The sequence below is a fragment of the Telmatherina bonti genome (assembly GCF_933228915.1).
Source record: "Telmatherina bonti genome assembly, chromosome: 6".
Taxonomy (NCBI): Eukaryota; Metazoa; Chordata; class Actinopteri; order Atheriniformes; family Telmatherinidae; genus Telmatherina; species Telmatherina bonti.
The window spans coordinates 21446977-21519065 of NC_136624.1; the positions used below are offsets into that span (position 1 = coordinate 21446977).

Genomic DNA, 72089 nt, shown 5'->3' on the forward strand with positions numbered 1-72089 from the left:
AAAAATAAATTATACAGTCTTAAATGTTTGAAAAGATCAAGCTGTGGAAAAAGACGTGTCCAGGGGCCTACAGTTGAGAGGTGTGGAAGTATATGTAGAAATGTACAAAGCTAAAATATTGCCTGAACAAAGGAGAGACTTCATTCTTTAAACTTTAGAAATTATTAAAAAACACATCATCACAGCCACTTTATCCAAAGTAATGTCAAAAGGGAGGCTGTGGGGTTGTGGTGGGCGAGAGAGGGAGGGTGCTATAGCAAATATACTGCAACATTAACAAGTACGAGCAAAGAGTGGCCACAGAGAGCAGGATATATTTAAGGCTTATGAAAGATACAGGTACAGTTCATTTTAGATTCAGGACTTTGTTTTTGTCATGGAAAACTGTTCACTCTGAGTTTGTGTGTTTGCATTTCTTTACCCAGTAATTGTTCCACAATGAATGAGTGCATGTGTGTAAATTGAGGTTATTCTTCCAATATAAAATGATCTTCATGTATTTTATGTGACAATATGTATGTTAGTTGTTTTAATCTTAGTGGAAATTATGAGGCTGTGCTTTTGTTATTTTTTGTTCCTTCCTTTGCAATAACCACCAATGGGAGGGGCCATCGGGTAGGATGCCTTGCAAGTTTTGTGGCAACCAAAGGCAGAGACCCTAGCAATGTGATCTCCAGTTGCTGATGCTAGCTTCAGAGACGTGGAACGTCAACTTTCTAGTGGGGAAGGAGCCTGACCTGGTGTGTGAGGTTGAGCGGTTCCAGCTAGATGTAGTTGGGCTCACCTCAAGGCCCTGGAACTACTGTCTTCAAGAGGTGCTAGACCTTCTTCCACTCTGGAATTGCTCCCGGTGAGGGGTGCCAAGCAGGTGTGAGCATACTAATTGCCTGCAATTAGTTCCTGTACATTGGGGTCGAACCTGGTGGATGACATTGTAGCTTCCCCCCGCCTCCACATAAAGGGAAGGGGTCCTGACTGCTGTTTGAGAGCAGTCCCTCTGGAGACTCCCCTATTTTGGTAGGGCACCTTAATGCTTACCTGGGCAATGACAATAAGACCTGGAGGGGTGTGATTGAGTGGACATGGTGTGGTTCTATTGGCTTCATCGGATCATGATCTCCAGTTGAATGTCAACCGGTTGAAATGAGAATAATCACCTTCAAATCCAAGACCATGGTCCTTGGTCAGAAAAGGGTTGAGACTCCTCTCTTTGTTTGGAATGAGGTCCTGGCTCAAGTGGAGGAGTTCAAGTATCTTGGACTTGTTCACAAGTGAGGGAAGGATGGAGTGCAAGATCGTCAGGCAGACGATTTACCGCTCTTGATTTACCGGTCGATCTATGTTCCTACCCTGGTCATGAGCTCTGAGTAGTAACCTAAAGAAAAAGATCTTGAATATAAGTGGCTGAAAAGGGTTTCCTCCAGAGAATGGCAGGGTTAACCAGGAGGAGCTCAGAGTTGAGCAACTCCGTATGGAGAGGAGTATGCAGAGGTTGCTCAGGCATCTGGTCAGGATGCCTCCTGGACACCTCCCTGATGAGGTGTACCAGGCACCTCCCTTTGGGAGGAGACTCCAGGGAAGACCCAGGACATATTGGAGGGATTACATCTCTTGGCTGGCCTGAGAATGCTTTGATTTCCCTCTACGATGAGCTCACAAATGTGGCTGGGCAGAGAGAAGTCTGGGTTTCTCTTCTTGGACAACTGCCCCCACGACCTGAAACTGTTGAAAATGGATCGATAAATAGATGCTGTTGTTATCCAACTTGCATTCTTTTACAGAACTCTATCATTTACCTTTAATGTTTCTGTTGTAATTCCAGAAAGTCTGTAGCAAATCAGTCATGCCTGGTACTTTGGCAGATTTCAGGTAGGAAACTATTTGAACACACTGGTTAACAATATTTCTTCTGAAGTCATTAAGGAAATTGGGATCAAATCTTACATTTATACCTCTATGTCAAAAATTCAATCATATGTCATCCAGTTAAGGATTTGGGGTTTCTTTTTGATCTGTTTAAATGAAATGTTTCTTCTTGCACAAAAAGTAAAGATATTTTTTATTTCAGGATCTGCATTATTAAACTCTTCATCTTCCAAACTAGTTTTAGATTGATTACAGCAATCTGTTATTTGTATCATAAATGTTCAATATTTCAAGAATTTTGAGAATGACAGTTCAGTAAACAAATACCTGAATAAATAATAATTGTATACTTGAGTAAATAAATAAGAACATGCTTTATCAACTGTTCGTGTATTCATGTAACATTCCAGCAATGCACATTTATGTATTTCTACAATTATTTATTTTCATTCCATTTATTTTTCTATTTACACAGTTGTTTATCTATGCATATATTTAATTTCTGTATTTTTGCTATGTGTTAAAAAAAAAAAAAGGTGGGTGGGTATTTCTAAACTGGTACTAAAGCACAATTGGTCAACTATTGTAAAAATTGTGCTTTGAATTTTTGTGTCTCTTGTTTGGTCTGTCATGAAAAATTAAGGAATACTATATTTCTGTAACTGACTTAACTGAAGTTAAAATCTGTCCTTATTCTTTATGCCTTACTGTCCCTTAAAACAGTTAAGGAAATTATTAAATTGAGGAAATGATTACTGGTATAAAATAATAAAACAAGACAATGATATTTGTTTTCAAGGATTGCTCAAACACAGTTGAGAGCTGGGGTGGTGAGATACTTGGCCTCAGAGCAAGAAGGTAACTGGTTTGTATGGAGTTTGCATGTCCTCCTTTTGTATATGTTGGTTTTCTCTCGGTACTCCAGCTTCCTCCTTCTGTCCAGAAACATGGATGATAGGTTAACTGGTTACTCTAAATTCTCCACAGGAGTAAGTCTGAGCATAAACATTTGTTTGTTTCTATGTTAGCCCTGATAAAATCGACTGGCGACCTGTCCAGGGTGTTTTCTGCCTGCCGGGCAAAGAAAGAAATTACAAATTTTTCATCTCTTTTACTGCGATTTACTCACACATCATAAGAGACACAACATTTTTTCACATTGGAAATAAATCCTGAGGTAAAACATCCCTAGACACCAAGAACATGCATACAAACCTTATATTGGGACTTTATTTTTCTTACTTTGCGTATGTCTTCCAGCCTTTTTTATGAAATTATGTCCAGAGCTGAAGGGGTTAAACCCAAGACTGCAATTAAGGGGAGAAACAAATCTCTAAAGAGATGCTTCTTACGTCTATTTTCAAAACATTGTCAGGTTAATTACCTCAGAGTCAAGCAGTTACATTAATTCATTTATTTTTTAGTTTTTGAAGATTTTTTTTTTCTTTTTAAGAAATCCCATGGAGATATTACTTTAATGAATATAACATAATCAGAGCTCCACTGCTCCTGTTGATAAAACCATTTTTTATCCTTAATATTTGGAGAGATTAATCAAATCTATTGAAAGTTTATAACCTTTTTACCTGTCTGACAGATTAAGTTAATCCTTAAGTCTCCAACAACAGGTGACTGAATGTGTACTTAACTGAGAAAACCAAACATTAAAGCTAAAGCTTCGGGGAGTCTCTTTGTGTAATAGGTTAGATCCATTTGTTCACCCTTCTCTTTTTTTTTTTATAAAGGCTTTAAAGATAAAAAAAAATTAGAAGAAAAAGTCCTACTTGGAATTATAACAACAAGAATCAAAAAGAAATTCACAAGTGCATGTTTGGCATTCATTAAAAATGCTGAAAGTACCACCCAAAACCCAAACAAGTTATATGTGCCACATGTATACAAGTTGCTGAGCATCCAGGGCATCTGGGATTTACAAAGTTCCGGACCAAGGAGGTCATCATTAGGATGCAGGATAACAAATGTTACCCAGACTGACTACAAAAACAATTCAAATTATATTAAACCAACATTTCTTTCCTCATGTCCTGAAAGGACAAAATGACAACCTTAAAGCCCATTTAAAAAACTGATGTAGAGTGATGTGAGGATTTTACATAGTACATATTTGGGAATGTTACTATGTAACTAAATTAGCACTGCTGCATCAACTTTTAACCAGGTTAACAGGCTTTCATAAAAATACTAGCTCTATTTACAAAGGGCAAATATTTTTCAGTCTTTAGAGATTGTCAGATAAGATGCTCTCATCAGTAGGACCACAACCTCATGTCCTCAGTCCATCTACCCATGCTACAGTCCATATTGACAGATATAAAGTAATCAGGAGTCACAGTAATGGAGGTGCTGCAATATGGTGCAACACACAAAACTTCTGGCAGATTCATCTAAAGCTCCTTCTTGTTCTGTAGGTGGCAACGGAAATTAAACGCATTTCTCCTGGTGGCATACAAGTATCCATCGTGTCTTCCTGAGTACATGTGTTTGTAGTGAGTCATCTCTCCTATAACCAACATAGTTGCAAATGGACTTTTTTTTAAAGCTACAATTTCTTCTGCATGTACATTTTATGTGCTTCCCTTGCTACCTTCCACCACCAAACCACTCACTTCATCTGCTCTGTTACCATTGCTACTACGTCAGCATCTACATGGAGCAGGCATCCAGGACAGCAGAGTCCATTTGAATTATGCACACAGAGCATGAATCCACAGTAACATTTGGAGCATCACTTCCTTAAAATATGCCAATAGGGACTCCTATTTATCACAATGTGGAGTTGTTAAAATATGTATATTGTAGAGGCTAATATCATAATGAAGGTATTTTTATAGATACATTGTACAGCCTTAGTATACACACACACACACACACACACACACACACACACACACACACACCTTAATGCTCCAGACAAAACACAGATGTTCTCACACTTCCTGATTATGAATAATTAAAAGCATTTGATTGGCAGCACCTGACTGCTACTTCTCCTTCTCATTTCTGTGAAAGCAATAAGGATGTAATTAGTTATCCCTTACTGGATTTTGGTTAGGTTTTTTTTTCTATATATGAATAATATCACAGCACAGTAACATATCAGCCGTTATTCATTATTTGACATAGTATTTACTAATAAAACATGATGAGCAGATTATTTTTTTTCTGACAACTTGATATGAAAACCTTACACTTAAACATGCAAGAGAGAGAGATTTATTTTTTCACACCAGCCTGTAGTTGCACATTCATGTCCATAGATGTTCCCCAGCAGAAAGGAAAGGATTATGGGTATTCAAACAAAACTAAGGCTATAGAGACACATGTGCATGCAGTCCACCAAAAAAGTCAATTGTGTTTATAGCCTCAGGGTGATGTCACAATGTATAGGTCAGCTGCTGATTAAGTAAAAGAGACTCTAATGAGAAAATGTCCAAATCAGGGATCAACATGAAGTTTATAAAGAGTGTTTGGGTTTGCTGGTGCCACAAGATTTCTTTTTCTCCAACGTGACATCTATTTTGACTGGCTTTGGCAACTTATTCAGTTTCACATGCACATACTGAAGCTGTCCAGCACTCCCTCTTTTCTACAGCTGGTGAGATGTATAGAAAAACCATTTACTTTCCCATGTCATTGCTGATTGTAACTTTGATTTAAAGGCAGAAAATATGCTATTAGAAAGCAGAAATAAAAAAAATAAATAAAAAATAGTATCTTCATTGTAGGTTAATTAAGATGCAGGGAGTCATCTGCAAATACTAAAAAAAAAAATCCTAACACATCAAAACCTTCAAAAATCAAAGGCTGCTGCTCAGAAAAAGCATAACCCAGTTTGCAGTATTATTTATAACTCCTCTGTTGATGGTTTCTTTCTTTGCAGCTTCTGAGCCACATCAAGTATCAAACATTTGATTCAGTGTGTAAATTGGCGTTTCCACCGCAGAACAACGCGAGAATACAGAAAACATCCATGCCAAAATTACTGGAACAAAAAAAAAAAAAGTTGTATTTTCTTACCTTTTTCTAAGATTTTAGGAGAGGAGTTCAGTTCGGAGGCGTTTTCTCGCTGCTGTGATTGAGATGAACGTAACGTAAGGTGCAGCAGTGTGTTAATTCTGGTAAAAGCTAAAAAAGAAAAAAAAGAAAAAAAGAAAGAAAGAAAGAAAAGGGGGAGGGATGGGGGATTCTGATCTTTGCTCAGGTGTAAAAGCGAGTTTTAAAACGGATTTGCTCCGGACCAGCAGCCAGGTGAGGTGTGCCGACGTTTATGCGCGATCCTCATCTGATGCTCATGCCTCTTAGTTTCCTTTCTATAAAACCGCACATGCTGTCACTGTCACGTGACCGTCCTCCGTCGTCCAATGCGCTTCCTCTGGTCTACTCCTCCATCCACATCCCCACATACTGCTGCAGCTTACTATGCGGCGTTCAACAGCTGGCGGAAAACACAGATGCAATCCTTCTGCATAGTTAACCTATCTTTATGCATTTCAAGCAAATTCTTAATAAGAATAATTGTTGGGTTAATTTAAGGGCAACTCTCTTTTCCATCTCATTGAAAGAAAAAAAAAAAACAACTTCATTAACTTTTATATAACTGGAGGGTTTTTAGTCATAAAAAAGAAAAGCAACCATTCATCATTTACATTCAGCTCAACACACCTGCTTCACACAATCCGCCTACCTTCCAGCCACCATCCCCGTTTTATAACCTCATCCATCTTTGTCTTTGTCTGTCCATCAGTGGCTTGTGTTGTTTTCTTTTTCTTTTCTTTTTTTTTTTTTTTTTTTTTTTTTGCCTCAGGAACTGCTGATGTGACAGATTTGATGTCTTCGGGTTTGTAAACTGTGACTGACCAACCAAAGCATGAAGTTGAACTTAGACTAGATTTAAAAGGAGTGTGGTAGTCCCAGAACAGGAGCAGCTTTCCGAGGCTACCTAGACTAGATCAGATTGAAATACCTCAACAGCTGCTCAGTAGATTACTGTTTTATTCATGCCTGCACACTTTCCTGAAAAATGATATGACTTGGATGACCCCCCTGGTGTTTCAGTCATCACCGTGCCCAGATTTTACCCTATAAAACTTATGAACTGCTTCATTTATACATTTTCTTTATTGCAGATTAACAGCATGTTCAGCTAATTTGGTGGCAATGGTAGAAATCTGTCAGTTACTGACACGGAAAGCATGAAAAGTGTTGTTCTTGTTCTAGTTGGATGGAATCACCTTCACATCCCCATCAAGGTGCATTCATGTTCTCTTTCAGACATGTTACAGGGCAGCTGGAGAACTCACAGAATCATACATCTTGTTAGAGTATCGCCTTAGACGAACATATTCATTACAAATCTATTATATTTACAAAGAAGAAAAACACTCATGTACACTCTAAATTAAGTTGTGACAGACTGGCTCCCTTGACAGCATCACACACCAAACTGGACACTAGTGGCATTACCTTAAATGTTGCAAGACTGGAGGATAATAATAGCTTACGTTTGCATTTTCCAAATCCAAGTCACAGGGACCCTACCCCAGCAATCTTCATGCAAGTGGCAGGGTACACTCTGGTTGCCAGTACATTACAGGGCAAACACAGGAAGCACGCCAATCATAAAAGACCGGGTTCCACATTGCAGCCATTAGGCTGCAGTGAAAGAACCCAACAACCACCCAGAATAAGGCCGTCACCACAGCAGTAACCCTGCTGACCAAGCAGGCATAGCACCCAGCCTGGAGGAACCCAGAAAGGATAACAGTCAGTTGGTGTTTGGCTTTGTTGTTTTTCATCTCTTTACAATAAAAATGTTTCGTTTACTTCTACAGGTCTCAAATAAAATTGAATCCTGATTTGCAATGATGTTTTCAACAGTCTCCTATAGTTTCATCTCCATATTCTGTTGTTTCTCATGTGTAACTCTGTCACAGTAAGACACATGTCTTCCTGCATCTTGCTTTTTCACAAATTTTATTGGAAATGCCCAGAGATGTGAAATCAACCTGTACTGTAGGTTATCAAAGCTCCTGTCAAATCACCTGAATCATCCATGTCAAATCCAATTCCTTTCTTCTAAATCAGACACATTCATTGCTCTTTGTCGTTGAAAACGCTTCTTTTTTTTTTCATAATTAGGGCTTGTAGGCCTATGTCTTCTTTTTCTTTTGACCTCTAGTGGCTGTGGATGTTTCCATGAATGCGTCGCCACCAAACTACGGTAATATTATGCATTATGAAAGTCTTCTGCTTTACTTTTCTTTGACTTTGTTACAGATGTATCTTCTGTCCTGCAAGTGTTCAGTAGTGTAGTTCAGAGATGATTCTGGATTGATGGATAGTCTTTCATCTGCATTTCCACCTGTGTATAGTTATTCCCATATGTCTTTGTCTGCATATACTCAGTTTAAATCTGTGATAATATTTTCTAAGTTTAGTCAACTACTGAAGGTTTTCATTTCTCCTTCCAAGAAGACTCTCTGTTCCAAAGCCAAAATATGAAGATAGCTTTAATTAAAAAATTAACAACAAACCTATCCTCCATTAAGCTTGAACAAGCTTTTCTTAGTAATCTGGCTATTAGTTTAAGGCATTTATATGGCAAGTTCACATTTTAATGAGACTTTTTTTTTTGCAAAAGGAAAGCTTATATTGGAATATTTGGAATAGAAATGGTTAATCTTCAGAGGAAATAAATATCTTTAGTGAACGTGAGACACACAACCCAAACACTCCATAACATGAGCAATAGAAAACATAGTGAGACACATATGTTTGTTTGTTTTTTAAAGGATTTTTTGTTCTGGATTTCAATAGAGAGTGTTTATACAAACAATAGTCAGTCCATCCATGAGTCATTTTCCCATCCATGTTCATGATTTGATTCTATCCCCAGAAAATTGGTGGCATTTGAAAACCATCAGGTTTTGGGAAACTTCCTGCAGGCTTTTGACTGCATGCCTCAGCCAGCATAATGATGGTTGGCTGATTCAATGCACTGTTGTGTGTAAGGTAGATGAAATCCTTGCTGCATGGTAATTAGCTGTAGAAATGATTGGATTGGTAGTCAAAAATGTGACTTGATGGAATGTGCATCCATAGTGCTGACACTGCAAATCTTACTTGTGCCCATTTCTTTTATAGTTCTTCTTTATCTTGACCATCTTGTTGGCAGCAGGGCATCTCTGCCTCAGACTTCTTCTTCTTAGCACCTTTAGAAATTAGATTAATTCACCTTTACTTTACTTAAAATTTCTAATCTTGACCTTTCTGACAAATAATTATGGAAATGTCTCTGCAGACTTAGTGAAGGTGTATTTATTTCTCCTTCCTGACATAATTTGGTTTTATAATCCCGACCTATTTTACATTTACAATTCTCCAAGGCTCTAGCCTTTGCTTAAGTCATTGACAATTTCAAGAATGTACAAATACATCAGAATCACATGAGAACAGGCTCAATTCTGGATCAAAGTAGGCCAACTTTATTTTTCAGGGAACCCGTTGACTAATTGGTAAGATGCATGACAGGAAAACAACTCCAAACAATCATTGTCAATTTTAGGACGTTAACTTTGGTTTGAACTTTTAAAACATGGAGTTGGAAAGATTGGTCCTTATAATATAATTTAATGTAATGTAATATTTTGTCACAAATATATATCAAAAAGTAACTTAAAGTGGAACTATTATGTGCATTTCAGGCTAATTTATTTTTATTTCTGAGACCAGGAGGGCTGGGATTGATTGAGTTATTGTCACAAATCGCTTTATCTACTTCAGACCGACCCTCTCCGTAGGCTGTCAGATCAGCCTGTGGACAAAACGAGTGGATTGAGACTCTTCCGCATTAAGCCCCGCCTCCTGCCACTGCACTACATCGGGAGCGCGCACCGCAACTGCTTTCGCCGTCATTGTAACATCTCATAAACAGAAGGATTAGGCTAATATGAACTCAATAAAAAAAAAAAAAAAAATACAATGTCAACACATAGCATACAGCCCTACATGTTGGAACCTGATTCAGACCCTGAAAACAAAGTGGAAAACAGCAACCCACAGCAACGAATGCAGCAGGATGTCTCTCTTTGGTAAACTCACCAGCCATTGTTGGAAATAACTTTATCAGACGATGTATTTGTACATGCCAGTAGAAGGTAACCAGTCACCAAACCTTGTCCCCCGGGACGTCACAAGGATTTCGAAGTAGAAAAAACTTTTTTCGTCGCCATGGAAACCGAACGGAAAGAGTGCTGGAACATGGAATATGCATCACAGCTAAAAGTGTGCGTAGTGTCCCATAACATGTGACAAATTAATTTCCCATTTGGAGTTCACTACTGTCTTCACGTCGAAGTTGTGCCAGGTGTGTGCTGGCCAAGGATGTCTGCCTGATACCTGACTGGCACCTACCTGACAGATGGACATGTCATAATATATTCTGGAGCCATTAACAATCCCCCATTTCCAGAATTTGGAGCCCTGCTCCATCTTCCACAACATCCTTCCCCCACAGTGTCAGGATTATCACAGAGTACTTCCAGAATTTGGAAATGGATACGATTGAGTTGCTTGCCTGCAGTCCAGACTTCAGCCAGAGTAAATGTTTTTCAGATCAGCTTGGTCATGTTTTTCCGTCTTATAGTGACCAACAAAACCACACTGGTTGACATTTATGAATTCTTCTCGGAGGAAGCGCATGCCATCCCACAGTAAAATGTGATCAGGCAGGTGACCAGGTTGGTGACCAGCATGAGGAGGAGGTGCCAAGCTGTTATGGCTATGCAGGACTTTTTAATATGCTACCATCAGTAGAAGGTGCCTGACAGATTAAAATGAAGTGTAAAAGTGGCCAAAATGTGCCATTTAATTTTACTACTCTGTGATAGCACATCATCCTATTGACAACAGCAACTCGAAATACGAGGAAATACCAAAAGGAAAATGTTGCAGGGGAGTTTTGAACAGTTTTGGGGGCACTACCGAGTGTAGTGCACTCAGGCTTGTGTAATACAACACCAACTGGTTTTATCAAATGGAAGAAATAATCAGACAAACACAAATCTCCTTAGTTTTTGTGCATATTTTTTTATTATCAATAGAGTCAACATTGCAAATACATGTTTTGAAAAAGACATTAAAATCACAACTACAAATTATTACAGAAGGATCGCACACTTTTCCAATGGGGTGTCATCTGCTTGCACATTACAACAATAACTATTATACTTTTTGCTGATATGATAAATGTCTTAGCAACATTGTAATGGTAAACTGTGAAACAGAATAATTAAACAGCATTTATCTTTGTGCAAAATAAATGTTGGCATAAATCTACAAATTGTGTTTGTCACATGGTTCCTCCTCTTTCTCTGTTGGTTCCCAGAAGTCGTTCAGTTAAAAGTCACATACATTAGGTTGTTTGTTTAAACTGCTAATACTGGTGCCTTGTGAGCTAGTTTCTATGTCAGAATATCATTTAGAGATCTTTAACAAGCTACAAAATTCCCATGAGGACCAAAGACATTTGCTTTGAATGGTACATTCAGGAACATATGATTCACATTTAATTCAGGTTGTAATAGTTGTGTAATTTCTGAGTTATGCCAAATTAAAAACGTGAAAATTACTAAAACATTTTTGTCAATCAGGCTGTGTTTTACCTCTAACATCACTGGCAAATGGTTAGAAATAAAAAAAAAGATTTATAATTTAAAACAAACAAACAAATAACAAAATATTAACAGTAAAAGCAAATTATCTTTGTTCTTAAACCCCAAAATATAAGCAATGTCTGTGTAGTAGAACACACACCACATCCAGCATTTTTTATGACAATGCATACAAAAAAATGCCAGTCTAGGTGTATTATAAATTTCATTTCTCTTCAGCAACCTCAGTTCTTCTGAGGTTTGATTTTAAGTGTGGCATCCAAAACAAGGAAGCCCAATAGTTCCCTTTTCCCAGCCACTTTTCCAGCCTCGTCTGGCCACTTCTTCCAGTGCCTCCAGGGCAATCCTTGGGGGTTCCTGTATGGACTGAGAAACTTAATCTCTTCAGCACACTGACTGGAGCTTCCTCTACATGCGTACAACACCTCATCATGAAGGTGTCTAGGGAGCTTCATAGCCAGTTGTCACTGCTCCTCCCATGATAAAATATAGGCTTTACAGTCATAATCAACAGCACATATTATGTCTCCCTTTTATCTTAAGTTTGATTGAAGTAAAATAGAAACAATTTACAGAAGGAAATAAATAGCATTTGGTTTTTATTGAATTGCATTGCTATGACATCTTCAGCTTCATTGTTGCAGCTTTGCTTTGCTTTTATAACACATTTACACACTTTTTAGCTACTTTCACTTTCCCTTAGTTCTATTGTTACGTCTTCTAAGAGGTCTATTTTTACATGTACAACTGCTATGAGATCCAGTTGGACTGAAACCAAACCTTCAGCAAATTGTCATTGACTTTTTTTTCTTGGCACACCTGAAGCTTTACTGAAAGCTATTTGATGTCCGTTAACTCAACAGTCATTAACTGAGAGGTTATTAGATTTCTGTGGCCTGTGAAAATTTAATCTTGAAAATCAGAGGACACCGAGAGCACAAGCTGTGGTTATGGATGACTGTCACTCAGGCAGCAGCTGCATGAGGAGGGAGGAGAAACTGCCACAATAATGAGCTTTTTCATACTGAGTTTAAGAGGGTTCATCTTGTTCATGTTAACCTGAGGGCAGTTCAGACATTTAGTCTTATAGTCACAATGCAATGGAATATCGTAATCATACCCTTATTTTTGTATGAAACAGGACTTACTTTAGCTTAGAGCGAAGCTGAGTTGTGTTTTCTATGAAGGCTGTTTGTACTGTACACATGCAGAGTCATGGCCAAGAACTGAATTCTGAAAACAATCTGCAGAGCTGTCCTGCTTTGAAGTGGGCTGTACAAGGACACAGTCTGCCTGCCAGGAGAAGTGCACCAAGGTTGCCTGAATAGATCTGTATTTATAATTCAGACCTTGGCCTGACACTCTAAAGACATTCACCAGAGAAAAGCCAACATGATGTGTCTGTAAACAAAAGCACTGTCATGCCCTTATAAAGGCAGGGGTGGTGAGAAGATACAGTTGAGTTTTTTTTGTTTGGCGTTGAGCTGATTTTATTTTTCTTTTAAGACACTTTGATATCAGTACACAGCTGCTGGTTTAAATGTAATGCTTTAAAGATTTATGCAGATGGGTGATGTAAAGGAGTTGCACAGCATTGTCATGCTAACCTCTTTATTGTCACTGGGTTGCCAGAGATCCAGTAGCACATTTTCTTACATCCAGTGGTAATAAAGAGGTCAAACCTCAGGCTATGGCTGGTTTATTCACATTTTAATTCTGAACTATTTAATTCCTCTATCATGTAAACCTTAATTCCGCTCAATGTTAATTCCAGTCATTCTGCACATGCTCGTTACCTTGTCCTGCCCCGATGACTCGTGTTGTTTTGCCTCCCGTGTTCGGTGGTCTATCTTTCTTCTCCTTCTCAGTTGCTGCAAAATGTGAAGTAGTATGCTCGTGTTGAGCTGGTACTTCAAAAGTATAATAAAAATAGCAGCGAAACTGGTACTTGTTATGTAGTTTTTACAAGTTACGACTGAAAAGACTAGAAGCAGGGGATGAACTTTGTTTATATCAGGGAAGCCCAGACTTCCCTCTCCCCAGCCACATTTGCCAACTCTGCGGGGAGGATCGCAAGGCGTTCCCAGGCCAGCCAAGAGATATAATCCTTCCAGCGTGTCCTGGGTCTTCCCCGGGGTCTCTTCCCAGAGGGAGGTGCCTGGAATACCTCACCAGGGAGGCGTCCAGGAGGCATCCTGACCAGATGCCCGAGCCACCTCAACTGGTTCCTCTGGATGCGGAGGAGCAGCGGCTCTACTCTGAGCCCCTCCCGGATGACCGAGCTCCTCACCCTATCTCTAAGGAAGAGCCCGGCCACCCTGCGGAGGAAACCCATTTCAGCTGCCTGTATACGAGATCTCGTTCTTTCGGTCACGACCCACAGCTCATGACCATAGGTGAGGGTAGGAACGTAGATCGACTGGTAAATCGAGAGCTTCGCCTTCTGGCTCAGCTCCTTCTTCACCACGACAGACCGGCTCAGAGTCCGCATTACTGCAGATGCCGCACCGATCCATCTGTCAATCTCGCGCTCCATCCTTCACTCAGTCGTGAACAAGACTCCGAGATATTTAAACTCCTCCACTTGAGGCAGGACCTCACTCCCGACCCGGAGAGGGCAATCCACCCTATTCCGGCTGAGGACCGTGGTCTCAGATTTGGAGGTGCTGATTCCCATCCCAGCCGCTTCACACTCGGCAGCGAATCGGCCAAATGAGGCCAACAGGATCACGCCATCCGCAAAAAGCAGAGACCCGATCTTGAGGACACCAAGTCGGATCTCAGCTCGGCTGCACCTAGAAATTCTGTTCATATAAGTTGTGAACAGAATTGGTGATAAAGGACAGCCCTGGTGGAGTCCAGCCCTCACCAGAAACAAATCCGACTTACTGCCGGCAATGTGGACCAAGCAGACACCTGTCGTACAGGGACCGGACAGCTCGTACAAGGGGGTCCGGTACCCCATACTCCCGGAGTACTCCCACAGGAGCACCCAGGGGACACAGTCGAATGCCTTCTCCAGGTCCACAAAGCACATGTAGACTGGTAGGACAAACTCCCATGCCCCCTCCAGGACCCCAAAGAGGGTATTGAGCTGGTCCACTGTTCCGCAAGCGAAATGAAAACCACACCGCTCCTCCTCAATCTGAGATTTGACTATCTGACAAACACTCCTCTGCAGGACCCCCGAATAGACCTTACCAGGGAGACTGAGGAGTGTGATTCCCCTGTAATTGGAACAATAGTAAAACTCAGTTCCATAGCAAATATGTGAAAAAAAATGAAAGACTCCTATGACCTAAAAAGCTCAAAATAACTCTCGGATAGTTTTCCTCAAAGTTGCTGCACAACCTCTAGAAGGTGGCACTTTAGTGGTTGTCTGATTGGCTCTTAGCCAAGGAGATGTCAGCTTGTAAATGGCTTTAAAATTATGACTTGTTCAACTGAAGCTTTTGTGGCTTCTGTTGACAGAGACAGAGACAGACAGCCATGTTAGTGATAATAAGAATGTCCATTCATGAAATATCCGCGTGCTATTTAACTCAGTCCACCAAGAGCTGCAGCCCTGCAGGTTTTCAATGTATCTCTGCACCAACACGCCCGACTCAGATTAATGAGTCATTGTGCAGAATGTCATTGGCTGTTGGATCCATTTCATTTGGGTTAGGTGTGTTAAAGCAGAGATACACTGAAAACGTGCAGGACTGTGGGCTCGTGGGACTGAGCTGAATAGGCCTGCTATAAACTAACATCATTACCACCAAAGTGGCAGATCAATCCTCATTCACTGCAAAACTCCATATAAACATTTTAGAACTTTTAGATCACAGAGCCTTGTTTTGTAAATACACAAGGTGTATATACAGGATAAAAAACTGAACGTTTTCTCTCGTTTCAAACTGAAGCCTTACACCTAACTTCACCAGGGTGCAGTCACTTCAGGTTTTCTACAGTGGAATACCTTAATCAGTTACTTTCATTGACCTAATTCTGAGCTGTACTGTTTACCAAGCCCATCTAATGATGACAAATCCTCTTATTTAGATGAAATGGAGATGCAAGTAGGCGTCTCAATTCTCCACAAGTCCAGGCTCTCATGTTAACCAGAGAACATTATGTCCCGCTCTGCACTGGTAGCTCGAGAATGAGTAGACGCTCTACATGAGTCAAAAAATAGTTGCAATTGAGACTGAGAGACATACTGACCCCAGAAGATGGTGATAGTAGTGATTTATGGATTTTCAGAGCAGTATCATGGTGTCCCTACATGCTTTCTCATCTGTGTATGTCATGTTCGATGATGGATGTCTCATCACAATATTAGAAAAAAAAGCATAAACAGTCATTTTAAAAGCTGTTTGTAAAACCTGTTGAATTGCATTAATCAATGGTAATTACGCTTTCCTCCTATTATTTGTGCGGGTGTGTGTAGTGCCATTGAATTTCCACTCCACATGAGTCCCAGTTTGTTAACACATGAGAATGAGAGCCTGCACTCAACTGAAGAACAAACAGATGTGACTTTTTAATAAGCAGCGCCTTGTGCAGTAATATTTTCTCTCTGCGTGATTTTAGTTATTACTTAGAAAAGCATTTTTGACACTGCCTCTGTATCATGCTGCATTTTCAAAGATTCAGCTTACCTGGAAATGTGAAAATATGAAGTTCTATACTCTAATATAGTTTATATTTTGAAGAAGGAATGCAAAAAAACAATTCAGTGATGCATTCATTTTTATGTAAATGTTGGATAAATGTAATTAATAAACATGTTAAAGATGCAAAAGTCCGACTAGGGACGGGCATTGAAAATTATTCATTCATTTATTTTCTGAAACCACTTAATCCGATTAACGGTCGCGGGGGAGCTGGAGCCTATCCCAGCAGCCTTTGGGCGAGAGGCAGGGTACACCCTGGACAGGTCGCCAGTCCATCACAGGCATTGAAAATAAGCCTTGGATAAAATGCTGTAGTATGTGACATCATATATGAAGCACACTTGCCCCCTATCAAAAACATAATTAAACAAATAAACGTTTGTCTTTCCACAAAGTGGACTTGGCTTTTTTTTCCAATTATCTACTTAATCTAGGGTGTTCTTCACCATCATAAAACAAGGCAGAGCTTTCATCTGTGGGAAGTTCCTCCCTGAATGGTTTGACTAAAGTGTTTTCTAACTGGTGAAATTCCTTTAGGTTTGCAAAGACAGGGACAAAACAATAGTAACTTGAGAGCATAACTATAGAAGATTGATCAGCATGACCAACCACTTCAACATAGATTACAGCAGCATGTTTCCATTTGATAACTATGTCTATTATACATGTATATTTGAAACATAAGACATTGTTAGTTATTAGAAAACTTGAAGAATTGGTCATGAAACCTCTACTAGGTCAATTTGGCTGGATCATATGAGAGGAGCTTGCATTATATTTGTGTGTTGAATGATGAAAAAAAAACAAAACATGTATTTTATTTACCTTGGTTAAACCATGTTTTTTGTTATGTTAGTCTGAATGGTTGGAGGCAAGAGTAAGTCCAGTGCAGCTGGTTACAACTACTACATGTATATATAGTGGTTATGCATCTTTGAATGCACAATAGGCTGAACCTGAACCAGATTGGCCACAGCAGTAGAAGACCACACTTCTTTTAGCTAAGAACAGGAAACTGAAGGTACAGGTTCATAGTTATTGGAAAGGAACATATTAAAATAAATCTTGTCTGGTATGGTGAGATTCAATACAGCAGCCAAATTTAGATGGTAGAGTCATTATTAGGCAACATGAAAATAAACAACATAAAACCAAATATCCATTCTGCCTTGTGTCACCAGTTCAAGCTGCTGGTGTGTAATGGTGTAAGGCAGGGTTTTCAGTCCTGCTCTTCACAATCCACTCATCTGTTTGTTTTGGATGTTTCCCTGCTTCAACGCACCTGATTAAGCTTTCCATCAAGACCTGCAAAACCCTGTTATTGACCCATTAATTGGGGTCAGGTGTGGAGATGCAGAGAAACATCCAAAACATGCGTGTCAGTGGGTCCCTCGGGAGCAGGATTGGGAAACTCTGGTGAATGATTGATTTAATTGGCACACGCTGAGTACCAACTGAGCACTGCCTAAACGCCATAGCCTAGTTTAAATTAATATTCACAGAACATGTAATTAATTCAGTAATGTAAGGGACAATTTTTTTTTTTTTTAAAAAACGACAAATCATTTATCTAATAGGGAGAGCATGCAGACTGTAAAGATTTTCCAGAATTTTTCTCTCCATTTGCCTGCAGTGCCATAAAGAGTCATTTTTCTTCTACACAGCCGAGTGATCTGTGTCTGCTGGTCAGTGCCGCAAACTCCATTGAGGCTGGGATCAATACACCCCATTTAATCTCTGCACTGTTGTAATAAGCCAGGGCATTGCTGTTGGGTGCCTTTGAAGAAAGAGCCATCACCACTGGACCCAACCCCTTTATCAATGATTGAAAACTAGATCTGCAGCAAAAGAGAGCACATGGGATCAGGGATGGATTGTGTGTACAGTATGTTGATTTGTTTGTGGGCGGGAAGGTGAACATGTGCATTGTCGTCTGTTTAGATAATAAGTTCAGATCCAAATCACAAGTTGTTTATTCAGATCGATCTAGTGAAGGAACTATAACTCATTTTAATTTAGCCAAAAATATTTTTACAGATAGTTTCTAATTTCAACTTAATTTACTAGCTTCCCTCTAATGAGCCAAAGAGGCAAGTCCAGCTCGCTTCGAAGACATCTCACCGACAAAAAAACTAAATATAAAATTTAATAAGAAAATTAAAGAAAGATAATCAAATATCCTTTTTGAACCATAACAGCCAAAAGAGAAACCAGGATTATATGTTATTATGTATATTTGACACAATTTTAATCATCATTATTAATAATAAACAGCTGCATACTGATCAGTTAAATGATTCAGGATCATAAAAATGAATGGAAATGGGAATTTATTTAATACATCATCAATAAATCATGTCATTTGCACATTACGGTCAAAACACATGCAATCAAAACAGTAAAGAGCAAAATGCTTAAAACCATTTCATGACAGCAGACTTCTTTGTCTGTAATAAAGCTGTTAAAAGACAACATTACAACAACATATGTCCTCTGTTAACATGGACATAATGTCAAGTGTATGAGTATATTATGTTTAGTTGACGTCGAGAGGGACTGATGCAGACCAGTCACACTTTAAACTCTAGTCCCACTTGCAAACAATATTAAAAGAAAACATACAGATATTTCAGATTTCTTTTTTCCTGAAGTTTTTTTTAAAGATGCCCAGAGGAAAAAGGAAGAAAAAGTTTTGCCCCTTCAGTGGACGTAAGGGGAGTCATCCAACACACTACCACCCACTGAATAAGTAATAATACACAAACATTTAATTACCAAGTTTACATCAATGATAAACAGGACATGGAAATTATTCTAGTCCATTTTTATAGAATATTTCTATCATATTAATATGACAATATATATTTTTTTTATAAATATTTCTATTGAATAGATCAAATAAATAAACCAAATAAAAAGTAAAATAATATTAAAGACAAAGAAAATTGACTGTAGAAGTAAAATTTACGTGAGAAAATGGTCCATTGTTTTTACATAAATCATGCATCAGAGGGTTAAATCTAAACCAGCACCTAAAAGTATAAGCACAATGAATAACCTACAGAAAATATCACAGAAGAAAGTTTAAAGTGTTTTTTAGAAAACAATTATTCATTCTTTCATTCATTCATTATCCTAACCGCTTAGTCCAATGAAGGGTTGCGGGGAAGCTGGAGCCTATCCGAGCAGTCTTTGGGCAAAAGGCAGGGTACACCTTGGACAGCTCGCAAATCCATCGCAGGGCCACACAGAGCAAAACAACCACTCACACTCACTCCTTTGGGCAATTAACGTAACATGCATGTCTATGGACAGTGGGAGGAAGCCAGAGTACCCGGAGAGAACCCAGGCATACACGGGGAGAACATCCAAGCTCCACACAAAAAGGCCACTGACCAAACCTCTCTCGCTGTGAGGCCACAGTGCTAACCACGATGCCACCATGCAGCCCCCTGTACACTTTTCATTTCCACATATTCAGTTTAAGAACAAAAATGCATTAATGTTCTGCAGTATATTCAAAACATAATAAGTTCATATTTCACATTTACCTTATCTTAAGTTCCACTCATTTATTTATCTATGATTGCACAGATGAGGGTTGAAAACAGAACATTTTGTCCTCATTTACTCCTAATCTGTTTTCTCCTGTTTCTCTTTGGGTAATAAATTAATTCCGTTTTCAGGGAGAGCTATAGCCTTTAAAGACTGTTAATAAAAGTAATTGGTTTTAGGAGATTTAAAAGTATGTTCTTTCCGTGATTAGACTGATGTTTATTAATGCATCATTAGTAACTGCATCATAACAGAATACTGTCCCAAAAGAGCCACAAAATAATATTAAAGAAGATTCTTTTGCTGCTGTTAAGTCTGTATTCAAGTCTGCGGGATCAGCCGTCTTTAATTAGCTTTGTCCTATCAGCAGACTGCACCCACTTGTTTTTGTGTATGTGTGTGAAAGACACATAAACGCAGAAGATTTAAAGGAGAGTAGATTGCTCTGAAGTGCAGCTGATTCAGTGGATATATGGGATTCATTTCAAAAGGGACCTGAATTAATTACAGCTTAGTTTCCCTGGATTGGATGCAAAACATCCTTATATATATATATATATGTATATATATATATATATATATATATATATATATATATATATATATATATATATATATATATATATATATATATATATATATTTTTTTTTTTTTTTTTTTTTTTTTTTTTGGATGTAATTTCATTGTCAGCAGCATTGCATTTAGTAAAGGTTGATTCTGTACTTATATATATGTATATATATATATATATATATATATATATATATATATATATATATATATATATATATAGATAGATAGATAGATAGATATAGATATATATATATATATATATATATATATATATATATATATATATATATATATATATATATATAGATAGATATAGAGATAGATAGATAGATAGATAGATAGATAGATAGATAGATAGATAGATAGATAGATAGATAGATAGTGACAGCACACTTTGTCTTGGTCTTTCACATAACTATAGCTCAAGGGTCAATTTATCATTGCATATTCATGTCTGCATGAATATGTCTTGCATACTTTATCCCCCCAAGCGGAAGTGAAGGATGATGGGTATTCAAACAACTTTAAGGCTATAAAGACACCCAATCATGCAATCTACCATCAACTCGACAGTATTTAGCTCCTGGGTGATGTCACAGTGTCTAGGTCAAATTTGTGTTGGATGAAACCAACTTATCCTATCTATCTATCTATCTATCTATCTATCTATCTATCTATCTATCTATCTATCTATCTATCTATCTATCTATCTATCTATCTATCTATCTATCTATCTATCTATCTATCTATCTATCTATCTATCTATCTATCTTTTCTGTTAGTTTGCATATCGTTTGCATTTCATTTTGCATCATTTTTGTATCTAACTAATATTCCCATCTGAAACTGCTTTCACTCAGGAAGCCAGCAGAATAAATTTTTAAAAAATCAGCAGTCAGTACTGTGGTGTGTTGCATTATCATTTTAAAAGTGCAAGGCCAAGTTTTGAACTTGGACAAGGGAAACTTTGTTCATTGGATCATTGTGCTACAAAGGTTTCCGCTTCAGTAAGCTAAATTGTGGGTTTCCATGAGCATCCCTGCAGTCACCTGAAGACCTTACATTTCACTATGATTTCCTGCACCGTGGCATGAACCAGAGTGCACATTCAGTGCTGGCAGAGCTGTACTACAATCCCACTCTGGGTCCACTGGGATTGAGGCTGGTGGAGTGGAGGATGGGAATCCAGAGCTCACTGTGCTGCTGAATTATTCATATCCCTCAACTCTGCTTGCCTCTATCCCTCTCTGCAGTGCATCTATGGAGACTTCCATAACAGTGTGAATGAAAGAGCCCTGTCTTTCCTCTTCACTAAATCTCAAATGGGGTGCTCTTTGTTGGCTTTCATGGCAATTTCTGTAAAACCTGATGCCGGAAACGACTATCATGATACCAAAAAACATGATAAGATTAGATAGCGGACTGAGTTTACACCTAATTTAAGTACAAAGAACAACCCAGAGGTTGTGCTACCTTTTCAACCACTGCAATTGCTTTAAAAGTTTTAAAGGAAAAAGAAAAAAACATGCACAGACCAGCTTCTTTTTTTCAGAAAATACACTCCAAGCTGGTGTATGCACATGTCTGCAACCCCCACAAACATCGAGTTCACATGTGGATCAGAAAGTAATCATTGACACATAAGTGAGAGTTAAAGAGAGGCTGAGTGATCCTTAACACATGCAAAGCTCTAAATTTGTCTGACCTCAGATTCCACAGAAAATAGATCAGCTTGAGGGAACACTTGTACTTGTTCCTTCCCAGCTGCTTCCCTCAAAATGTCAAATTTGTTTTTCACCTTGCAGACAAGAAGTTTCTCCTTCACATGTCCACCAGCGAACCCTGAGTCAGACTAATGATAATTAGTTTTGCTCTTAATTAGTATTCAGCAGAGTCCCAAGAACGGATAAATTATTAGAGACTTAGGAGACTCACCACAGGCAACTGTCTGTCAGTGCTGATTTATCTGTGATGACCACTGTGAAGGATGGATGGAAATACTGTATTGGTGTGCACTTCACCTCCCACTGGGTTTTTAATGCATAGTGATTTTCTCCGACATAATCTTGATCTTGACACACATGTACTCCCCTCCTGGAATACATCTTCATCATTCTTTCATGTTCATCTCTCCTCTTCCTCCTTCCCTCAAGAATGCCCCGCTCCTAGCAGCTCCTGACACGTTGCCGTTTTACTCTCTGTGTTCCCGCCTCTGTTTATCTCAGGGTTGAGTTTTTTGTCACGTTGCTCACACTGTGTCAGTCATGAATGTCACAAGATCTCACAGTTTGTCGCAGTTGATGTGCAGTGTCAGAAATAATTGCACTGGATAATAAATTAGTAGCAGCGTCCCCATTTCTGTCTTCTTCCTCTCTGTACAGGTATCCAAAGTATACATACATATATACAGTTGTGCTCATATTTATTCATACCCTTTCATTCAAGAAGCAAAAAAACAGCTGCCTGTAAAATAAGATGAAATTGACATAAGTAATAATAGATCAAAATTTTATGAAAATTATGACATTATTTTCTAATTCTGGTTCAACAGAAATATTTTTTTTAAAAGCAAACAAATAAGATCATTTCTTACATATTACATCACTCATAAACTAATATTTTGTTGAACAATCCTTTAATGTTTCCGCTACAGTCAGGTGTTTTCTGCTCCTCCAAGTCAGACTTCTGCACCTGTTGACAGGTATTTTGTCCCAAAACCAAACATCCTTTGATGGTTTTTGTGAAGTTCCCCATTTCTTTCAGCATTTTGCCATTCGCTATCTCGCCAATTTTCAGTGACGAGATAGCGTCTGCGGCTCCTCATTTTGAGCCACCATGTAGAATTCAGAACTACCATAAAACCTTGTCTTTAAAACTCAGACCACATGACGGTGATGTTGTCTGTCCTTTAACGGTTTAAATGTTGCAATGCAATAAACATTTTCTTTTTATTCATCTGAATCATTGTTACATTGTTTGTCTGAGTTTGTCGGACAGTTTTGGCATTTGTATTCTTCAAGAGCAAGCTGAAAATAAAATCCAGAAGAGTAGCTGAAAGGTGCTTTAGACCACTTGAACGTGATGATGTTTGACCCTGAGGTATCCGGCATCTCTGAAGGATTTGCATGACAAAGACTTGAGTACTAACAGCTGCTGTCAAGAGAGAGATTTTGAGGGTAATTTTTCCCTCCATCCTTTTTTGAGTGCTGCTAAAACAAGCACTGCTTGTGCTCATGATGTTATCAAGGCTGATGAAGGCAGGGCTGAATGTGTGGACCAACTGTGCACAGCTGGCTAAATGATGACTAAAAAATCTACTTACAAATGTTTTTAATTATTATTATAAAAGCTCCTGGATGTCAAAATGAGTGGCATGTTTATCCAGAGCTGTCTACTTGACATAATGCCCAGCTTTAGTTATTTATTTTTTAACAGTGTTCCTTTTGTTTTTCTTTTTAAGCTCATTTATTAAAGAACCTGCAGGGAGAGATAATTTCTAAAGTCATAACCCTTCATGCCTCGCACCCTCAGAGCTGCAAGCAAGGGTGTAAACGTCACCCTTTATAATAAAATGTAATTAAGAAAACAAATTGCTAGTAGATGAAGATTGTTTCTAGGTGACAGCGCTCTAAGTGTGGGAGGTTCCTTGCAGATAAACTTAACAATACTGCCTCTGTCTCGCCTCAGTCTGCCTCAATTCAAGGGTCTTTTGCTTTACCAGAGATCATGCTAGTTATCTTGCGATTAGTCAACACTTGCTGCGATACACCCACTTCCTTACCATATCTTCCACCTCCAGTTGCTTTCTGCAACAGCATGCAAATGTTCATCCTACCCTCATGAATTAATTTTAGTATGCCAGGAGTGTATTAGATTAGTATTTTGTCTTCGCAGTATTTGCCAGACAAACAGCTCATACTGATGTAAATAATGGAGTTCTCTTTTTAATAAGCTTAACCTTAAAACATTTCCAGCAAGTAAGTAGTAAGTAGGTTTCTGCATTCTCCCAGTCCTTTTCATCATATCGTTCCATCAACAAAATCTTGAGGATTTAACAGGAATAATCAAAGGCAAACACACTCTTTTGCCTGTGCATAATGAATAACATTTTGATTTGTAATGGCACTAAGTGTAAAATATAAGCCAGATGATTCGCTGGGGTTTGATAATGAAAAATTATGCAGCACACAGATTGATTTTTTAATCTAAAGACGTCCCCAATTTTGTCATTTGGCAGCACGGCTTGCTGAATTGAATACAAATTGCTGTTGCCGTTATAATTTGGTCCTTTTTCCATCCTACTTGCCACTTTCTTACAGCTTTAAGCAGCTCTGTTATGGTGGCAGATTGTTGACAGCTTCCCTGGTAATAATGTGTCTTTCTTTACATCTTTTATAGATTTTATAGTGTTTTTTTTTTTCTTTTGTTAAAACAGTTCCAACTGTTTGTTTTCTGTTCTTGTACTTTTTCTAAGCTTGTGCTGGTGTTGCGCTTGAGAAGATTGTGTTGGTAGTTCTGACACCTTTCAACAGTTGTTGTGATTAAAAACTTTTTAATCACAAAATAACATTAAAAATGCAGGAGCAGCAGACTGGCTTTTCCAAAGCCCAAGTAATGCATAAAGTAAGACCCCTCATCTAGAAAAGTTAAAAAAGCAATGTCACAGTTATAGGAGCTGAACAGCATGAAGAGCAAGCAGGAAGAAGCTGGAATTGTCTTCCCTTCTGGGGGATGTAAAACTGGCAATTAAAAGAGATTACTGTGGGCTTGAGTGAAATATGTTTGCAAGAACATAATCAGGATTCTTTCCAAATTTCAGATCAGCAGACAGCCTGAGGCAGAGGAGTAAAAGACGAGGCACTGCAACACTTATTAGCATCAGATGGTCAAATCCTGGACGTGTTACTGAAAAGGGAATTGTTGGTTATGATCCTGAATCCTATATGTTTTTTTATGAGTCATATATAGATCACAAAGCTTCTCTTAATCATCAGCAATGCATTCATGCTGATACAACTGTTACAGTTACAGTTTGTAGACACCTTTTTTTCTTTCTTTTGAATTTATTTATTTATTTATTTATTTATCTATCTATCTATTATTGCATTCATTTTCTTTATCAATAAATCCTTTTCAGTATATCTGACCAATTAGACTACATAATTTCCCCTTTAGGTTTTTGCAGAGTACCATACAATTTGCAACAGTAATTAATTTTCAAAAACAGCCAAACTTGTTTTTTTGTGTGTTTGTTTTACTTGGAAATCATATTTTCAAATAAGCAGTGTTCAGGCAAAGCTTCTTAAGTCTGCTTTTTACCCCTTTGATATGGCATCATGTAGTACTCAAAGTATTCCGAGTCTTAAAAGCTAAGATTCTGTAGCACTCTGCCACAGTGTTTGTGGCGGAGTGCTACAGAGAAAACAGCACCTGTGGTGAGGGATAGCAGGGATCAATACTTAGAGATGTCATAAGCACCAATGGGTACCAGGGTAACGAGCACACCACAGGATCAATATAACAACAACAATGGGAGGGCTCAACCTGTGACCACAGGAAAGAAGAGACATGTTCTTCTTCTTCTTCTTCTGTTGTTTATCCTCATAATCTTCAGTATAACATAAATATGTATTTGAATTGTTTCTTGTTTTTGTTTGTTGACGTTTGTTGAAAGACTAATGTAATCATTTTTTGTTTTGTTTAAGTCAAAACTTAAACCAACACAAGTCCATTAAACGCAAGCCTACAAGACTAAAAAATAAACATTTTGTAAAAATTAAAAGACATAGAAACTTTTCCACCAACGCTGTCTCAGTTCAGAAATAAAAAAAAAAAAAAAACAGCCGCTTCTCAGAGAACTGACTAAAGCTTTGTTTATGTGGTTGTGTGACTCGTTCAATCAACCATTAAAACCAAACCAAACATTAGACGTCTTAAGAATGCCTCGCACTTGCGATCATAAACAACAGATAAACGTTGTAATGCAGTGCATTCTGCACAAAATTAGTATGTAACATGGATAAAAGACACAGACCATGTGCACGTTATACCTATAGTACCATTTTTACTTCCACAAATCTAATTCAAATATTTGAATTAGATTCGACCATTTCACCTAAAATAAAAAGAAAAGAAAATCTGAAAAAATTCCAATAATTTTTCATTTGAAAATATGAACTTCTGCAGAGGTTTAGGATAAAAACTGCTAAAAACTAACCCAAAAACAAAAGAAAAACAGCATCATTGTCAGGGGATAAAATTGCATGATTTCCATGATGCTCCTTAAGCCTTTTTGGCACCTTTAATGCCAAAACTACATGTTATATGCAGAGGCACTCATGACCACTAGGTGTAAAAAATTCTCAGAAATACAGTCACAAGTTGCTGTTGCTACCATCAGCAAACATTTTCTGGGTTTGCGTTTTAAACTTTAAAATTGCCATTAACATCAATGGGAAAGCAAATTCTTAATGTTAGAGACACAAACATACAAAAACAAACAAAGAAAATCTTAATTTTATAAGATTTTTGCAAGGTTTTTTTTATGTTGTTGAAGTGCATAAAGTGATGTTTAGTCATCAAAGCACCTTTGAACAAAATCATAAATTATTCAGCTTTTTTTTGTTTGTTTATTTTACTGATTTTTGTCAGAGTCCTCCAGCCCAAGGTCTGTTTCTTTATTTTTTCACCTGGAAAAAAAGGGGAAAAATTCAAATATATTCTGCAGCAGGCCCCAGCTGTGAAGACAAAATGAACCCCAGGCTCTGTGGATAAGAAACGTTTGGAAAATTTTGAAAAACGTGCCCTTATAATCAGGTCATAGTGGCATTTAAAGAAACTAAAATATACAGTTTTCTCACTCTCTCTCTCTCTCTCTCTATATATATATATATATATATATATATATATATACATATAAAAAAATAAATAAAATAAACACTGAACTTCCATCATACCTGTCAGTCACACAGCTGCTGCTGTTTGATTTAACTAAACTCCCAGAACTTTCCATCTTTCTACAAGTTCCCTCTCTCTCTACACTTTCTCACCTTAGCATTTATTTCTCCGGGGAGGGGGTCCACATTCACTTGTCAGAATCAACCTGTTTGATGTTCACTGCCCTGTAAAACTTCCACTCTCAGTGTTGTCGGCTGAGTTTGATGTCCCAGAGCAAAGAGAGGTCAAAACTCTTGCTCAAAGTCATTTGATGGATTGTAGTTCTTACTTCATCTTATAAGTTTGTGTCCAATTCTAATGACATCAAAGTTTTTACACATATGACGGCCTCTTATAGGAAACCACTGATAAACTCATCTGAGACACTGTCCAACCCCAAGACTTTGCTGTGTTTTCATCTATAAATGTCTTGCATTATTCTGCTTTGACTAGTTTCAAGTAAGCAGTCATCAATATTTATGCATCAGTTCCATCTGTTTCTCATTTTTATCATCATATAAGTGCTCATGATCTTTCTTCCAGCTGCAACTTTATAGCGTGGGTTCATGGACAAAACAGATACAGAATGTATAAAATATCAGCCAGAGTTGCGTAACATTTTTTCACAGCATGGTTACATAAGTCATATCACTGTTGTTTCCAAGCTTCAGGATTATTCTCCAACTCTCTGCTAGTTTTTACCTGAATTAAGCCCAGTGGTTGTGACAGGAGTATTTTGAAGAAATGCAAGTTGTGGTAATATTCCAGACCATCCAGTTCTATCAAAAAGCCCATATGCAGAAGCACACAGTGGGATTAGGCAACAAAAAACAGCAATCAAACACACAGGGTCCACTGGTATTAACTCTTCTGCATTCATATATCTTAGGTGATCCATGGAATTATCTAAATTTGCTTTGTGAGGTATCTTTTTTTCCCCTCAAATGCAGCATATCTCCTGCCTCCTGTGGATTTGGATCCCCTCCCTTTCCCACAAGTCAACAGAAAGAACCTGAAGCATGGTCATAGCATTTTTCTGCATAAATGTCTCTGAAATTGTGATCCCACTGGCCAAAAAGGAAGATGGATTCATATCTGCAGTATAATAATGGGAGTGGGAGATATGGGCGCTCCACCAAGAATCCCATGTACAGTTTTGTTCCACCTGGATGTTCATGCTGTCTCCATTGTAATCGCTCATGTGGCAGGACATGATCAAACATATTCAAATGCTAGCATTTGCCAGTGCCTCTCCTGCATCTCATTAGTCTGTATATGGCTTTCTGCAACCTTGAGAGATGTTTAAAATTCACAGTAAGAGAGCAGGACTTTAAATAGTATTTTAGGTGTTTGCTCTCTGATCTAAATACTTTCAGAAAACAGTTTAAACCATAAAGGTCACAAATAATGAATAATGATTACATTTTAATGTTTGGTAGTGTGGCACTCTGAAGAGGAAAAGGCAATAGATTAGTAAGTAAAGTAACAACTTTTGGTTCTGAGTTTTAACAGATGTCAAAGAAAAGATCCAAAACCCCTGTCTTTCATTCACAGCAGAAGGACAAGAGTGGAACATGCATGTCCCATTATCTCATTAACCCCAAGGTCATCTATAAAGGTTATCATTGCTTCATTTTCTTTTCACGTTCTTAAAGAAAACGCAAGTTGACTAAAAAGTACAAATGAGGTAAATAAAACAAATTAGGTTATATTCAGGCTGCAGAGTGGCATAGCGGTTAGCACTGAAGCCTCACAGCAAGAAGGTCCGATCCTTTGCTGCTTGTTTGGTTGTTTGTCACTTTGTGATAGCCCTGTGATGGACTGGCCACCTGTCCAGGGTGTGACCCACCTCTCGCCTAAAGGCTGCTGGGATAGGCCCTGCGACCTTTTATTGGATTAAGTGGTTCAGATAATGAATGAATGAATATTTCATATTCATGGTGTCATAACTTTACTTTACATAAAATGTTAACCTTCGACTTGCATTACAGGCTGGGCACAAGCAGTGGTTTTTGACTGTATGCTGTTTGAATGCAGTCAGGGGTCTTATGGTGGAAGATATTCAAAGATATCTTTGAATCCAGCTAGTCAAAGCAGGTCACAGAAATGGTCTAAAAAGAATCCACCTTGTTTTATACCTGTTTTCATTTAATAGGAAATAAGAACACAGAAGAGTTTCATTCATTGATTTCACTCAGTACTATGAAAGATATTTCCTTTTTAATATGTTGTGATTGGAAGAAACAAATCTGAGATTAAAGGGTCAAGTGATCTCACATTGTCAGACTATAAAATTTGGTTGTGTCACACCTTCTCCACTATTTTCACTTATTTCACTCATATAAATGGACTTAGAGCAAAGTTGGGCATAGATTTCATGTTCAGACTATAACTTAAACCGGACGTCGGTCAGAACAGTGGTATCATTTGCCATTTCCTCTCGCAGTAAGATGGTTCCTTGTTCAAATCTGTGTTGACTTGACCCAGGTGTAGGTTGACACACCCCTACTGAGTCACTGTGGCACTGCCTTGTGGTGAAAGTCCCCAGGGCTTTTCTTCACTGGTGACTTTTATTCATCTGTGTGAATCCATATAAGAACATTTCTACATGATTAACTAATAAACAAAACTGTAGCCTTCTCAGCATTCTGTCACAGTCAACAGCCTCTTTGCCCTCCTGGGCCAAACACCTGATAATCCCTGTCAAATCTTTTTCTTTTGTACCTTACAAGCTTACATCCTCCCTCAGGTGACAATATAGCACCCCCAATACACACAGAGTGAACTACAATAAGTCACAGAAACATGTTTGGCTCCTTATCCTCAGCTCTGGCCTTTCTTTGTTTGCCTGCCTGTAGTTCTCCAGTTTCGCTCTGCAGCTCAAAAACTAGTAGCCTATTATGTTTATTGGTTATTCTGGATTGATCATGAATGGGTGTGATCTACTACACGTTGTACTCCCAATCTGTGCAGGGTCCAGGAACATTATATGCCCACAGATTGAGTTCAGCTAACTACCTGAATACGCTGAATTACCAGGTTATTCTATGAATGGATTTTTTCTTACCCTGATGACATGAACATATTTTTATATCCACACATGGATTGGCCAGACCTGAACCCTTTGGAATGTGATGGAGAAGGCTTTGTGTCGTGGTTCGACTCTTGCATCATCAATTCATTTATTGGTGAAAAATGAATGCAACACTGGATGGGAAATAATCTTGTGACGTTGCAGAAGCTTATGAAAACAATACCACAGCAAATACCTGACAAAATCAAAAGCCAAAGGAACTCCAACGAATGAGTGTGTAACCTTTCTTTGGTGGTGCTTCATTTTGGCCAGGCAGTGTATACACTTACTGGTCACTTTAATAGGTACATCAGTTCAGCTGCTTTTTGATGCAAGTAGCTTATCGGATTATCATAAAACAGCTACTTAATGTAAATTTGGCTTGTAGACATGGTCAGATGACATGAAGTTTGAAATGAGCATCAAAACTGGGAAGTAAGGGGACACAAGTACTTTGCATATGGTCTTGTTGGTGCCACTGGGGACGGTCTGAATATTTTACTAACCTCTGTTCAACTGGGACTTTCATACACAGCCGTTAAATGGCCCGAGAAAGAGGAAATATCAGTGAGCAGTAAATGTTTTAAGAGGTCAGAGGAGAAATGGCAGACTGGCTGGAGATGATAAAAAAGAAAATAGTAACTCAAATAATCACTGGTTCCAACCAAGGTATGCAAAATTCAATCTCTAAAAATAAAGCATGTCCAGTCTTAAGGCAGATGGGCAACAGCAGCAGCAGACCACGCTGGGTGCTACTCCTGTAGCTGGTGAGTGTGTGTGTGTTGTTAGTCTAACAGTTATAAATAATCTAATAAATTTTCATATCAAATAACCACCACAAACCATTCTCCAAAACACGTCACAGATTTCTGTGTGATTTCTTTTATTCAGTTGACAAACCATTTACTCAATTCATATTTCCCCGACAGAGGAACACATTCCAACTCCATACACACAATTTTTTTAAATTACAAACATTAAAACATTCTCTGTGCGCTAGAATTACAATACTAATAAATCCTTACATGTCGAAACTGACTTAAAGTTATTATAAGGCCACACCAACGTCATAAGGAATTAAATCAGAAGTCAACGGAAGACAGAAAGATACATAAAGATGAACAGCTCTACAATATTAATAATTTATCTACAACATAAAAGAAAGGAAAGAAAGGTTAACATTTGTCTATACTTGGAGTGGGAAAAACTTAATTATGTTTCATATTCTCATGTTGTGTCTTTAGACCACCACCTTGTGCCATGAAACATTACAGGCTACATTGAAAAAAATCAATGCCCACAAAGATTAGTGAATTTACATACATAAATTCAGTTTTTGATGATAGTAACAGATATCAGTCAGTTTTAGGGAGTACACCTTGTGGTGACATCACATGATTTTGTCGGGGAAGATGTGTGAAAGCCACATAAAGGCACAGAGTGGATGTTACAGTGCAAATCATCAAATGACAAAAAAACGGCACCTTTAAGATGTGCTATACACATATATAACTAACAACCAGTCTGGAATGACTAAAAAGGTTTCTGCTTTTTGTTTCGATCAGTGTCTTAGTCTGACTCGGATTATTGCCATCTGTGCGCACAAACCCAGGATATGCACAAATGAAACAGTTCAACACATTACCAGCTTAAAAAACAAAGTAATACATCAGCATTACTCTGCCTCCCTGTATTAACCAAGCATTCAAACTGAGAGTTAAAAAAAAAAAAAAGGGGGAAACACCTAAATCTGCCTCAGTGTCCAATACATAGAAATATTACTGTGAATTATAAAGTGCTGCTGGAAAGACTTTTTCCTCAAAAGATGCACTCACAAAGAAGACAGGTTCATCAAGATATACAGCAGTGACAGACAGCAGCTTGTGCAGCGAGGCAAAATACCAGCAATTCTTCAGATTATAGCACAGAACGACATGAGAGAAAGCTACACAAAACCGTAAAATTCAGTACTGAAGGTGATACAGAACCTTTTCACCGCAGCATCAAGAGTCCATTTTCTTGAACACATGAACAGCAAGGACTGCTGGTGGTTTCAGAGAAGACTGATGACATCACCGTCAGGATAATGAAACTCCTCCACCAGGCTGGCATTCATTTTTGGTCCACATTATTTCTTCTTCTGCTTCATGTTTGCCACAGAGGAACAGCATGCAGCTCCCGAGTGACAACATTCTGGCAGCACTCAAATCCAAAGCACCAAACTCTGAAAGCTCTGCTGGAAGTTTCACCAGTGAAATACCTCCAAAGACAGAAGCTTTCGGTCTGGATCAGGTTGTTCTGACCTGAAACTGTTCCACAGTGATGCAGGTAAAAGGCTGAGGTGGCTTGATGGCTTCAGACAGGCACTTTTGTTGGTTTTGTGGAAACTGTGAGCAGATAGTTTTTCTCACCGTATAAACAGATCATTATCTATGTAAATTTCACAACCAAGTTCACTGACCTGATACTGACCTATGCAGATACAGATATATTAGTTGTACAAAAGGAATGGTGTGGAAAAAAAAACAGGAATGAAGAATTAACCTCTATAGATAGATTTGTCTTTAGCATCAAATATATTCTAAAAAAAAAAAATAGACATTTTGGGTATGAAATGTCTTTTAGAAATCCCCCAAAAGTTGTAAAAGGATAAAATAGCTATTAAATATGTCCAATTTCTGTCTGTCATTAAAAACATGTCACAGTTTGTGTTGTCAGTAACAAACGATGTATATAGATATTCATATCGCATTTCTTCTAAGTGTTGCGTAGCAGCTTTTTGTAAATGTGGTGCGCCATCTGGTGGACAAAAAAAATGTTGCAAGAACAGTGCTAAAATCTACAGTGATACAGCAGTACAGTACGATCAATAAAAATAACTATTTTCACAAGTACAGTGAACCTGTTTCTACAGCTACAGTAGTCTTTAACCAGGATATTAAAACATCTGCATGCTGGAACAGAACAAAGCATAAGCATCTAGAATCTACTCAATGAAAAAAGGTAATATCAAAAAGAGTGATCAATTGATCCAGACACACCTTTTCCTTCTTAAAAAACATCTTTAAAACATTAAATATCCTCCCTGTCTCTATTCATCTCTCTTCTCCACATTTCCAAGGTGACATCGGGTGCCTGTCCTGTTTCTTTTTTGCTACATAAAAAGAGCAATGGAGACAGTGTTGGAGAATCACACAAGTTTGTGCTGTGTTCAGTGATGACACCTGAAATGTGGTGACAGTGTAGGAGTGAAAATTATTACACCGGTGTATGTGTCTACGTCTAGTTAGTAGACCCTTCCAGTTCACCTTCAGTCTGTGAGAAAGTTCGTCAGAAAATTGACAAGTCACTCAGAGCTGAGAATCAGCTCCAAGGCTGTTGAGCTCCTCCGGGGAGTTTTTTTCTACTCCCATGGCGGATGCCTGGCGGAAGCCGGCAGCAATGTCGTCAAATGTCCGGCCTTTGGTCTCTGGCACTTTGAAGTAGGTAAAGATGAAGAACACAAGCAGCAGAATAATGAAAATGACAAAGACGTAGGCACCACACAGCTCCTGTAAAAACACACAGAAGGAAAACTGTTACCGTCGGTAACTTCCATTTGCATCTCGGATAATGAAGCACAATTTGATTTGAGTCCTGTGTTTTTTTTCTTCTTGGTATCTTCAATTATTGGGGAACTAAGCCTCCATTCATACATATTTCAGCAGTTATTTGGTCACTCTGTGCTAATGATGTGAAGCTTAAACATTTTAATGATGAACTCTTTCACAGTTGTGTTATTAGAAAACTGGTTGCAAGTTGCTCCATTACGTTGCATAAACTGCAGTTGTTGTACTGTTTGTTAATAGTTCAGTTACGGGACATCTTTTTTTTTTTTTTTTTTACTGTTGTATGCAACAGCTATTAAGCCCCTCTCTCACACAAGTACAACATCCCGGCATCGGCTCCTTGCATTTAAGCACACAAAAAAGTCAAGTCAATACATGACTGTGTGCGAAAAGAAGCCTAACTGTGTGTACGTACCAAGTTAAACACTGTTTCAGATCTTTAAAGTGTAAGAAAACGGTAAATAAAAAAAAAAAGAGGCAAAGAGAAGGAAGAGAAAAGACTGATCTATTTGTCACTGATGAGTATTTGGCTGCACAAAAACAACATCTGAAATCCAACTGTCAGGGAAGATAAACTAATTAAATTACATACAGTTGCCATAAACTATAATAAAGCATGCTATAAGGACGATACACTGACTCATTGGTAGTTTTTGTTACTCTGATTTGTTTTTAGTTAGCACTAATGCCATCTTTAGTATTCCCTTATTAATCTGTTAAACCCAAAACCAAAAATCAGATCCATGATTGCATGTTCCCCATTTAAACTAAGAGTCGATTTAAGCTGCTACTAGGTGAGAGGCACGATACACCCAGGACAAGTCGCAAGTCCATCGCAACATTTATCATAAAAATTATGAATGTGAAAAACTGCAGTTCTTTGCCTGGCCACTTGAGGACAACTCCAACCGTGACTCCATCCACATAAAAGCCCACATCCTACTGTCTAACTTTGCATCAGTCATTACCAAGTTTACATCTCATTCCAGCGGTGGTTTAGTTCCTTACTGGTAGTTCTAGTCCAGGAGGTCAATTACAATTTCACTTGTTTTTTGTCCACTCACCTCAACATACTGGAAGCACATTGCCACTATGAAGTTGGCAGTCCAGTTGGAAAAACCTGCTACAGCAATAGCTGAGGGCCTGGGTCCCTGTGAAAACAACTCTGCCGCAATGAACCAGGGGATAGGACCCGGCCCGATCTCAAAGAAGGCGACAAAGGCAAAAATGGCCACGATGCTCAAATAAGACATCCATTTGAGTTGATCCTACAGGAATACATTTAAAAAAAAACAAAAAAAGTGGGGGGGATTACAATACTGGATATCCAAGTCAAGGGTCATTATAATGTATGTTAAAAAAAAGAGACCTACCAACAGAGCCAAGGCGATAGTCATCAAGACGGCAGATCCAGCCATCCCCAGCAGACCAAGGAGGTGCAAAGATCTACGTCCTGCACGTTCTACAACAAACAGCTAAAGAAAAAACAAACAAGATGATGGACACTTGTATAAACTGAAAATTTTGCTTCTATTTAAAGTGCTCTATTCATCCCAGCGGGATATTGTAATATCAAATAAATTAATCCAATCACATCTAATGTCCAGTAATTATTTTTTACATATTCCTGATTTCTCTTGTATTGGTCACTAACTTAAGTTAAATATCTTAATTATACTTACAGATACAATGGTGAAAGCTGTGTTAACAACACCAGCTCCAATGGTGGCATAGACAGGCTGCTGCACTCCTGCGTTCTCAAAGATACGTGTGGAGTAGTAAAAAACCTAAATAATGAATAATAATACGTATATTATAGCATATATTCAGCTAGTTTGATTGTGAATATTTAAAATAAAGCATGTTTTCAGAGTGTCAATGAAAATGTGAAGAACTCCAAACTCACAGCGTTGATGCCAGACAGCTGCTGTGAGAGCTGCAGCATGACAGCAATCAGAAGAGGCTGGCGGTAAAGGGGCGAACGGAAAAGCTCCACGATGGTCACCTTCTTCTCTCTCATCATCTGCCGGCTCTCCTCCTTCATCTCCTGCATGTCAGCACTCACATCTGTGATGCCTCTGAGCTTTTTCAGAACTGAAATGTGCAAAAAATTGATTGTTAGAAAAAAGAAAAAAAAAACAAATAAAACATCTGTGCATGGCTAAAGTTTAATAAAAATACTGGACTTCAATTGTTCATGAACTGTATTCATGCCATTACACATACTGTTAAAGATTAACTGAAAATAATCATTGAAACACTAGATTTATATTTAAACAGTGTATATTCTGTATATACCGCAACAAGCAGTACTTTTCAGTTAAATCATATGCGACCTCACCTGTCTTGGCCCTGTTCTCTTCGTTCTTGTTGATGAGTAGAAAACGAGGACTCTCTGGGCAAAAAGGCATAATTATACACTGCATGACCGCAGGGATGAAGGTAAAGCCCAAGAGGAGAGGCCACAAGTCGTCGTTGCCCATGATCATCTCCAACCCAAACACCTGAAATCAACCCAGATATGATGATCAACGCACCTTTTTTTAAATAAGGTGTGTATTTGAAAAGTGGTCTGCACATAAATCTGCTAGACCATCTTCTGTTTACCAACCTGTGCAATGAGGATACCAACGACAATGCCTAGCTGGTGTAATGTGCTCAGGGCGCCACGTAAGGATGTTGGGGAGACCTCACCCACATACATGGGTACAAAGCCTGTGGATAGGCCGGAGTAGAGGCCAATCACAAAACGGCCAATGATTAGCATTTCCCAGGAGCTGGCTAGCTTTGAAAAGCCCATCAAAGCAGCTCCGATGAAGGCCAGAACGTTGACCATGAGCATCGAGTTTCTCCTGCAAAAAAGTTACATGTTTAAACTGCACAGCATTAGACAGCTTTCAGCAAAGGAAACTACACATAAAGTTTGATCACATATGGCTCTTGCCCTGCTCTGGCGTGGCTCTACTGAGAATATTTAAAAAGTTATTTTCATGCTTCCTGTGTAGTATGCATCACCTAAATAAATGCTGCATCTTTTCCGCATGAAAAAGAGTTAAATCTTTCCTCTGTTTTTTTTTTTTTTTAAAGTTTGAATTTAGTAGCAACCAAAACATCAAATTCATATGGTAATTCTTAGTCTTTTTAATATTATGAAGGATTTTGCTTATTGCTTACCTTCCAAAGCGGTTGACGAAAAGTCCAACAGAAAAAGAGCCAAAGATCCCACCGACTGAGAAGATGGATACAGCGACGGACCAGATAGCAGTGAGGGAGCCTTTGGTGATAGTCTCATGGTAGCGGTCTAACCAGGTCTCATTGATGAACTTCCCTATAGTCTGCCAAACACAAAAAAGCACACATTTCTCTTTGTAATCTTTGTTTATCTGAAGGCAAGTAAAACCACCTATTACAATGTTATATAATTAAACACACCCATGACTTAAACTGACACATAGTCAATCATTGTGTGAGCTATTTTGTCACAGTTGTAATGCGATCATTGCAGTTATGTAAGTGCCTCAAAATCAGATCATGTGCTTCATGGTTTGGCTCTTGCTCAAACTTAAAGCAGTGTTGCAGAGCAGTGGCCAGCTGGTGGCAGCCCTGCATAACCATTGCCGTTTCCATGCCATACCAGGAAGTTTGCCAGTCACAGTGAGGTGTCAAGTTTCTTTCCCCCTCCCCCACTGAATCATACCACAGACAGCTCTGTTGACAAATACGCCCAGGAATGCTAGTAACAAGCTCAAGTAGCAACGCCTGCGTCTGTTGATGCAAACGTCATGGAGTCAGGCACTTTCTTAGTCATGAAACTCTGAAAGGTCTCCACCTAATCTCCAACCTTCCTCTATTCAAGCACATAACCAAGCATTTGCCCTGGTTCTGCCATGTGTCTCACACCAGGGATCTTAATGTATTTTAGCTCAGAGTGAGTAGAAATTAGAAACTCAGCAGTGTCCTGATGAAGTGGTTAAAGAGAGGCTATCTCTTGTCACTGTGGCAGAGGGGCACATATAGACTCTCCTGACACTGTGACCGCAGTGCCTGGGTCACAACCACTATCATCTTACACTCACAAGACCTCGCTTGGTGATAGCCCAAGTATGTTATCATATACTCTACCTTGCCCATGACCTTCATCCTGTCACATCTACCCTTTAAAAAACTGGCTTTATTTAGAAAAACACATTTCAGTGTTTGATCGTGTAGTAGCAGGAGATAATGAAGAACTTAACTCGGATATTTTTAGGCACAGTTTTCCCTACTTGAGAGTTTGTCTCCCAAAACTAAGATATATCGAACAACTGTGCACTTTGTGTTATTTTTTTCATAATTTAAGTTCCTTTAGCTGACTGATCATTTTACTTGAACCAAAGAAATGTGTTTTGTTTTGTTTTTAATAACAGGGGACCACAATACCCTTTCATTAGAATATTATTTTATTTACAAAGATAGTCATTTATGAAACATAAATGTTCTGAATTGCTCTATTTCATATTCTACCCCCCACCCCCACCCCCAACTAACTAAGTGCTAGATGAGAAATTGCATGGCGAACCTTGAAAAGTTGCATAACTGTTTCATGTTCTTGTCCAAGTTTTACTTGCGATAGACTGCACCATCCATAGCGCCAGCTGGCTCTGAGTACACAACGAAAAACAGCCGGCTATTCATGCTTGTTGGTGTTGAAGCGGTTTTCAACAGGTTGTCAAGGCAAGTAACTCATTCAGCATGAAAAGGAAAAGAAATCCAAAGATAACTAATCTCTCTACCCTTAATAATTGTTTATGGTCCTGTTGTTTCAAAAATATGTACACAAATGAGGTATTTGCACACAGAAAGTGCAAATGTTGCTATATGTTAAAGGTGCTGAGCAGACACACATGCAACAGGAGGAAGAATAGAACAGCCTGAACAAGGCCCTTGAAAGAGTGTATCTAATCAGAGACACGGTACAAGGCCTGCGTCACCGGCAGCAGCAGCATAAATGTAGCTTTTATCACACAAAGACAAACAGAGGAAAGAAGGTCTGGTGATAATCCAATGTGCTCTTAGATCAGCTTGTTTTAGTGAAATTAAAGTCAAACAGGTTATTATATAGGTAACATGTATATGAAATAATGCTTGAATCCAAGCTGAGCATGGACAGAATAAAGGATTGAATGTGGCATTGCTCAAGCCAGAGAATGTGTGTGTGTGTGTGTGTGTGTGTGTGTGTGTGTGTGTGTGTGTGTGTGTGTGTGTGTGTGTGTGTGTGTGTGAGTGTGTATGTGTGAGAGTGACCCTGCCTAGGAATTGGGAAGGTGGTATAAAGTCAAGAGGACATGTTTTAACTTGTGAAACATACAAAAGAACGTATGTTGACAGAATCCACACGCTGCAGCCCCATACTGACTTTGAATTCGAGCACATTCTGTGTCATGCTCAAAGTAATCTGTGGCGTTCTTAAAGCACAAAAAGCCAAAAGTCTAACACAATTTCTTTTAGTAACTACTTGATTGAATGTTTTTTTTTGTAGTTCAATAATACTAATAAATGAGTGCTTTTTTGGATGTTAGGTCAAAGCAAGAGGTCACTTTAATTTCTAGAGAATGTTTTTGTATTATTTATTTCCAAATCTTATATACCTTGGTGATCTCACATCTTTCAATTGTATTTTTTTCACCTGTTTCATGTTAGTTCTTTAACACCTGAAACAACATATGCATCTAGCTCCCTTTCAGATCTGCAAAGATGCGTTTGTGCTTTTTCCATCTTTTCTTTTGACACAGAGGAAACAAAGTTCATACTTGGCAGTGACAGTTTCCTCAGACAATGTTCAGGGTTTAAAAAAGCTGTTATCAAACAATACGTGGGGTTTTTAAAACCTTTTTTTTTTTAAACTTAGGTGTAGATGGCTTAATTTTCACAATGTATATTTAAGAACATTACAGTGTTTTTTCCCCTACTTTTTGCAAACTGATAATTAAAGTTGCAAACATTTAGACAGGATCTTTCTTATCGAAGTCCAGGATAGCCTTGACAATGTGTTGATATTGTATGAGCAGTTCATATTAAAATAAAACAAGGCTTTCCCCGCAGTAAACAGCTGTGACTAGAGATCACAGTGAGATGGTCCATATGCGGCACACTGAGGCCTCTGCATATGTCAAAGGTTGTTTAAAAAAAAAGCAAAGCCCTGTTCTGTCTGACAACACACCTGTGAGCTGTGGAGACACAGCTGTGTGCCACAGGTTATATTCAGACCAAACCAAACCCAGCCAACAGAAGTTATTTGCACGTGATAAAATGACAACATTCCTGAGGAAATGAGTTCTTTGCTCTACCTGTCTGTTAATAAAACCTGCAGTACAAATAGTCCGTTGGGGGCAGGGAGAAATCTTTTCCATTATCGTGCTTTGTTATGGGGATAAGCAGCTGTCTAACCCCCACATATCATTTCTCCTGAACTTCATTGCCATTTCCCAGCCGGGTGCTGATCAGAAGACATCCATTTTTAGGCAAAGAAGCTCTTTTGCACAGTCTGTTACTGCAACTGTCCTTGGACTTGTAGGGGACAAGATGCTGCTATTATTATCTCACCTCTTAACCTTTTTCTGTCTCAAATCGAACATAAGAGTGGACAACCAGCTCTAAGACTAGCAGAGCGACTAACAGTATGAATGTTGGTCTCTATAAACTACAGAGACAGTGATATTAGATGCCTGTGCCACAACACGACTTGAAGCCACTCAGGGAGTGTAATCTGAACAACATGTATGCAGATGTGTTGTTATGATAAGTTTATGGTTATTCTAGTTCACAGGAGTCAAACTCCAGTCCTGGAGGGCCTGTATTTTGCAGGTTTTGGTTTTCTCCATGCTCCAACACACCTGAGCGAAATGAATGAAAAGGGTGACAAGAAGCTGTTGGATCCATTTGATTTGAATCAGGTGTGTTGGTGCAGGGAAACAACAAAAACCTGCAGGAAACTGGCCCACAAGGACTGAAGTTTGACACCCCTGCTCTACTTGGTACTGAACGCCTCCTGGAAACAAAGCATAACATAATATGTGATATAGCTCACCTTTTGTGGGGCATTGATGACACCTGTGTTGTAGCCGAACTGCAGGGAGCCAATCACAGCGGCGCCGACGCTCATCAGCAATGTGAACGTTATTTGCTACAAGAGAAAATGAGAGCAGAAACATTATTGACATTATAGAAAACAGTTTGAGCTTAAACTCGCCATCTTACTAAGCAGGTAAAGCACAATGTCAAACAAGAGGGTTTGTCGCAGTATCACCTTTCCAGTTGGACGGGAGGTTTCATTTAACTAAAAACTTCTCTGTATGTCAGATTCCAACTTAATGCCAACTGATAGCACAAAGCGTTCAGTGTCTCACGGTATTACTGAAAGTGACTTTTCACCTCGGACTGTAATGATATTTGGCCCTTCTCTAATTTTATCATCACCACAGGTTTAGAATAACATACAATAAATACACTGTTGAAAATAGTTTAAACTATACAGAAGATGGCTGGTATGAGTCTATATTATGCAACGAGATAAATCAAGACACGTAAAACCAACACCTAAATAAGCAAACAGCGATGAGGATTTGTTTTTCTTAGACCTGTTTCCTTCATTAGTTTAAAAATAACAGTTTCCATCTTTATCCAGGTACTTTGCAACAGTCAGAGGTTTAACTGAAGCAGTTTTAACCATGTTATTTCTCTTTTTTCCAGTCAGTGTCAATGACAATTAGATTTGTGCTCTATTCAACTATTACAACACACTATGGAAATTGTATAAAACAGTTAATTGCAACTATGAATAAATAATTAGCCAGGTAGGGAATAATAAAACAATGAATAAATCATGGCTGAATCCCAGTTCCTAACAGTGCGGACAAGTTTAGACTGATCAGGTCGAGGTTAGACTCATGTCCACTAATGTTATTGTCTGTGTTCAGGTTGCTGTTTTTACAAAGTGCATTTTAAGTTTGAGCTAGCAGAGCCCGGTAGATTAGCAGAGATTTTCCTCATACCAAGAAGTTAATAAACCAGTGTGGGGTATGTTGTCCATTTCCTTCGTTCACACAAGACAACAGAAGCCTCAAGCAAACATCTATTTTTTCTGTTATTAACCCAAAGCTGCAAATATCCTCTACAATCTGTAGAGTTTATAGCTGGAGACAGTTTTTTTTTTTTTTAAAGTGAAAAACCTAAAAAACACATTTTCACATTAACACAATAGTCCAATAGAAATGTATAGGTGAAAAAACAGAAGCACGGTTTACTATTTATGTGATTTATGTCTCACCAACTAGTCATCCAGTTTTTATGATTAATGTCTCTCCAGAAGTCTTGTGATTCACATTAATTCTTTGTTTTAGTTGTTCACACCGCAGAGATTACTTATGTTAGGAATGAAAAAGACCTTATTGTTACAAGAGTAAGTGTTGCATCAAAGGTTTCTTTCTTTCAACTTAAGCTGAATGGTGTATTAGAAAGCATTTTAATGCAGTTATCAAAGAAAAGTCCAGTCTGAGATTAGATCATTTTTATCTTCATGTAGCTGTGAGAAGATGGTAAATCATGACATGGCCAAGAAAACATTCCTCACACCACGACATCAACACCAGCCTTGGCAGTTTGACACAAAGCAGGTTGACTTCCTGGCTTCATGGTGTTGATGCCAAATTCCTCATCAGAAATCTAAATTCATGAAAGCGGCAATGTTTTTCCAGACTTCACTTTTGGTGATCTTGTGTTCCCTGCAATCTCAGATTTCTGTTCGTGAGAGATTCACTGAGTACTGTTGTCTTTCTGACAGCTTTTAAACCAGTCTGGCTGGTTATATGTCATCAAGGTGGTTTTATCCACTTAAGACTGCACAATATGGCAGCACAGTAACCAGAACATCAATAAAAACCACATTAAGCGAATCTTTTTTTCTGAAATCAACAAATACTCTACATTAAGATTGTTGTGAGATATTGTTGATATAACTAGCAGTAAAACAGCAGTTAAAGCAACACAGCTGAACATTAGCTTCAAGCCGCTATCATCAAAACAATAATAGATGTAGAGGTGGTGAGTGGTCACAACAAGATAGTCTAGTAGACTTGGTTCGATTTGAGGCACAGCTCAGTTTGGGGGGCAGTATTCCTACAAACCAAGACTTCATTCAAGCTGCATTTCTCAAACAAATCAGATCATTTAAATAGCATGTTGCACTCTCCACTGAGAAATGCTGAAGGGGAAGACAAGACACACCATGGAGATGGAAATATGATCTACTATTGGCTAAATACCCTCTATTTCTAGTAAACAACAGTTAAATATGGAGCTGCATCAGATCCTAGCAGTCTTGGTTTGATCATATTTCCATCATAACTTTTCTCAAAATGCTACCAGATCTACTACAAGCAATTTCTCCCGTACGAAGCTGCCTATCATCTCACTGGCGCTTATGTTGTGGTTATTTATTCACAATGCACACAATTTATTCACATTTCACTTTATTTTCTAGTCTACCTGGATTTGGCTTGCTTGAAGTGGACTGAGACCTGCATTTGTAGACGGACCATGTCCACGTTCATGACCATGTCCACGTTCATCAATGCTTTTGATGTGAATTATGAAGTTTTGCGCAAGAAAAGAAAAATCTGAAAACACTTCCCCTATTCGAGAATGAACAAAAGCTATAAAGACTCACTGGAAGGAATTCTTGAAGACAATAAAATATGTAGAAAGGTCAAACTGAGAGGACTCCAACAACTATATTTCTGATGTATCAAACTTGCACCGATCACGGGAAGGATCAGCTGTTTTTGCCTCCAGAGGAAATGCGTCGCAAGCGCTCCATGACATAAAACAAACTTCCCCACAAGAAAAAAACTCCTAAATATAGCATCCTAAAGACGTTTCTTCATCATTTGCTGTCAACAATCACTGTTTTAAAGAACTAAAGTAAAAACACAGCTAAGTGTTATTTGTAAGGCAGTATTAACCAATCAGCATGTGACATTTGACCCACTGACTATTGCATGTCTGAGCACTAGAGAACTCCCCCTGGTCAATACTTATGAACTTGTTCATAAGTAAATAGTTGCCAAATTATATGTTGAGCAGTTGTGAAGCAGCATTATTAACTATCTTCACTAATCTTTGTGTGTTTTTGTTGAATAATTCCTATATGTACCTTCCATCACAACCTCTACCTGTTTATTAGTTTTCCCAGATGTTCCTCTGAAACATAGGGGGCAAATTTGCAATTTGTAAAATGCTAGCAATAAGTTAAAAGATGTTAAAATGGTTTGCAGAGCTCAAAATGAACTTATGTCTAACTCAAATGATAAGCAATGACAATTTAAAAAGACAAAGTCATCCCAAGCTTCAGGCTATTTGTCTGGAATTTTTATTAAACGTTCCAAAAGATGAACAACAAAAAAATGCCTCCAGGTATAATCAAAAAGGACAAGTCCAGAAAATCCTGAGAAACTTTATTAAAAGATTATGTGTACTCCTGTGAAACATTACCAATGCACTGCTGGCTACTTTAATTTGGGAGTCGGGGGTTTGGCTTGGTAAGTTTTTAGCAGAGTGTAGAGTTCAGCTTCTGCATGCAGGAGCAGAAAAAAGGGCAGAGGGAGGCAGGAGAACATGTCTGTGTAGGCCTATTCACGGTAAAAAAAAAAAAAAAAAAATGTGGACAAGCTAAAGACATTTAAAGACCCGCCTTTACTTTCTAAACCAATGGGGTCTTTTCTTAAATGGGTCATCAAGTCCAGAAAAGGCTTGTTCAGGAACCCTACATAAACAAACACTTGCTCTTTTCGCAGTGGGCTGGGGGTTTATAGACGTCTTGCTGCAAATTAGACCAAACACAACCTATGTTATCTTGAAAATATTAGGACAAGAAACTCCACAAGCTTTCACTGAACTACCAGCTGCTTTTTTTTTTCTAACAACAAACAGAAAGATCCTGCCCATCCCCACTGGGAAAAAGTCCTCACTGGAGTCTATTTTAAGTTTGAGCTTCATTTGAGAATAGCTGTATCTGTTTACAAAAACTTCATAAACGTGGATGTTCAAATCCAGCTGCACAGCAGCAAGAAGTAAAAAGCTCTTCTACGAAATCTTTACCTCACACCAAATAGCCCTCAATCTGGCCCCAGTGCACACTTGCTCTTTGTACTGATTAGCGGGTTCCAGTCAAGCCTGTAGTACCTTAAAGCATTGTAAGAATGTAAATATTTCATCTAAAATAAGAGAAAAAGAAAAAACTGTGCATTTAAATCAGACACGTTTAACCAGAAATAGTCCAAACAAACAAAGACCTCAACTGTTAAATGTCAAAACAGGAAAGTAGAAACTATTATGTCCCCTTGTGGACAGATACTCGGACACCAACATACAAAGAGAGTAACAACTTCCTCACTATAGAAACAAGTGAAGTCACACCCAAGCAAGCTATTTTATGACCATCACAAGGAAGCTGGCACCACAAACTGGTTTTCCACCTCTGCCTCAGTTCTCTTATTAAAGTTACAATGCATCATGCTTAATGCAGCGGCTTCTTTCAGATGTGCTTACTTGTTTTAGAGTATAGTAATTCACATGTACCTGCTGTAATGTCCTAACAGCTGAGTCAACAACTGTTTCGAGCTAATGCAGAAAAATGTGTCTCTTAAACAAATGGAACCACAGTCGTGCCTCTTTACTCCTCCCATGAATTTACTTTATTTAAAATCTTCCTAGATTTATTCATGCAAATGTTCCTTCTTTGCATGTCGCACAATGTGACTCTGCAAACAGCACATTTCTGCCTTGTAATAGCTGAAGTGAACAAACCCCAGCCTCTCGGCTCTCACTGTAGAGACATGATAACTGAGTGAGAGCTTAATAAGAACACAACTCTATAAAGTGAGAAAACAGGAAACCAGCAAACATTCAACCATTTTATTTCTTTCCCTTGTCACATAGACAAACTTAACCACTTTCATTAAAGCATAATAAGGAAATGACTAAGGTGACTAGCTCTCTCCAAATTAGGGCATGTGTAACCACAACAGCGAATACAGGCCAGCATCTCAGTTTTCATGCTCAAGCCTCGTTCAACAAGCAGAGCTGCGAGAATCAAGACGCACAAAACATGCAGCTGAAGGGAAAAACTTTTTCACAATTCAGTGTGATTGCCTCTGCACACACTCCAATGCTCATACAGAGACAGCCAAAGAAGGGAAATGTAACATAAGCTCTGTCTAGCAGGACCAGCTGACACAAACGTGACGTAAACTCTTCAGCACATGAGCACTGCCACATCTAGCAAGACTTCTATCGAGACGGTGAGGATTTAAAGAGAAAAGAGATTTAACAGGAAATCCAGAAATATGTCAAATGCTTTTTTGAATCGAAAGCGATGAAGATAACTAGCAGGGAGAAAACATCACAGGAAATCACTGATGCTGTTCTAGTTACCTGCTTTTTCTCAGCCAAACTGCTTTTTGTATAACATGTGTTAAGTAGCATGAAAACAAGTCTGGCACTTAACAACATATGATTAAACTACTCAAATCAAATGAAGGTAGTGGAGTAAAGGAGTAAAAAAAAGTAGTTACAACATTTCCTTGTAGTGTTGCACAATTATGAAGCATACTGATGGCGAGATGCTTGATTTTTATTGAATGAATCTCTGTAACTGACATCTGACTAGTTTTACCAACAGATCTGCGGCAGATCATCTGCAACTCTCAGCTTCTCTTTGTGTACGAAGTAAACACCCCACTTGAGACTCTTTCGTTCATGTAGTAAAGTGAATTTCTCACAAAGAAAGCATATGTTTGATCAATAAACAAGACAGCTTTGAAACAGTGATGAGCATAAGTAGGCCACTTCCAATCTGGCAGTCATCAAAGAAGCAGATTATTTTAATATGAAATATTGCTGTCAGTTATAAAAATCCATCTTTTTTTTAGTGGAGGAGTAAAGATATAATTTGTTTACCCATAGGAGCTGGAATCTAATGATCTAAACTTACAGAAAATAAAAAGTCAAAGCAGACAAAGCAACAGATCCCCTGAGACTACTTGTGTCATAACAGTCTGGCTCATAGCAGTTTCCACTGTTGCTGTTCGTTCTTGCTAGTCTGCATGAGATCCAAGGAGCTGGTCTACACTGCTACCATCACGTCCCACCAAACGTCACCTCTTCAGTCTCAGCTTACACAGCTGCGTAGAGTGTGTGCCCTCCCCCTACAGCCTCATCATGCCGCACATCCTGCTCTCCTCATGGAGACATTTTCAACAAGACAATGTAGTGTAGCATGCGTTAAATGCTTTAAGCATTTAAGTTACAGAGTTAAGGCCTACATAGTGAGACTCATTTATGCATTTAATACTTCCATAATCTGCTATTTTTAAAAGTTTTCATCAGTATCCATTTTATGCACTTATTTGTGAATCACAAAGCCTTGGATAGAAATAGTCACAGACTTTCTCAGCTTTGTTTAATTTTAAAATAACCCAGATGCGTTCAGTTTTGTGGCCTCTGCCACATGGAGATTTTTAGGAGATCCCTGCAGAAATATTGAGTAAAATACAGATTTCTTTGTTTGAAACTGTGTGTATCCTGTGACTGTTTCACTCGATTCTTCTCCACTGTAGGCCAATGAAGAACCAATGTGTTTGTCCAGTGAAGCACTCCCGAGTGTCTCCTAACAGAACATATTTTTTACCTGATCTGAACATGGTGTACATGTTGCCAGTCACACACAGCTGAAAAGTGCTTCAATGTCTTATCTATCAGCGCCAGCGACACTTTAACCAGTCAAGATAAACATATTTATAGTTGTGCTGAGTGTTTAGGAAGGTGATGGATGATGAAGACAAGCAGCAGCTCATTTATTTATTTCTTATGTTAACAGTATATTGATTACTGCTTGTGACAAGGAATAATAAGATGATATTTATATCAGTTTGTGTAAAAAGCTGAGGGAAATATCAGCCAACGCTGGCAAGCACTTGCATAATTATCTAATAGTTCTTGAATTAAGGAGCATAATTACTAAAAATGAACCCTCAGTGCATTCTAACCCATGTTATATGATATGTTAGGAAGTCTGGTTACACACAGAAGCAAAACACAAAGAACAGACAGTTCAAACTATTTCTACAACTCCATGGATTAAAAATTACAGGTGATGGACAGTCAGCAGCCAAATGATGACAAACATCCAATTTTTTGTTGTTATTTATTAAAATGGGTTATTAGGTTATCTAAAAGAAGTCCAGAGCTACGCTGTCATTCTTCAATGGATTTTCAGTCATAAAACTCAAAGCCCCGAGAGGCCTGGGAGATATTTTCTGGGTTAATTAATTAATTAATTATTTAATAAATAAATAAATAGATAAATAGATAGATAGATGGATAGATAAATAGATGGATAGATGGATAGATAGATAGATAGATGGATAGATGGATAGATGGATAGATGGATAGATGGATAGATGGATAGATGGATAGATGGATAGATGGATAGATGGATAGATGGATAGATGGATAGATGGATGGATGGATGGATGGATGGATGGATGGATGGATGGATGGATGGATGGATGGATAGATGGATGGATGTTATGAATGAATGAATGAATGGGGATCCAGTAAAAGTCCAACAGCAACACAGTGAACTGAATCACACAAGGCACCAGAACCGGTTCCAATACCCTGAGTGTCCTACATGGTGAAAAGGGGGAGTGTTTGACAAACAACCTGTTTTTACGATCCAAAATGAGAACCGCTTCCCTAATATACAGAACCCAAAGAACCTGACTAGAAAGCAAGTGGACTTTTATCATAATACTGAGTAACACTCATTAGTTTCTCATCCAGAAGACCTCCCCAGTTGAACTGAACTGAAAGGTGTGTAACCTTCTGTGGGGGCAGAAAGTCCTTGAAAGTCATTAAGACTGCATGTTTGTTGTTGACCCACTTCCTCATCCAGGTCATTGTTGTCACACATGCTTAGTTTACCTACCAGGAAATGATGTGAGGCCCTGGGTTTACTGCAATGAAGGTGTCAATAGAGGTGAAGCCACCAACGAGCTGTTTGTCATGGCTGGATCAACAATCACTGTTTAGTGATTGCCTGTCACACACATTTTTCCACAATACGTTGGGGCCAGTATTGCCCATGATTGTCAAGCAGGTCAGCAACATGCATCCTCAAGGACATTTAAAGTGCAAATGACCTGACAAAGGGTGAGTCACCAGTCAGAAGACAGGCTGTTTTTAACTGATCCCGTGAGGACCAAAGTGAACATTGAAGAAACCGGTATAAAATTGCACTTTTGCAATTAAGACTCTCTTAAACCTCTTAATCCAAATTTTTATAGCAAAGCGTCATTACAACATGGCTGATGGTTACATTATAAGACATACTGAAAGGACCTAACCATGCAGACTAAAGTAAATCCGTTGGGCTGTTTTAAGACAGGAGTTGGCAGAGGATGGAAAGGAGTTAAGCTGCTGTATGTGATGTGACACTGGTTGATGGTTCTGGACCCCAATCACAATACCTGCTGCTGCTGAAGCTGTTCTGTAGCAAAGGTTTAAATGTTGTCTAATTAAAATAGAGCAGATTTACTATATGTTGAACTCTACCCAACACTCTTGGTTATTGTACCGGAAATTCATAAAGAAAGGTTGTTTTTAGCTCAAAAACAAATCTGTGAGTCAAAATTATGCTGTTTGCTTGATGTATTTAGCGAGAATAGCTTTATAGACTAGTAAAAGAAGTGTAATTTATGAGAAAGCAACATTACAAATCAACATTAAATGAACTAAATATCCCGTGTAACATTAATAGGGTCACACATCAGAATCATGTCAGTGGAGCTCAGATGGTATCTACATCTTACAGTTTGTCAGCTCTTCCTATGAAATTTAATCATTAGGTTACCAACTAATTCATCTGCAGAAGCCCATGCAACACCAAGTACGAGCCAGATATAAAAATCCGATCACAGGATGTCGATCAGTCTGCACACAACAAGATACACACAAGAAAGCTCAACAAAATACAAAAAGGGTTCAACAACCAGAGCCGGTGACGGCATATTCCCTCGTGGGCTCACTATATTAGGAAATCTGCTGTGTCTGTGTCATTGTTGAAAGTGGAAACAGGGAGAGCCATTCCCATCACGTCCACAACAAACCCTTCCAGCTGTTGGGCCATGAAGGCAAATGAGTTTAAGGTGAAAAATAAACATGAAGCTCGAAAACAAGGACAGCTATGGAAACATTTCCTGGCTGCTGTGTCACACTGGGCTGACCTGTGCTGTGTCACACTGGGCTGGCCTGTGCTGTGTCACACTGGGCTGGCCTGTGCTGTGTCACACTGGGTTTAACGTTTCTTACATGAATACTTACAATGACAACAGATGCAGGGGGAAAGGATTTAAAGTTTTCTACTGTCTCACTTTTCAACCTACAGACCCAGCAGGACGGAGACAGAGTTATCAGGTAACAGATAAGTCATGTTTACTTCCTAAACAATGAACACCACAATCTTCGACTAAAACTCTGCAATACATCATCATTACCACATGGTAACTATTGTTCTGATATGTTGAGGTTTTAAAATATCTGGTTTTGACTCACTGACAGTCCAAAATCCAAAGCACAAGCTGATTATATATCGAAATGGACAAAACATCTCCAGGTTTTATAAGTTGTTTGTGAAGCCAAAGTGGGGGTGAGTGGCCTTTTTCTAGTTACCTTTTTTTTTTTTCATTAATCAAACAAATAACTCTATTGTACGGCCTCAAAGCAGAACAAAAGATGAGCATATTTCCTATTTTCTGACATTTTGACTGATAAATACTGAAACTATTTATAGACACGGGCCCTTTGCAGAATGACATCAGTTATGAATTAAAGTCTAATGTAAAAAAAAAAAAAAAAAACTTAAATATTAATCACTTCAGCTGCTAAAACCTTATATTATACTTGTTGTCTATTATATATTAATAACTCCCTCCCTTTCATGAGGACACGCTGGCAAATACTTTTAAATTTTTAACAAAAGAACAGCTTAAAAGTCACTTTTTTTCTTTCCCTCAAATTAAGCTTTTAACTGGTAATCCTTCGCGTTGTAATGCCACCATTTCCACTGCATGTTTCTCCAGCTAATGGTCTTACAAGACGATATTATATAAGATTTAAGTATGAATAGGTCCTGTGGAGCTTCAGTCACGTAGCACTCTGACAGGCATAGACCACCTTACTGCATCATTTCCCCCAACTCCCCTGTTTTAGGCGCTACAACCGGCACAATAGCTGTGGCAAATATTAGCTGTGTCATGGCTGGAGCCCCACGTGGACGCGTCTCATGGGTTAAAAGATACAGGAAACTCAGTGAACTCAACTCTCATTGACAACAGAAGGTCACGGCAATGAGCGCATCTTGCACCTAACAGGTTTGAGACAGGTTTAAATGTCTGGCGTGTTGAGGTATACTTACCTTTCCTGAATCCATGGCTGCCAAGTGGCGAGAATGGGCTGTTTATGTCTTCTTTGTCTGCTTGCCTTTCGCCAAGAGTTGAAGGCGATGGAGGACTTCCTCTGGATCTCTGTGTGGTTTAGTTCAGAAATCAGCCCTCTTTCAGACTTTTTTTTGCGGTGAAAAGAGAAAAAAAAAAACCCTTAAAAGGCTGATGTAATTGTCAGTCTGTGAAATAAAAAACGCAGGTTAGGAGAGTGGGTGCCTGTTCGGCTGTGGAAGTTGGCTCTGGTCGTTTCAAAGCGGAGCTCCAGCAACTTCAGCGGCCAGCATCGGGGACGTGGAAAAAATCTTCCGCGATGTTGTTCAGCTGCAGCAACGATTCGGAAAGTTTGTATGAGTCCCACAAACAACACAATAAATAGTGCGAAAGTAGACGCCTCCTCGGCGTTCGTGTGGGTGTAACACAGGGGGTGTGTCTTTCTTAGTAGGGGGTTGGTTTTGTAACAAACCAATGACAGGACAAAATACACACGACGTAGTACTAGTACGTAGTAGGATGGTAGGCGTAAAAAGTGGCACATCTTTTTGTCTTTTCTTTTTTCTTAAACCATTGAATAACTATACACGAGTGACAGTAACTTATAGGCTATATAAGAGATAATGTCTTTGACAATAGTAACAACAGTGCAATGACGTTTATAATAAACATATGAAGCACAAAGCAAAGTACATGAGAAAGGGATTTGAAAACAGAAGCAAAAATACATATACAAACATAAACGTGGGGACACAACATTTGCAAATAGAAATTAAACTTATCTGTGTAAAACTGTGTAGAGAACAGATAAGAATATGTTGGGGGGGGGGGTTTTTTGTTTTTTTTTATTTTTTATTTTATTTTGCCAGTTCAACACAAGAGAGGAGAAAGTTTCTTTAAATCTTAAAGATGGGTAAATTTGTTGCCATTTTTGTTCGTAGAGGAAAATTTATGTTGTAGGGTAAAAAAGAAAAAGTTAACTACAAATTTTACTACTGGTACTCTTAATGCAAGAAAGTCTAATATAGTCAAATTAATTTCTCATGAAGGAAACATATGTTTGGTTAATAAACTAAAGACAGCTTTGAAATAGTAATAAACATATGTAGGTCACTTTCAATCTGGCAGTAGTTGAAAAAGCAGATTACTTTAAATATGAAATATTGCTTTCAGTTATAAAAATTAATCTTTTTTAATGGAGGAGTAAAGAAAGAATTCCTTTACTTGTAGAAGCTGGAATCTAATTATGTCAACTTACAAAAAATATTACGTCAAAACTGACAGAGCAAGAGATCCCCTGAAACTACTTGAGTCGTGACAATCTGGCTCATAGAGGTTTTTGTTGCTTTTTTTTTTTTTTTTGTTTATTTGTTTCTTATACATATAATCTACACAGAGGGTTGCCCACTTCAAACTGACAGACTTCCCATTCCCCTGTGACAGGAGGAGGGCCGATCAGCAATACAGATTAAATAGTGGAAAACCTTAGACACCTCCTCAGCATTCGTGTGGGTGTAACATGGGAGGTGTGTCTTTCTTTGTAGTGGATTGGTTTGTCAACAAGCCAATGACAGGACAAAATACACACAACATTGTAGAAGTATGTAGTAGGATGGTAGGCATATAAAGTGGCACATATTTTTTTTCCACTTTTCTTTTTTTTTTATCAAACCATTTAAATAAATTTACATGAGTGACAGTAAATTATAGGCTATATAAGAGATAAAGTCTTTGACAATAGTAACAACAGTGCAATGACAATTAATGTAACAATTTATGAGACAGAAAGCAAAGTATATGAGAAAGAGATTTGTAAACAGAAACAAAAACACATAAACAAACATCATAAACATGGGGACATGACACTTGCAAATAGGAATGAAACTTATCTTTGCAAAACTGTGTGGAGGACAGATAAGAATCAATTGTTATTTTTGTATTATTTTTTACCAGTTTAAGAGTTTAAGATGGGTTAATTTGTTGCTATTTTTGTTTGTGGAAAAAAATTAGGTTGCAGGGTAAAAAAAAAAAAAAAGATAACTACAAGTTTTACTACTTATAATGAAACAAAGACGTATGTAGTAAATTAAATTCTTCACAAAGAAAGCATATGTTTGGCTACTATACAAAAGACAGCCTTGAAACAGTGATGAACATAAATAGGCCACTTTCAATCTGGCAGTAGTTGAAGAAGCAGATGATTTTAATTATGAAATATTGTTTTCAGGTATGAAAATTCAGCTTTTTTGTGGAGGAGTAAAGAAAGAATTCATTTACTTATAGAAGCTGGAATCTAAGCGAGTCAATAAACTGAGGAAAGCATTCAGTTACCAGTAAACACCAGTCTGATGGCTGACGTTGAAACATGTTAAAGTAATACTTCTGTTGTTACAACTTGCCTTTTAATAAGGTGTATTTTTCTTTTTGTTTTTTTTATTTTTTTTATTTTACTTTTACAGCGGTAGGTGTCTCGGTTTTCACAGTACAATCGCAATATAACCAACATGACAGAGCATCGGGAGCCTAATGGTGAGGACTGCTTTCAATTAAGTGCAGTATGCAATGGTAAGAGAAGTAATGAGGATTTATAACCTATTATATTAAAATAAAATGTTTATGTTAATTTTTTTTATGTTGTTGTTCCAGTTTTTTTTTTTTTTTTAATTTTGTTAGATACAATGTCACAGAGCGAAAGTGAGCATTGTAGTTTATTTTTTATTTGGCGTTAACTATTGCAATTTGATATGGTGTCATTTATTGCATGTGTTTATGTTTGCTTGGTGTCATGGTTTGTCTTATATTTTGTTTTGAAATGGTTTTAATCAACACACAGGATTGCCCACCTCCAACCGATGCACTTATTAGATAATACACCAGTGAGAGAGGGAGAACACATCAGCAGCTGCCATGAGCAGAACCTGTCTTGCTGGTTTTTCACCTACCAGTGAGTGTAATGTGTAAGGTGTGTCTTTACTTAGAAAAGATGGGTTAATTCGTTGCCATTTATTTGTGGAGAAAAAATTTAGCTTGCAGGGTGTAAAAAAGTTAACTACAAGTTCTACAACTCATAATGAAACAAAGTCTATGCAGTATAAGTGCATAAGATGTACCACGGGGGAATGAGCAGCACTGGTAGTAGTGTTGGCCGTAGTGCTATGGTTATCCGGTTGGATTATTTCTTACTCTTTTCTTTTCATTTTTTTCCCATATGTTAACATCAGGTGTCCTTATGTAACAGTGCATGATACACCGTGCTCTGTCTTATTTCAACAACATTGTTGTTATGAAAATTCTTTGCGAGTTCAGATTTTTACATGTCTATCCACGGCGATGCGGTCTTGGCTCCAGGTAGCACATCTTTCCTGGATGCTGTATGACCTTTTCTGCGGAACAGTGGCACAGCCAGATGTGTCCAGAACGCCAGCAAGCTGTGCTTAAACTGGTTTGTTTGCTTGCTGCGGTCTCTACACAAAGACTTATTGAAATAATTAAGATTTACAAGGAATAAAACATTAAAGTTGAACTGATTCCAAAAACAGGAATGTCTATTTCCTAACAGTTATATACAGTCAAGTGGTAGTTTGTGAACATTGTAAATACTGCTATATTATAAGCCCCATGAACCTAACCTTACTAGTATTAAAAAGTTAATACTATTTACCGACACAATAATATTGACCCACATTCACACACATTTTCCACGATTCTGTGGTAAGAAATATTATTTTGTGATTGAATGTTTTAAATATTGAGTCACTATCATTTATAAATAATAAAAATGTATGTCGCCTTGCGTTGGACTAGCTAGCTGTCCAGGGTGTATCCTGCCTTTCGCCCAAAGACAGCTGGGAAAGGCTCCAGCTTCCCCGCGACCCTTAATTGGATTAAGCGGTTAGGATAATGAATGATTGAATGAATGAATGAATGAATGAAAGAAAATCTATGTCACTACAGGGGTCTTGAATGTTTAATGAAAATGCCATTTTTACCAACTGTCCTACTAAACTCTGGTCCTCAGTATATTGTGTTGAAATATCCATTCAGTTTTGTTCATCCGTCAGTCAGTAGCAGTATTCAGAAACAGAGAGAACCATTCCCATCATGTCCACAACAACACTTACAGCTGTGGGCCCATGACAGCAAATTAGTGTAAGGTTAAGCATTCCTGACTACTGTATCACACTGGGATGGCCTGTGCTGCTCCGCTGGGTTTAAACATTTCTTACATCAATGACAACAGAGGCAGGGGAAAAGGGACAAAAATCCAACAAGCTGCGCTCAAACCAGTTCATTTGGTCTTTTGCAACCTCAATAAAAAGATACATTGATTCATTGTGCAGATAAAATGAACTTAGACATGAAAACAAACTAAGTAACGTGTCAAAAACTTTTTTGGTGCCCGTTGGAAGAAGAGACAGGTCAGGAGACAGGAAGACCAGATGGAAGAAGATATCCAAAAGAGAAGGACAGTGTGAATGAAAACAAAGACAAGAGGACATGGGAGAGAGGGAGTAGTTTGTGTGAAACATAAGTTGCTTCCATATAGATAAATTCTGACCTTGACTTTAGTTTCTTGAGCTGTGAGCTATAATAGTCTTTTTATTGCAGCATGAGTTGTTAGTAAAAGATTATGATAGTAAGTATTGAAGAATTGTGTATTTATCTAGTTTATGCCACATAAGAACAAGGCAGGGCTAATCTGAAATATAAAACTCCTTGGCTGAAAATTAGTTAAACTCCAGCCCTGGTAAGAAGTATATATGAGAAAATGTAATAAAAAAGGAGAAGGGAGGGAAGAAACTTTAGATGTTCTGGGAAAGGTAATGGACATGAGAATTTATTGTATTTGTGAGGATAGAAATTATGATTCTCTCAATCTTGTCATTAAAATACATTTAAAAATACCTCACATTCGGCCAGAGCATTCGACAGGACTGAGTTTGGCAAATGGTCAGCAGCTTGAAAACCTAAAAACTTGATCATCTGATTTTTTTCCCTTTCTGTCTCCTTTCATACAGTCAGATTTAGTGAATTGAGGCATTAATCCAGGATAGTTTGCAATGTGTCTTCTTGGATTTCTATTTCAATGCGTAGCAACATTGTTTACAATGGACAAAAAGATTGATTAAATAAAAATAAAAAAAAAATAGAATTTTAAAAAATAAAAAACATCTGTCAGCTTAATAGCGTGGCTTGATTTTTGGAAAAGAAATCAAAAACGAAAAAAAAAATGTTTGGCTATGTATTTTTGGCACAATAAAATTTAAAAGAGAAATGTTTAGTGAAAACTAAATTCTGCACAATCTGCATTTTTACAACTTGAAGTTCAATCCTTGAGTACAAGAAACACTGTGCATGCAGGGAAATTGTTGCTTTATGCAATATTAAATATCATGTTAGGATCTTGTGCAAATGTCTGACTTAACTGGTTCCAGCTAATATGAACAGTACCTCCAATATTTGTTCTTAAAATTTCATTTAAAAATTAGTTTTTAACTTAACTTAAAATTTATTTTTTTCCACTGGTAATTGTAAAGAATTAACTTTATAAATACATTTGACAATCCCATTTATATTTATTTGGTTAACTTTTTCTTTCTTTCGTATACCTGTCTTTCTTTCTCTCTCTCTTTCTTTCTTTGACATTTCTTCAGTGCTGGGTGACACCCAGGAAAACTCAACAAACCAGTTATTAATAAGTAAAATGACAGTTTGCACTGGAATAGACACCTTTTTAACCTTTTTTTAGAAAGTAAGAACCAGACTCCTCATCATTTGACAGACTTTTTTCACATCAAGACATTTTAAAAACTGCACTCTTCATGTTACTTTGCCAGATTTGTTCTGTTCAGATAAAACTGCGGCTCAAGAAGTATTGCAGCTTGTCCAATGACTCAAAGGTTGGGAGTTCAAGCCCTGTAGGTGTTTGGAGAGGTTGCTGGTGTGCACTGGCTGTCAGTGTGGCCCAGGCCAGCTGTGGCTACACATGGAGCCATTAGCAAGTATGAATGTGGAGTGAATAATGGATTCAATGTTAAGCACTTGAAAAATGCAAAATAAATAAACTCCATTATTATTTAGACCTACTGTTTATTCATAGTTGGTATTCCATCATCTAACCTTGACTTACCTCACCCACCATTGCATCACACTACCTGCCACATGCTTTGTACCCTGGAGGTTGTATAACTCCACCTCTGTTTTATTTGTAATACATGAATTGATAATGTTGTACGTTGCTCTGTAGACAATTGGTAAGCCAGGACATTGGATGCATTAATAATGTAATTTTAACTTCACAATGCTAATACTTCATCTGAAATTATATTTACTTTGCTATCATGCATCTTATTCACCCTTTCACATCCAGATCAGCTGTTCCTTGACCTCCAAGTTGTACATTAGCACATCACATCATGGCATCCTGCTTTAAATGTGCACGTCACATAAGATGTTCTATATATCTGCCCGACAAACTGCTTGGAGGTTTTTTCACCAGTAACAAGATGAAGATTTAGATAGACACATTTCTATGATTATAATTTGCATGATTTTCTGTGCTTACTACCTCCATGTCCGCATCTGCTTACCTTCACAAGTCAGTCATTTAACAAGTACTTACTATTCTTTTTACCAGTTTGGTGAAATACTGTTGTATGTTCCCCTCTGCTGTGATCTGGGATGCTTGTTACCAAAAGCTTGACAAATTAGATTTGAAAAAAAAAAAAAAGAAAACTTTCAACCAGCTTTTGTTTGAAACTGCGGATAAGAATCAAGCATAGAAAATAATTATTAAAGTTTTAATCAAAGCACCATGAAGGCAGTGCTATATCTGTGTTTGCACATATCCTGAAAGGTAGACGGATGGTAACAGGCTGAATTTATCAGAATTTCTGTCCTTCAGATTGCCTTTGAAATATATGAAAACAATGACATGGAAATACCTGGAGAACCCCTGAATAAACGGACTAAACTTTTGTTATTAATCACAGATTTGGCATTAGTGGCAAAATGGTGCGCCAAAGCGAAAAACACATAAACAGACAGGGCTTTACATGATGTATCCCTACAGCTGGTTTCCGACCCAAGCATTTTGAAATGGAAAGAAAATAATCATGTGGGTTGAGGAGGAAGAACGCCTGTATTCATCCAGCAACAGAACACGGACAGTGGGAAAAAAATGACACAACCAGGAACAGTTTGTTATTGTTTGGTTTTAACCTGCAAATCCTTTGAATTCATAATAAAAACAATAACAGACATTTTTAAGGAACAAAGAGTAAATGTTCTGAATGATGATTTTGAGATCAAATCAAACATTCAAGATGCCACTCTCAAGACGTCTGAGTTTTGGACCTGTCTGAACAAAACCTCTGTTTATGAAATAGCAGAAATGCTGATTTTCTTTAAAATATATATATATATATATAAATAAAAAGATATTAACTTTATATATTTACATATATTTTCTATCTACTTTAAAGGAATTATCTTGGATCTGTTGGTGCATTGGTAGTCAGCTCCACAAAATAAATGATTTCAAGGAAATGTTTGACACTTTATCAACATGAAAAAAGAAGTTGCAAAAAAAAATGCAAGTACTTCTGGATTAATAACCTTCTTATGTTGTAGTTCATCTATGGTTTTACATTTTTTTAGTCTTTGTGTCTTAAATGTTGATATCTACAACCTCAGAAGAACAGAAGCATGTTACATTTTACACTTGCCAAAATCAAAAGGCAGTGTATAAAACTATAAACACCACCTTTAGCAAAAAATAACCTGGATGGTGTTATAAATTTCTCACATCTTTGTGGCCAAATTGACATCCAATTGTCTTTAACCCAAAAGAGCCCACTTGAACTTGAACACTGCAACTCGTTGACTTTCTTCATTATCAGTTATTCTCTTGTATGCTCACTGATGCACTGGGGATTATTGTCCCAGTTCATGACACAGTGTCAGCTCTTGCAGAGCTGTTGAATGGATGACCTCAAACTTTACAGAAGAACAATTTGGTATGCAGCATAGATCACATTTAACCTAATGCTTGCAAAGTGTAAAACATGCCCAGATCATCACTCTTGACATTTGGTGCAAGATGTGTGTGTTGATAATGCTGTGTTTGGTTTTTCAGCATGTGCTTTATGTCCAAACATCCCCACTTTTTCCCCACTCTCCTAAAAACATTGAGTGTGTTTCAGAGTGCACACCTTTACCAAGCTAGGATCATTCACCTGGGAAAAACTTCAAAAGGCCCAACAGCCCATCCACTTACCAACCCCACACCAATGGTCTTTATCATGCTTCAAGCTAATATCATGATTTATTGCCACATTCATTATCAATCCCACATCTTATCTAGAGTTCTTGATCCTGGAAACATACCCTTACACACCAGGATGAAGCAAGTGGCAATATTAGTCTTGAAGTTATTGAAGAAATGTGTGTTTTCAACACATTGCAGAAATGGCTGCATTCTTAGTCAGTTGTTTGTGTATTTACCACAGGACCAAAATGGAAAAAATAGGAAAGAAATAGACCATTTAATAAGCTATTTTGGGGTCATGTGGACTATCACCACGTTGACTTCATCTAGCAATGATGTGAGAGTAAAGCAGCTTTGCTCCCGATTAAACACACCGCCTGCTGCAGGCATATGTGTATATGCAAGTTGCATTGTCATGTAGCAGTAGCGCGTGTTTCACTCAGTGGTAAATCTGACACACAGCAATGAGTGGAGATATTTTAGCTACACAAACAGCAACATCTTTAAGGACCTTTCAAGAACCGGATGATTTTTTAAAATTATGTTGTGGTACAAACATGATTTTGAGCAAGATTGTTAGTTAAACAAACATGTACTAACAAACAGACACTAAAATGGTACAAATGAGCCATTTGGATAGACACTGTTTCCAAACTAAGCTACAACAGCTATACGTGTATATGCGTTTGCACGTATATGTATGCATTTAAAGAACTCGTCAGAACATATTTAGTAGTTATATGTCCAGTTTAAAAACAAGCATGAGCTTATATCTAAAGTCGTCAACTTCTCTTGCTGAAAGCTGGTAAACATGTTGACCTCACATGCACCTGACAGAACCCACTCTAATTTTCACCTGACTCAACAGCCGGCTCAAATTCACTTCTTCACAATGAAAGCCCAAGAGCTGGTCTGTGCCCGCAGGCACGTAGGCATCCCTGCTTTGTCGTGAGTCAGTGTTTATTACCTGCCTTTGTGACACTGACGCTCCTCTCAGGACAATTTTCTCTCACTTGTGTTAACAATGAGCTAAACCCACAGATCAGTTCACTCAAGACTTGAAATAATCTTCAAAGTTTTATATTGCATCGCTCACAGTATGGGAATGCATAAAGTTTTAATAAAGCAACGGCCGGATGAAATTATTTTCAAAGAGGGCATTGCAAATTTCGAAAGACAATGGCAAACTGCATATTGCATCGATTCCAGCAACAGTCATACAAAAGTGAATTTGACCTTTAAAAAAAAAAAAAGCTCCTGATATTGATAATGATTTGAGATAAACTAGGTACACTATGAGCGGAAATGCGACAGCAGGATGTGCGCTATGACATGCACATGTCCGGCTGGTTGTCTCGAGCTTTTCCGTAAACTAAACAGGCAGACGTAATGTGGACTCTCCCAAGAGCCTGGGCTTGGGTCTATCGAAAAACAGATTTGTTTCCTGATTGGTGCACTCTGTGTTGTGCTTCAGCAAAAACAAATGCATCAAAGGCTTTCTTTCATCGTGAGGTTATCGCAGTACATAACTGTGCCTTCCGTTTCTGACACTGCTGGTTATGGAACATGTGAGACTAGACACCATGTGGTGACCTCAGTGGCCTGAAGCCATCAATAAAGTCTCATCTTATCAGGATTTTATTTTTATGTTGCTAAAACTTGAATTCTTTTATGTCCCCCCCCCCCTCCAAATTTGGTTTAAAGAATTTTCAACAACCCTATCAAAACATAAAATATGGTAAATAAGAAAAAATGTTTTTTTATCTTAATTAAATAACTGGCGTTTACTATTATTTTGTCATCCAACAACCTACAGATATTTAAGTTACAGCTATATTTTATTTGAAATTTATGTGAATTATTTTTAACACTGAGCTTTTTTTTTTTTTTTTTTTTTACTTTGTATTCTGTAACTGGTTACTGATGAAGCGTTATAGCCTTCAGCTCTTGTTTACCCCTTTTCCCTTGGGTCATTACAAACAATCCTATTAGGCCAAGGCCGAGCAGGCAGAGCTGTCATTCAGTATTTTAGGCATTTGGAACATAACTGGGCACAGTTTCATGCCAATCTGTGCCAAAGCAAGTAGTCTATTTTAATAGAAGGATGCACCAGATGACTAGGACTATAACTATGTAGAGTAGCCATTCAGTAGACAAGCAGAATACGTACTTCTTCCAGTCCAGGATTATGCTGTAGTTTTATCACCATGCCAGTAGTTTTACCATCAGACCAGCACAGAAACTGCTGCCAAACAGTACTAACCCTTATAAAACTGGGACATCTGTTTGGCTAATCTCCATTGAGCGGTACCTATCAGTGGTGACTGATAACTTGCTCTATATATGAACACACACTCACTCATTGCCATTGAAACATTCAATATGTGTCTCTGTTGAAACGATAAACCTTTCCACCATGTTGTCACATGCCTCTTAGGCTGCAAGAAAGGTTATATCTCCTGTCAACAGGAAATCAGATCAGAGTTTAGTAGTTGGATATACCTTCCAGTTGTGAATTCCTCTCCATGACTATGGCCACATTAGTCCTTTTATCCAAAAACTCTTTACTTTACGCTGTTGTTCTTTTACATTTCTACCAGAAAATATTTCCAAATTCAGCTAGCTAAATTCTACATCTGAACAACCAACAAGAACAGCTTTAGTTATTGAATCAGACTCCTTACTGTCTCATGGCTATATTGACATTAAAAATTATTACCAACTATTACCCCAGCCTTAGCTTGCCCAGAAATATAAAATTAGTAATATGCAAGTTAGTTTGAAGTCTTCACCTTTATTTATTATTTGATCTAGATCAGGCATGGTCAGGTCTGGTCCTCAAGATCCACTATCCTGCGACTTTTAATCGCATCCTTTCTCCAACACATCTAAATCTAATGACTGATTGTGCTCATATCATTCATTTCTGCTGTTCAGAGGCCTCTGAAAGAGATGCTTCAGTTGTGTTGGAGATGGGTTGCATCTAAAAGTTGCAGGATAGATCCCGAGATCTGCACTCATTCTAGATCAAATTGCTAACCAAGAGGTTACATTTGAAGAATGCAACTGCATGTTTAATGTAAAAATGGCGTCCATGTGACAGTGGTATTGTAAAAGGAATTTAGCCTTCACCCTGACTGTTTCTTAAACTTAACAGAGTGCACTTAATCCCCAGTTGCAAGGTTTTATCGTAATGTGTTAAATATATACATAAACCATGGCAACAAGTTGTCGGGGGGGGGTCCTAAATCCATCCTCTAGAAGGCAGGTGTCCTGCTGGTTTTTAATGTTTCCCTGCTTCAACACACCTGAGTCAAATTAAATGGATTCAACATAAGTTGTTGGACCAACAGCTTGTTAAATTTGGTACAATGACTCATTAATCTGAATCAGGTGTGTCTGAGCAGGGAAACATTAAAAACCTGAAGGATTGTGGAGAAACTCTTTTTTTTTTTTATCCTAATCAAATAACATAATAAGTCTCAAAACTGTTCAAGAAGGCGTTGTTTTCTTCACTGAAGTGAAAAACCTGACACCATGCATTGCTTTGGATAAACTAAACAAATTTATCCAATGTTTGGAAAATTGAAGGCAATATTGCTGTGTCATGAAACCCCTCATTCCTGTGACTTGTCTCAATTTTGTGGTTTCTTCATAGACAAAATGCAATTTGTCCCAATGTGAACATACCCAAATGGGTCTTGTTTCCCTCCTGCAACGAGTCGGGGTGGTGTAACAGTGAACACAGTTATGAATCATGTTTGAAGGGTCTAAACACAGAACCTGTTGCATTATTTCAACTGGAAAACTTGTGTAAAACATCAGTTAGTGGGAAAATTATTCATCAAAAGTGGCCTCCTTACAGCAGAGATGCCTGAAGGCCCAAAAAGCAGAAGCTCCAAAAAGAAATATAACACCATCATTATTCATGCTGTGTCTGATGTTCAAGTGCTGGCAAAGTTTTAAAAAAAAATTCAGGCACAAATACAAGCCTTCTCATTTTGTAGATGTTTATATAACTCATCATGTTGAGATTATCTCAGATTTTTTTTCCCCAATTTTCCCTGAGAGCTAAACTTCCACAAACTGATGTGCAGTGTCATCATGACTATACATAGTAAGCTTTAGTTACTGCAGCACAAAATGAGCCTAAAGCATTCTTTACAGTATGCAAGAAGTTACTATGTTGTTTTTCAGTATTTTTAGCATTCAGTGAAAAAGGGAACGCTTGGCAGAATAACAGAGATGAAGTGCTAGTTTGTCAAGGTCCCCTGATGATTGCTGATGATCTTTTACCTGGAGAGCTGCGCCTCTGCTCTTAGCAGCCAATTTTCTGGGCCTTCATTGGCTTTTACACAGCACATGAAGCAGCTCCACCCCCCCAAAAAAAATAAAGTTTTCATCGATTTAATCCCTCACTAGGCACAATTAACCCCTGTTGTGACCATCTAGAGCTGTTGCTTGGAAATCTGAATCCCTCTCAACTGCTTATGGCTGCTGATCTGTTCCAAGAAGCCTACACAGCCCCACCCTCACCTCCAAGCATGTCAAAACACTTTTTACAATCATAGAAAGTCCTTTCTGAAAGGTGCCAATGCATTTGTTCTGCTGCCTGGAGAGGGGAGGTTTTTACACCAGCTCAACTTTGCTTATTTGTTTACATGCTGGTATTATTCATTTTTTAGGATTATCACCTAACTGAGGCAGAACTTAAACGTCCAGGAAAACTATTTGAGTCCACGTTTACTTGATCATCAGATCAATGTCCACATGGCTACATTGGCTAAAGGACATTTAATTCAGTTTTTATTTAGCCTATTTTTAATTTTTGCCAAAAGGGCACCGCTTTGAATAACCACACCGAAGCAAACAGATTTTAAATCATCTTGTGACAGATTGTTTGATTTTTCAGTGAAATTTCTCCCACAAAGAACATCTTAATATATACGTTTGACGTGATGAAAACATTCTGTTTTGTTTTTGCAGTTTGCTGTGAGTTGCTCTGTATGAAAACTTGGGTACTGGAATGAGATGAGACTATAACATCTATAATCCACCTGAACATGAAAAGAAAGATTGTTAAAATGTCCCTGCATATAATCCCTGTAATGCAGGATTAACACGATGTGGACTCACGTTGGAAGACATGAGGATTGTTTCTGCATCTGTTAAGCTGTTATTTCACTAAAACAAAGAATGTCTTTGTTTTCATGCATTTGTGGAAGTTTTTACATAACTCTGTTGACGTGTCTCTCCACTGCTGTAAGTGTTTAATGCTCTGGGTATCGTGTAACCGGAGAAGCAGGATAAACCACCATCTCCATTTTAAAAGATGTAGGAAGTGATTTATTATGAAGGACTTGTGTGCAATATTCTTATGTAGGTGCGAGTTGCCTGACTTCTCCAATAAATTCAGTTTAAAGTGTGTTCAGTGAGAGGCTTCTTCAGGTCCGCTGTAAGACTAAAGGATACAGAAGATTATTCCTGCCAGCAGCCATCAGCCTCCAGAACAAGACTTACTCAAATTAATTATTATTATATACTACAATATTGAATTTCCTTTTGGGGATTAATAAAGCATTTTTAATTGCATTTCATTTCATTTCATTTCCATTACAGGTGAATACCACAACAAAGTAAATGCAGTCTTACAGCAAGGCTGTCCAAAGTCCCATGATGTAAGTCAGAGTAACCAGCTACAGTCCTCAACGGCCACAATCCTGCTCAAAGACATCTGACTTACATGAATGAATTAATGGCAGAATTTTAAACACCATTTAATCTGATTCAAGTGTGTTGGAGCAGGGTACATCACAAACCTGCTGCACAGCGGCCCTGCAGGACAGACTTTGGACACCCATGATGTCCGTTGTGACACATGCTATTCTCAACAATAGAGGACAAGAAAGGAATGGTTTACATGCTGTTCAGTTTATGGCTTTTTTCCAGACTCACAGTAGAAGAAGAGAGCCAGAGATGACTGCAGAAGACTAAAGAAGGCTGAAGAAAGCTGTTGATGGCTGTGAAAGGCTGACATAACAAAATACTCCAGATAAGCACAGGCAAGTTTGGTGGGTAGTTTCTAGTTTGTTTTATGAATATCTCTTAAAATAAAAAAAATGAATAAAAATAAATAAATTTAAAAAAAAAAAAGGAATATTTCTTAAAGGTTGTTACATGTATGACCCTTTCATATTGGCCTGAAGTATACAAATCTGATTTTTTTTTCCAGGCCTCTTTCTTGCATAGTACTAAATCGGATTGTTATTTCTCTATTTTTCAACGCAGGAAATATGTCATAATCACCATCAACATCATTATCACGAAAAGAAAAAGAAAACTCTTAACTTCGGTAAAAGGATACAACTTGGATGTTGTGAGAATAATTCTAAAGGCAAATTGTGTACACAAAGATGAGAGTTGAGATATAAAAATAATGTAATTAAAGACATAACAATGAGTTTTACCACCTAAACCAAGTAGTTGTCATGTCTATTAAAGTTAATGTTCAGTGTATTAACTAAACAACAGCCATCGTAAGTTAACCTTGAGCATGTTTCCTGCAGTTCTTGGAAATCACTGCATGCAATACAGTCTCACCTCCACCCACATCCACCAATTCGCCCACTTACTTATTCCAATTTTGTAACTCTTCTGAACTTTGGCAGATTGTTGCACTTTTGCAGCCCCAAACAAAGGCTCATTTGGACTCTGTTTTGCACACTGTCTCTTCTCTGAGCCCTCCCAAGCCAGTAAAATTCAGTCTGATGGTGGCTCTACAACTCAATTTATTAGCTCTTCAAAAAAAAAAAAAAAGGCACTGCGATTCTCCAGGGCAACAAACAACAGTTTGGGTCAGCATTCAATGGAGTGTGACGGCCTTTCACAGGGCTGGCATGTCAACGAAAGTCTCTGACTGTTTCTCAATCCCCTTTTTTTTTTTTTTTTTTTCCAATCCCATTTATTTCACTTCGCCATTGCCTGAGAGGTTGTGAAACTGAAAGATAAAGCACAGACACTAACAAAGGGTCTTATCTGACAACAAATCCAAATCCACATGAGTTTGTGGCACTTCACTATAACACTTCTCAATCATATCATATCTACGTTTTGTTCTCATATATTTATTCTCAGAAAGTGTGGTTTCTTTTCAGTGTGGTTTCACTCTTAAGTTTTGCCCTCTTTCAGGTATGCTAAAAATTAAATGGTTTTAAGAAATAATTCATTTTGTAAATTTGTTTTTTTTTACAGAAATTGAATTATGTTGTTGATCAAATAGTTTTAAATAGTTAGGATGTGTTTTTGTCCATCAGCTACATAATTTTGAGAACTTATAAGTACCTTATGTAAACACAGCATCAACCAAACTGCATGATGTAGTACAAAGAACAAATGGCTCTAAGCGCTGCACAGGCCTTTGGCACTGGGGATGCTGTGCACAATTCAGAATTTAATCACAATGAAGCAGCTGGTCCAGAATCAGCCAGAATCTCCTCACAAGAACTAAATGCCCATTCTTTCACTCCTCATTTTCTTTCATACATCTTTGAAATCTCACCGACACTCAACAAGGTTGTGATTCACACTAACAACCCCTGCCACTGTGCCCACTGATTTTGCGGAAACTCAGTGGACCAGGCAGCAGGCAGGAGGCCAAACAAGGCTGTAACTCTTAGCCGAACTGCTGACACACTCCTTTTCTTTCTATGCAAGACCGACAAAGGCTGTGTCCCTGGTGCTGTGGGCCCCTAAAGCTGCCTCGATTAAGACGCCTTTAAGGTGATCTGGGGGCAGAGGGACCCAGGCAGAACTAAAAGTACATCATTCCATTTAATGTAAATGTTTACTGGTAAACTTTCCCATGACCTTTTCACCATTGTTTGACCTGGTCTGCAACTGACATTACCAGAAGTTATTGTTTAGTGCATTCAAGTTTTTACTGTGTCCTTTTGGGTGAGTTATTACAGTGACTGGGTGAGTTAATTTATTGATATTTTTCAAAGGAAAGCACCCTATACAAGTCCCTTGGGTATCAGTTGAATGCATGCAGTAATGCCAGCACACACATTTTGCATTCTCAGGTTTAATAAGCAAAGGAATGCTTAAAATATCTCCTAGGTTTTCTTCAATGGGTACCTGACAATCACAACTATACGAAAACATGAGGAAGAGCTTTTTGGATACAGTTAGTTACAAACATTAAACACAGCAGGACAAAGAGATCAAATTCCACTGACAATCAAGAAAGAGTTTATTGGAAACTACAGTAATCATCAAGCATAAAAAGGCAGCAGCTCACTAATTTAATCAGGATTTTTCTCTTGAGCCAGCACTAACAGCAATGTGGTCTCATAAGAAAAAAACTTTGTCCACTATCCTTCTTTAAAAAAAAAAAAAAAAAAAAAAAAAAAAAAAAAAAAAAGATAAGTTGTGCTCATTATAATCCTCATAAATATAAACCCACCTCTTGTCATCATTATGTTCAATTAGAAAAACATCACTCCCTCAGCTGCCTCCAGTGCCGTGCAAAATGGAAAAATAGATTGTCACATTGCATTAGTGTGCTTGTGCAGTGTTTGCTGAAAATTCACTGGAGCATCTCTGAGGTCTGAAGCCCAAGCCAAATGAGGTAAGAGGGGACAGAAGCCAAAGGGAGGACATGCAAGTATGCAGTCTCCCTCTGAAGTCTCATTTTGTTCTGTTAACGACTTTCCTGTACAATAAAAGAGAGCAGATGTCTGTGGCATTGTCACTGGACATACATGTCCACATATACAGCTTAACCAAAATTTTGTAATGATGATGATTGTAAAGATGTTTTTATCATCCCTGCAAGCTCAATGATTCCAAGTTTAATTCACAGCCGTCAAATTTTCTCTAAAATTGTCTGCACCTGCTGATTACATCTGAGCCTGCAGTCCTAAACATGACTGAGTACAGTAATGATTTTCAGGGAAAGATAGCCACTGAGAAGTGTGAAAAAATTAATCATGTCCTGATGTAAGAACTAGGAATCTGTTTAATTGCATATAAAATCATACATAAGACTCACTAGACTCCTTGTAAGATGGAATAGCGGAGGCTCTGCCAATCTGAATCATGCTGGATATATTAGAGTAGTAGGGCCTTCACATGGGAACATGATTACACATGCTATTTAGATGCAAAGAACCTAGAGAAAATATCACTATATTTATCAAAACGTACACAGTATAGGTTCATCTCAGAGCCCCACCTGATGCATTCTGGTCCTATGGTGTAGGTTGGTCCTTACAAAACTGTGTAGGATCATTTTATGAAGAGTTGAGATTAATTGAATTTATTCTGTTTAGAAAAAAAATAGGCCTAAACTCCCCACATGCACTACATAGGTGCATGTGTTGAGATGAAGTAAATGTTAACCCTGGAGGCAGAAACTTGAGGCTGGCTGTTTGCAGGATGATAATACATTATTGAAACATTACCGTAAAAGAGACATGGTCAGAACAGCCTGCTCATTCAGGGTTTAGCCACATCCTGGTTCAGCCTCTATCTGTGTCATATGATATGACACACTTCTGCTTCCTTTTACTCCAGACCATGTCCATTGATTGCCCATTTTCTCTTCATGTCACAACTTCTGCTTATTGATTCCGCGGCCACTGCTATCTTTATTTTTTTACTCCGTCTCTTCTTTATCATTTTTTGGACCATTGGTCATTTCCACTGGCTTGACGACGATATAATCAGAGCAATTTAACCAATAATTCAATAAATTGCAAAAGGAAACTCACAGCAATTTGTAAGAGAAAAAATCTGTAGATTCAGCACAGAGGTACCTCCTTTATATATATATGGGATATATATATATATATATATATATATATATATATATATATATATATATAGCACAAGACTGTATTTGTAGCATAAACTTAACAACGGAGTAGTAGAACTGTACCATAGTTATTAGAATGGGAAATTATCTGTGTTGCCAAGCAGAAAAAAATAATAACTTTGATACAGTTTCTTTTATTATTATTTTAATTTAGTGTCTGTCCATGGCAGACGTGCACTGAGTCTCATCTAAGGACTCATTCTTTCTGTCTGACTCACTTATGGTTTCCAGGCTGCCACACTACTGTTTTTTTTTCACATGCTGCCACTTGACAGATCACAAGCGTCTGTGGTCTTAACCCTCAACACTTTCATACGGGAAATAGAAAATGTGTGCATGCACACTGGCATGTTGCACACGCTCAGTGAGCTGCAGCAGACTGCTGTAATGACCCACAAATACCCGTCGTGAAGCAAAAACGTTTGTCACACTTTCCGAATGCGGTAATTATCAAAATTTCCATGGCAAAACTACTACATTATATCATAGTTTAGAGAAAGGGTTAGCATTTTATAATTTCATAACCCTAAAACAATCTTGATATATCTGTAGGGACAAAATTGCCATCCCGACATCCACACAAAGTTCCAGTAAGTTGATGAGTGATCAGATTTATAATACTTATCCGAGGCATGTCCAGCTCCAGTCCTCATGGGCCAAAATCTTGCAAGTTTCCAATATTTCCCTGCTTGAACAAACCTGACTCATAAGTCATTTTGCAGAACTTAAAAAGCTGCTGGATCCATTTAATCTGAGTCAGGAGTGTTGAAGCAGAGAAACATTTAAAATCTGCAGTACTGCGGCCCTTGAGGACTAACTTTGGACACCCCTGATTTAAACATTTGGTGAAATTAAATCTAAGAAAAACAACAGTAGAACTGAGGGCTAAGTTTGATTGTGAAGGTAAAAGCATTTCCATGAGCACATTGTAAAGGAAACTCAACTGGCCTCTAATCAGTGAGGGTATAGCTAGAGAAAAAGACTTCAATTTACAATGGAGCATAAAGATTGGCCTCTTGAGCAATGGAAGAAGGTCAAGTGGGCTGATGAGTCCAGATATTCCAGACTGATGCATGCATCAGGTAGACAGGTGACGTGATGCAATCCTCATGTAGTGTGCATACTGTTGAAGTTTGTGTGGGCAGAGGTGTGATCTAGGATTGGTTCAGTTTGTCAGCTCAAGGTTGAGTAATATTGTGTACCATAGAATGATGTCAGCCAACAACCTGAAAATACTGAATTACAAGTTTATTCCATTAAAGAAGCATTACGCAACTTTCTGACCATAAAACTCCCAAGTTCCAGACTGGTTCGATGACACAGTGACATCTACATCATGTGTGTTTCTGATGCCACTGCTGTCCCGCAGCGCTCCGAGGCTGAGACACTGCACTATACAACTTTTTCATTGGGGACGACGTGTGACATGGCAAGAGAGTTTCACTTCAAGCTAGAAAACACACTGGCTGTTTTAAACACACACCATTGCTGATTCAGCGAGAAACACAAGAACAATAAAAGAGAGAAAGGGACAAAATAAGAGTCATCATAAGATTCTCTTTTGCTGGCTGGAAAGAGCTCAGAGGTCAGGGTGGATGTATGATGGATGCAGAATTAGCAGTCAATGGGCGCATGATGGGGAAAAGGGTAAAAGTTCAATAGTGTGTCTTTTATGGATGTTTTCCTATGTTGATGAAATTGGTATGTTCCAAGATGGTAACGCCAAGATTCAACAGGGTCAACTTATGAAAGAGTGATTCAGGGAGCATGAGACACCATTTTGATACATGGATTGGCCACAGACAGTAGTGGTCAGACGCTTTCATCATCAATACAAGATCTTAGTGAATAATGAATGCAACACTGGGTGGAAAATAATATTGTGATATTGCAGAACCTTATGGAAACAATACCACAGTGAATGCTAGCCATATTCAAAGCAAAAGGTGGTCCAATAAAATATTAGAGTTTGTGGAATTTGTTTTGGTGGCAGCTTTTTCTTTTTGCCAGAAAGTGTATGTTAAGACCAGCATAACACCACCTTCACGCTCCTGTAGAGATGTTTCCACCAAGCTTTATGTGAGCATTCATTTTCTCCATACAAAAGAATGGGAGCAATGACAGTGTAAAGAGCCTTTTGGCATTTAAATAAAGCTGTAGATAACTGGCTCGTATGTAACAAGAGGGAAGCAGCGTATGGATTTTCTACAGGTAGATTTGTTGCTGAAAAATAACTGGGTAAAGAAACTGAGGAATTAGAATATTGGCCATATCTAAGTTATTTACCTCTCTTAAAGCAGACATGAGCTTCTTATTTCAGTCATGATTTTCTGACAGCTGAGAAGAAATTTATGAGGGAAAACCAAACCAAAATGCAACATAAAGGCACAAACAGTAGCTGAACAAACAGCTGATGGGCAGTTTGCTAGCAGTAGAAACCCAACAAAACAC

At 38.1% G+C, this 72089-nt stretch overlaps 1 protein-coding gene across 1 annotated transcript; it reads right to left on the reverse strand.

The window, feature by feature from the left end:
* Nucleotides 1-31287: 31287 nt before the first annotated feature.
* slc2a1b (solute carrier family 2 member 1b) lies at nucleotides 31288-51806 on the reverse strand. Its single transcript, XM_079242661.1, has 10 exons — nucleotides 51474-51806; nucleotides 41028-41123; nucleotides 37136-37296; nucleotides 36573-36813; nucleotides 36303-36465; nucleotides 35868-36055; nucleotides 35644-35748; nucleotides 35335-35436; nucleotides 35026-35229; nucleotides 31288-33904 (listed from the first exon to the last, which is right to left on the reverse strand). The coding sequence occupies exons 1-10, from the start codon at nucleotides 51486-51488 to the stop codon at nucleotides 33704-33706; spliced, it is 1476 nt and encodes a 491-aa protein (XP_079098787.1). The 5' UTR covers nucleotides 51489-51806; the 3' UTR covers nucleotides 31288-33703.
* Nucleotides 51807-72089: the final 20283 nt, after the last annotated feature.

What these genes read in the sequence shown, in the direction of transcription:
- slc2a1b (XM_079242661.1), bottom strand. An exon ending in TCATCAATGCCCCACAAAAG is followed by an intron (nt 37,297 to 41,027) that starts GTGAGCTATATC and finishes TGTGTTTGGCAG; the next exon opens with ACTATAGGGAAGTTCATCAA. An exon ending in AGAGAACAGGGCCAAGACAG is followed by an intron (nt 36,056 to 36,302) that starts GTGAGGTCGCAT and finishes TGCACATTTCAG; the next exon opens with TTCTGAAAAAGCTCAGAGGC.